This window comes from Giraffa tippelskirchi, chromosome 1 (assembly GCF_054371585.1).
Source record: "Giraffa tippelskirchi isolate mGirTip1 chromosome 1, T2T-mGirTip1v1.2.pri, whole genome shotgun sequence".
Lineage (NCBI taxonomy): Eukaryota > Metazoa > Chordata > Mammalia > Artiodactyla > Giraffidae > Giraffa > Giraffa tippelskirchi.
In genome coordinates, this window is record NC_137275.1 from 165148139 (window position 1) to 165205026 (window position 56888).

Below are 56888 nucleotides of genomic sequence, written 5' to 3' on the forward strand. Positions count from 1 at the left end.
ACAGAGTGCCTGGTGAACTATGGATGGAGGTTCGTGACATTGTACAGGAGGCAGTGATCAAGACCATCCCCAAGAAAAAGAAATGCAAAAAGGCAAAATGGCTGTCTGAGGAGGCCTTACAAATAGCTGTGAAAAGAAGAGAAGTGAAAAGCAAAGGAGAAAAGGAAAGATATACCCATTTGAATGCAGAGTTCCAAAGAATAGCAATGAGAGATAAGAAAGCCTTCCTCAGCGATCAGTGCAAAGAAATAGAGGAAAACAATAGAATGGGAAAGACTAGAGATCTCTTCAAGAAAATTAGAGATACCAAGGGAACAGCTCATGCAAAGCTGGGCTCAATAAAGGACAGAAATGGTATGGACCTAAAAGCAGCAGAAGATATTAAGAAGAGGTGGCAAGAATACACAGAAGAACTGTACAGAAAAGGTCTTCCTGACCCAGATAATCACGATGGTGTGATCACCAACCTAGAGCCACACATTCTGGAATGCGAGGCCAAGTGGGCCTTAGGAAGCATCACTATCTATGAACAAAGCTAGTGGAGGTGATGGAATTCCAGTTGAGCTATTTCAAATGCTAAAAGATGATGCTGTGAAAGTGTTGCTGTCAATATGCCAGCAAATTTGGAAAACTCAGCAGTGGCCACAGGACTACAAAAGGTCAGTTTTCATTCCAATCCCTAAGAAAGGCAATGCCAAAGAATGCTCAAACTACCACACAATTGCACTCATCTCACACACTAGTAAAGTAATGCTCAAAATTCTCCAAGCCAGGCTTCAGCAATATGTGAACTGTGAACTTCCAGATGTTCAAGCTGGTTTTAGAAAGCGCAGAGGAACCAGAGATCAAATTACCAACATCCGATGGATCATTGAAAAAGCAAGAGAGTTCCAGAAAAACATCCATTCTGCTTTATTGCCTATGCCAAAGCCTTTGACTGTGTGGATCACAATAAACTGTGGAAAATTCTTAAAGAGATGGGAATACCAGACCACCTGACCTGCCTCTTGAGAAACCTGCATGCAGGTCAGGAAGCAACAGTTAGAACTGGACATGGAACAACAGACAGTTTCCAAATTGGAAAAGGAGTACCTCAAGGCGGTATATTGTCACCATGCTTATTTAACTTATATGCAGAGTACATCATGTGAAATGCTGGGCTGGATGAAGCACAAACTGGAATCAAGATTGCGGGGAGAAATATCAATAACTTCAGATATGCAGATGACACCACCCTTATGGCAGAAAGTGAAGAAGAACTGAAGAGCCTCTTGATGAAAGTGAAAGGGGAGAGTGAAAAAGTTGGCTTAATGCTCAACATTCAGAAAACAGAGATCATGGCATCTGGTCCCATCACTTCATGGCAAATAGATGGAGAAACAGTGGAAACAGTGGCAGAGTTTATTTTCTTGGGCTCCAAAATCACGGCAGATGGTGACTGCAGCCATGAAATAAAAAGACTCTTACTCCTTGGAAGAAAAGTTATGACCAATCTAGACAGCATATTAAAAAGCAGAGACATTACTTTGTCAACAAAGGTCCGTCTAGTCAAGGCTATGGTTTTTATAGTAGTCAAGTATGGATGTGAAAGTTGGACTATCAAGAAACTTGAATGCCGAAAAATTGATGCTTTTGAACTGTGGTGTTGGAGAAGACTCTTGAGAGTCCCTTGGACTGCAAGGAGATCCAACCAGTCCATCCTAAAGGAAATCAGTCCTGAATGTTCATTGGAAGGTCTGATGCTGAAGCTGAAACTCCAATACTTTGGCCACCTGATGCGAAGAGCTGACTCATTGGAAAAGACCCTGATGCTGGGAAAGATTGAAGGCAGGAGAAGAAGGGGATGACAGATGATGAGATGGTTGGATGGCATCACCAACTCAATGGACATGAGTTTTGAGTAAACTCCAGGAGTTGGTGATGGACATGGAGGCCTGGCGTGCTGCAGTCCATGGGGTCGCAAAGAGTCGGACACATCTGAGCGACTGAACTGAACCTATATACATACACCCTAAAAGCTAGTCTTGACCACTCAGTTGGTGTCTCTTAACTAACAGATGGTCAGAGTATCTAGAAAGAGAGTTGCAGCCTTAGCTGTGCCAGGCCTGCAAACCCAAGCTTATCACATACTTCATGGAAGTTCAAGAAAAGGGGTGGACATGGAAACTTCAAAACTCAAGCCTTCAAGAGACATTTCTTTTAATTAATAAATGCAATCCAATCCAGTAGTCATGTATGGATGTGAGAGTTGGACTATAAAGAAAGCTGCACTCCATGAGGTCGCAAAGAGTCAGACATGACTGAGTGACCAAACTGAACTGAATGAGCACCATGTCTCTTAAAGCTTGTCTTTAAGATAATAAGCAGCCTAAGGACCCTGGTAGCTTAGTGGTAAAGAAATTGCTTGCTGATGCAGGAGACATGGGTTTGATCCCTGATCTGGGAAGACCCCACATGCTGTGGAGCAACTAAGCCTGTGAGCCACAACTACTGAGCCCATGAACCTTAGAGCCCATCCTCTGCAAGAAGAGAAGCCACTGCATTGAGAAGTCCGAGCACCACAACTAGAGGAAAGCCTAGCTGCAGCAAAGACCCAGCACAGCCAAAATAACTAAGTAAACATCACTTTTTAAAAAAAGAACAAAAGAAATAAAGAGCCTAGGGTAGAGGTCAATAGATTTTTTTTTCTGTGAAGAATCAGATGGTAAACATGGCTCTGTAGGCAGTACAGTCTCTGTCATGCATACTCAACATTGTATGACAGCAGTCATAGACAACATGCAAATAAGTAAGTGTTTGTGTTCCAATGAAAATTTACAAACACTGAAATTTGAATTTTATATCATTTTCAAGTGTCTGATATAAAATTCTCTTTGGTTTCTTCAACGATTTAAAACTGCAGCGGCTATTCCTAACTTGCAGACTATAAAAACGATCTACGGACCAGATTTGACCAGGGGCCATAGTTTGCTGACACCAATATCAGCAACACCTGCTCACCCTACTTCAAGCTCTTTCATAAACAAAGGCTGATGTAAGAAAACAGGACCCACCCACAAGAAAGAAACCAGGTGGTAGCTCTTACTACTAATGGACGGCCATGTTAACTAGGAGTGAGAGATGGAAGAAACAAATGTTTCTTGAAAACCTAGTACTGTGTTTAAATCTTGATTTACTCCTCACAACAGTACTATTACAATAAGTAATAACATACTACTAATACTATGGTATTACATATACATGTACACTTTTCATAGTTGAGGAAAAGTGAGACTCAAAGATTAAGTGCCTCCACCTGATCCTCAGCTAGGGTTCGAACATGGGTTGGCTTTTTCAGTAAACCTTCAACGTGGTATTGCGACCTGGGAAGACCTGAGTTGATAGTGAAGAACGGGAAGAGTAGAAGCTGTACTTAGGAGAGAAGACCTTCGGTGCCAGGGCAACTGGGCGTGCCTGAATTAGAGCACAGAGGAGGGAATGCGAGAATTCGCTGCTCTCCTGGCACAACAGTCCCAGAGGCCACCCCAAATCAACCCAAACCGACTGGAGCGTTTGACCCCCAAATTGGCCTGCCATGGTAAAGACAGGCACCCCAGCAGTAGATGATTACTGAATTCAGCCAGACCATGTAGCAGGTTAACCCTAGTGCAAGGTCTATGGCTTTAATACTGCTGTTCCAAGAAATAGTAGTTAGATTGACTTCTGGTATTTCCTTTTTTCTCTTTTTTACAATTGTAGCCCATATTAATTTTATAGAAACTTTAGAAAAATACAGATAAGGGATATAAAAACTCTCCATCAACATAATCACATTTGATATTTTCGTATAATATCCTTTACATTCTACATGTTAAAGTAGGACTATGCTATTCATACCACTTTTGGCACCAAATGTATATATCATGAACATGTTTTTGTGTCATTTCCCAAAATCTAATTTGTAAAATATCCCAGAAAACAAAGCAAACTGACCATAACCAAATAGATTTGTGCAATGCTGTATTGTTCCAGCCTCAGACGTTAACAATGGCTGTTTGATTAAAGCAAAGGCTTGCAAAGAGCTCCAGTAGAGAAACCTGGGTCACTTTGCCCAGAGTATCTCTTATTTAACCTATTTAATCATTAAATCTTTCTAGAACATTTGGAAAATTAACGTTCTACAGAATATCTTTGGTGTAAAGCTGTTCTATATCATTTGTAATGGATGCACCACATTCCATTGTTAAAGGGTTCATTAGAACTAAATATGGAGATTGTTTTCAAGTTTTCACTATTATAAACAATATATGTAAACAATATATACTACCAGGTACATTTTTGCAACTCAAACTTTGCAGACATTCATGGTAATTCCTTGAACATGCAATTGCTTGGTCAAGGATATGAATATTTTTAAAGTTTTTAAGAAATGGATGTTATATTTTGCTTGAGAAACTGAATGCTATATTTCACTTTTAACTTTGTTTTGCTAATGATTAATACTTACGCTCAATAATCAGGCAGATTTTTACTAGATGCTTTGTATTTTGTGACTATGCTAAAAGCAATATGTATTGATTTTATAGAGCAACTGAAACTCTCATACATGGCTCTTGGCAGCATCTTCTAAAACGAATACATGGAAATTCTGTGTATTAGTATTCTACTGCTATATAACAAATTACTGCAAACTTAAGAACAAAATTATTTTTAGCTTACAGTTCTGTAGATCAGAAGTCCATCACAGAGTGGCTGGGTGATCTGCTCAGAATATCACAAGGCTGAAATCAAGGCGTTGGGGAGGATGAGTCCTCATCTAGAGGCTTTGGGGAGAACTCCCATCCCTAACTCACTGTTGGCAAAATTCAGGACCTTGATGTTTGTAGGGTCGATGCCCTGTTTCCTTGCTGGGGGCCAGTTGAGGCCACCCTCTGCTTCTAGAGGTCACTTTCCAGTCCTTGCAATGTGGACCCCTGTATCTTCAAGCCCCCAACAACGCAGCAAGTATTCCTTGTGCTTCATGTCTGATTCCCTCGTCTGCTCCCGGATGAAGAAAGCGCTTGCTTTGAAAGCAGCTGTGATTATATTAGGCCCACCTGGTTATCTCCCTATTACAAGCCCACCTGGAAAACCTATCATTAGGGCAAGGATTCTAAAGGGCTGCTTTTATTATTCTGTCTACCTCCTCCTATGATTGAGCAGTTACAGTCCTAGATATATACCCAGCAGAAATGAGTACATGTTTACCAAAACACATGCACAAGAACGCTAACAGAAACACTACACATATTAACCAGTATCTGGAGTAATTATTCAATAACAATTGTGAAATATTTTGACGATTGAATAGAGAAATGAGAGTGAACAAACTACAACTGCTTACAGTGACATGAATGAATTTCACAAAAATAATGTGGGGGAGTAGATAATGTGTTTTGTGGGAGCAAATGGAGGGGTACTTTATCCAGCTCAGGAAGTCATAGAAAGCTTTCTAAAGGAAGTTACAGCCTTCACTAGGGCTTCCCAGGTGGCACTAGTGGTAAAGAACCCACCTGCCAATGTAGGCCAAGTAAAAGATGCAGGTTCGATCCCTGGGTCAGGAAGATCCCCTGGAGGAGGGAAAGGCAAGCCACTCCAGTATTCTTGCCTGGAGAATCCCATGGACAGAGAAGGCTGGCAGTCTATAGCCCATAGAATCACAGAGTCAGACATGACTGAAGCAACTTAGCAAGCATGCATGCAGAGCCTTCTCTGCAAAGAAATAGAGTGAGTGATGGGGACGGGGAGGACAGGACTGAACTAACTGAAAGAATATGAACAGAAGTAACACATCGGTAAAAATTATAAGCAGATGGGTATTATGAATGGATGGTAAAACAGTGGGGGTAAAAGGCATGCCTAGAGAATTTGGCAGGGGTCAGGACATGAAGACTCTTGCAAGCCATATTAAGATTGATCTTAATCCTTTAAGGGATGGGAACATGGAAGGTACTGGTAAAACAAAAGAACATGGATAGTTTATATTTAGAACACTGACATGGCAAAGCAGATGATCATGTTAAAAGAAAATATGGAGGAAACTATACTAGTTAGGAGGCTATTCAACAAATATAGGCGGGACATGATGGGAGCCTGAGTGAGCTGGAATGAAGGGGAGGAGGGACAATATAAAGAGCATTGATGCTCCCGTATCAACCTCCCTTCCGGACACTGCTTCTTTAAGTCTTCAGAACATTTTTATAGTTTTTAAATTCTATGGCCCAATTGTCTCCTAGAAAACATGTGCCAGTCTGGATTCCCACTCACAATGTGCCCATGTCTCCTAATTCCTGACAAAATGGGTGCTTCATTTTTTAAATCTTCACTAATTGCCTAGGCAAATGCAACTGTGTTTGCTCAGTCACTGAGTCATGTCCAGCTCTTGGCGATCCCATCAAGTATAGCCTGCCAGACTCCTCTGCCCATGGGATTTTTCAGGCAAGAATACTGGAGTGGTTTGCCATTTCATTCTGCAAAATATAACTGTAACTCATTTTTTTAATATTGTGGTTTTGACTGAAAGCATAGTGAACATTTTAAAATGTTTGACTATTTTTATCATTTTTTAAAGTGTCAATTCATATTATTTGAATTTTTCTAAATGTTTTTTTATACTGATCTGTAAGAAGATATATACTAAAGATACTAACCCTTTTGAGGTACAATTTTCCGTATCTGTACCTTTCAATTTTGTTTAGGCTAATTTTTTTATAATAGCTTCACATTATTAAATAGTTAAATCTACTAATTTTCTGTTATTGACTTCTATCTTTAGATTTGTATGTTTGAGTTCTTCCTCAAAGCCTGATTTGCGAATCATCACCTGTATTTTCTTCAAGGGCTTTAATAATTCTATTTAAATATTTAATTAATATACGAGTTAATTTGGTATATAGTTTTTAGGTAATTAACTGGCTAAACACAATGGATAATTCATGCTTTCCCCATTGACTTGGAATGTCACTCTTATATATTAAATTCTTATGTCTTTAAAATGGGCTGTAATTCCTGGTAGAGCAAATTCTCCTATATTATTTTTCTTTTACAAAATATTCTTGATGATTCTTTTAAGTCAGGTTAAACTAGCTTCCTAAATGAACTGAAATGTTTCCCATAATTTTCTATGCTTTATGTTCTAACAGTTTAAATTTTAAAGAAGATATTGGCTCCTTAAAGATTTGAAAGATTTTGCCTATAAAATTATCTAAGTGCTGAAATTCTCTGACATTTGTTAACTTTGTTTATAGTTTTTAGTCTATACTATACTGTTCATCAAAAATTGTTCTTTTCCTAAGAAAGTAATTTAATCAAAATACCCCAAATTATTATTTTATAATATCTATAGTTAATCTCTCTTTTCATTTGTAGTATCATGCATTTATTTAGATTTTCTATTTTTGCCATTTGGTTTTGTCAAAAGGGACATTTTTTTGTCTTTTCAAAGATCTACCTCTTAGGTTTAATGTATTCTTTCTTTATGCTTTTCCAAGATTTTATTCACTTTCTTGCTTCTTGAACTGATTGGTTTATTTTTCATGAATCATGATAAAAACATATAACAAAACTCCAGGAAATGGTGAAGGACAGGGAAGCCTGGTGTGCTACAGTCCATGGGGTCACAAAGAGTCAGACATGACTTAGTGACTAAACAACAGCAAAGGCTCTGAATTTTTCTTCTAAGTAAAGCTTTTGGGTATGTTTTGGATATATAGCTTTTTCTCTTATTTTTATTGACTTAAACTGATTATAATTTGTATTTTTTCTTTCATTAAGAATTAAGATGTTGCTGTGGTTGTTCAGATGCTAAGTCGTGTCCTAATCCTTGCAACCCCATGAACTGCACCACGCCTGGCTTCCCTGTCCTTCGGTATCTCCCTGAGTTTGCTCAAACTCATGTCCATTGAGTCAGTGACACTATCCAACCATATCATCCTGTTGCCCCCTTCTCTTCCTGCCCTCAATCTTTCCCAGCATCAGGGTCTTTTCCAATGAACTGGCTCTTCACATCAGGTGGCCAAAGTATTGGAACTTCAGCTACAGTATCAGTCCTTCCAATAAATATTCAGAGTTGATTTCCTTTAGGATTGACTGGTTTGATCTCCCTGCTGTCCAATGGACTCTCAAGAGTCTTCTCCAGCACCACAAGTTCAGAAGCAACAATTCTTTGGCGCTCAGCCTTCTTTATGGTCCAACTCTCACATTCATAAATGACTACTGGAAAAACCATACCTTTGGCTATACGGACCTTTGTTGGCAAAGCTATTGTCTGCTTTTTAATATGCTGCCTAGGTTTGTCATGGCTTTTCTTCCTATGAACAAGCATCTTTTAATTTCACAGCTGCAGTCACTGTCAGTAGTCATGTTGGAGCCCAAGAAAATAAAATCTGTCACTATTTCCACTATTTCCCCATCTATTCCCAGGAAGTGATGGGACTGGGTGCTATGTTCTTCATTTTTGAATTTTCAGTTTTAGGCCAGTTTTTTCTCTCCTCTTTCACCTTTATCAAGAGGCTCTTTAGTTCCTCTTTGCTTTCTGCCATTAAAGTGGTATCATCTGCATATCTGAGGTTGTTGACATTTCTCTCAGCAATCTTGATTCCAGCTTGTGAGTCATTCATCCCAGCATTGGATGGATGTAATTATTCCATGTTGTTCTCTCAACATGTCCCTGTGATGTCTGATAGGCAATATGTCCACAGACGAGTCCACAACTTTCCTTTACACCAGCCATCTCCTTTCCTCCACCATATGCAACTGTATTAACCTGTTGCTCAGGCCATAATAACCTGAGGGTCATGACTAGAGCTTTTTATCATTCACCCCTGACATCCTAACATCTTCAAGTCTAAATGATTCTGCCCCCAAGGTATTTTTGGAACTATTCACTTCTTCCTACCTCCACTGATCCAAATAATCATCATCTCTTGCCGGGACTAATACCAGTCTCCCTGCTTCCATTCTTGCCCCTCTAAAATCCATTTTCTACCCAGCACCCAGAAAGAGCTTCTTGAAAAATGTATATTTGATCATAACCTTCTTCTTTTTGTAAGCTTCCATGAGATTGCCCCCTCTTAGAATCAAAATCAAACATTACACTGTAACCTGCAATACGGGCCTCATGATCTGGCCTGTGCCAACCACCCCATCCACTCTCATCCTCCTTGTTTATACTCCAGCCATCACTTCCTTGAGTTCCTCCAAAAATCCTGATCACCCTCCTGCCAAATTCCTCACACTGGCTCTTCTCACTTCTTCCGTATCTGCAGGCCTGGCTCCTCCGTGTCACCCAGCTCCCAGCTCATATGTGTAAGTCCCCTCAGGGAGATTCAACCTAAAGTAGGCTTTCCCCAACACCCAAGTCACCCAACTCTATTTTCATCACACTGCTTATCACTGTCTGAATTATATGGATACTTTGTTTAATTTTTTATGGGTTTTCATCCCCTAACATATAAACTCCTTGAATGAAGAGAGCTTGTCTGTTTTTGTCACCTTTGTGTCCTCAGCGACAACAATGCGTGGCACTAACAGTTGCTCAGTAACATGGGTTAAATGCAAATAACCTGATGTAGTAGGCATAGAAAGATGGAGGCTTCGGCTCAGCAGATCCAGATTTAAATATGGTCTACACCACTTACTAGAATGTGTTAGCAAGTTAGTAATTTCCCCATCTGAAATATGTGGATAACAGCTCTTTATCTTCTGTAAAGAGCTATACAGAGCTGCTGTAAAGAAAAAGTGAGAAAAAAGTACTGAACACTTGGCACTGTGACACACAATAAAAGCTTAATAAATACTAGCTAGCTAGTATCTACTTATACTAGATTATACTGTGATTATAGGTTTTAGATTATCTAGACGAAATTACACACACACACACACTTTGGTGTTCATCTTCACTTGGTTTTATGGTTTTACTGTTTTGCTTTTGAGACTTCAATTTGTGAGTTCTTATCCATACCCTATCTCAAGAGAATAATCTGAGTAATGTTCTCTGACTAGTTCCTAGTATACCCCAGAATAGTTATAAGCTTTATAGACCTCTTTAAGCGATTTACCTGAAAATATAAATATTCCCCTCCAGTATAATAGTCGTTTCACGCAGCCTCCATTCCATCTCCATCCTCAGAGGTCTGTGAACAGTAAATACACACAGGTCTACACAAATATCTCACATGTTGAAAGGCCTAGAGAGTAAATCATCTTTGTACTCATCACAAAACCCTGTAAGCACAGGTTAAAGAAGAACCTCCAGTATGACAAAAACATAGCCCTTTTAGAACACAAATGGCTGGAACAATTTGATCTTTATCATTTATTATTTTTATTTGGACAACTTATATACATATGTACAAAATACCTACTGTCGGAATCCTCTTATAATTTCATTTGATTTACAAAAATGGGACAGCAAAATAACTTAGGTCACTAATACTGTACAAAAATAAAACTGATTAAACAGTTGTAAAGATCAGTATCTTACAGTGTTACAGATCATTTATCTGTTGTGAAAGAATATCTCAATCTATCCAGAGTGATGAGTACTGTGCTAAATCTACCTGCAAACTGACAACTAATCAGTTTCTGTAATTATAACTACCAAATATAATTCTCAAAAGAAGCATGATGTAGGGCTACACCTTAAAGCCAGGTCATCGTTCCACAGTGGTGAAGGGCTTTCTTCTTCCCTAACCAAGGAGAGGAGTTTTCTTAACTCTAAAACTACTAAATTTTCCAGAATATGACAACTACTTACAGTATTAGATAAAACAATTTCTCTTTCTTTTTAAACACCTGCAATAGTCTTTCAAAAAATTCAGTTTGGTTAAAAAAGTAAACAAAAATTACTATCCTGCATTTGGATTTTTTAAAGTTAAATCCATGGTCTTTTTAATATAAAAAGTAACTGTTTCATAGTTTTAGTGTTCAATGAACTCTAGTAGTCCTATTTGAACCATATCTTGATAGAGTAAATCTAATTAGAATGCTGGTTCCTGTTTTTTGACATCTTAAAACAGGAGTTATCACAAAGAATAAAAAGCCTTGAGTTTATACGTTATATTATTATAACATATAAGAGAATATCAAATGTGAGCTCTTCAACGACTTGAAAAGGCAAGTACAACTTTTTTTGGGGAAGCAAATTGTGCATTTTTTTTTTTAACCAGTTGCTGCATTAACATCCATCTAAGTGCTGGACAAAAGCCATATATAGATTTACTCCTGAAACTACAAAGATTGTCTTTCACTGACTTTGCTTGGTTTTCCTTCATTTCGTTCTGTGAGGGAAAGATGAGTTTGTACAAGTTAGTGGGTTGCTAGGCAACCCCAAACTCCTCACTCATTAAAAAGCAGCGTGCAGAGGATCACAAGCAGAACCATTCCATGAGTTCAGTGAGAAACAGGCAGCCTAACCTATTTCGTATGGAAGAACAGATGTCCTTAAAACTTATTTTGGACACAGAAATTAAAATTTGGTTTAAAATAAGCGTTTCAAAAATCTGAAACAGAGGTAGAAAGTGTTCTTTATTTTTCCTGACATGTTTTCCCGTGAGAAAACACTTTCCTTTTTATCCCATGGACTGCTCCCAGTCCCTAATGTTAAAAGCAGTTCTTTTTATAGAACTACTAATACAACTACGTTGGTTAAACAAATAAAAGAAAAACACCGTGCAGGTGATGGCTATTGTATTGGAAGTTGGAGTCAGCTGTGACCCATGCTTGCTGCAGGAGCCCACACTGGTTCTGAACTGGAAACAAGCACGTGTCAGGTGAAATGATGAGCTCACCAACAGGTGGGCACCCCAGGTTTACACAACACATCTCATAGCACATGTATAAACTAGAGTGCACCATAGCTCCCTGTTTTAAATATCAGATAAAATTGTCAGAAAATGTTTCTGATGAAAAAAAAAAATGTAAACATTTCCCCCACCATCACTGCTGACTCCCCTATTTGAGGTTTCTTCTTAATGATGAAAACTCAGTTCATTTTTTCTGACCACATAAAGGCCAAAATTATGTTACCAGATAAATGGCATATTATGGATGTAGTGGTTGAGGCCATTTTAGACACCTGGATAGAAGATCTATAGTGGTGAGGCTACTGATGTAAAATGTAAAAGATACAGTGATGTGTTTTCATCCCTACATATTCCACGTGCCTTCCTTTTCCAAAAGAGACGACTCTGCAGTCTCCTCTGAAATCATTGTGGTATTTTCCCTTAGCACTCACTACCTACAGGGATGTATTATTTTTCTTTTCACATTTCACCCCCCTTTTCCTTTTATATAACTCTTGCACCTGTTAGTGGGAGTTTTGTAGGAATATGAGATGGTAACCAACAAAGCTTTTCCCCAGAAAGCAGACGTTCCCAGAGCTAGTTACCGTTATGCACTCATTCAAATAAAACCCAACAGAGTCAAAGCCCTCCTGTTCGTGGCATTATGGTGCAATAAGATGAGGTTAATTAAAAGGATTGGAAAATTTGGAAAAGTTAATAGAGCTAAAATTCTGTTTTTTTTAAATTAAAAAAAATACTACCCTCCTTCTCCTTCAGCATCTGTTGTATATATTCTGCCCTCACATCTTTGCCATTTCACAGGGAAACATGTACTGTAAAATAAGCAGATTATAATGCGTTTCCAAACAGAATGTCTGCTTCTATCCTTAAAGCATGTACTTAACTTATTCATCCTCTGCATTAGAAAATAAAAGTGCAGCTTATGTTCAAAAAGTACAATTCATACAAAGCAAGGTTTGAAAGTTCTGTACTTAGTGTAACCTTTCAAAGGTTTGTCTTGATTAGTATAAATTCAGACTGCTTACCCATTGACTATAAGTAACTTTTTTGTTTTCAAGTCTTTAGATGACAGATCATGCTGGAGTAGATGTGCTCTTGCTTTTGCATAAAGACAGCTGTGCTATGGCGTTTTGTATCTCAAAAGGTAACGTGATTCAAGAGAGTGGTTTTGCTAAAGAAACCGAAGCACACTCGTCATTACATTAAAAGGTAAGAAAACAATTCTGAAAGACAGCAAGCAGAAAGGGCCCAGAATCACTGTGTGATGCCACAGGTCAACTCACCCAGTCAGACATATGTACACCAGTGTTGTATCTTTAAAATGCTACCCCAGTCTTGGCCTTACTCCCTCCCCCCACCCACCACCACCCCCCAAAAAAATTAAGGAGAGGGAAAAAAAAAGCATTTGCCTTCCCTCCAACAGTCAGAGACAGTTCAGAGTTGCCTCTGCAAGGGGACCAAGTGTCGACTTTGATCTCAGGCTACAATGTGCTTTTAAAAACAACACAGGGAAAGGAAAATTAGACTAGAGACCAAAGAACAGCAACTTCCTATGCTGGCAGCACGCCTCCTGGGGGCCGTGGTTCCCACGTGTCTGTCTGTCCGCTGGGAGTAGTTTGTCCTTCCAGGTCTGTCCCTCCCTGGCTGAGGCGGGCAGCACCTCACAACGGGCTGGCCAGCGCCTTTTTGGATCGCTTGATCATGCTGGGGTGGAACTCTGTATGCCGCCGGGCGTGCTTGGTCAGGTGGTCGCTCCTCATGAAGCGCTTCTCGCACAGTGGACAGCGAAACTGCTTCTCCCCCGTGTGGGTTCGGTAGTGGCGGGTCAGCTCGTCGGAGCGGGAGAACTTTTTAAGGCAGTCTGGCCATGTGCAGGGAAAGGGCCGTTCACCTAAGAGGAGGGAATCAGGGACAGAGGTTAAAGGACCTGTCACCAAAACTCTGCAGGCTGGTCCTGGTGGACCACCCTATCACCATGACTCAAAGGATAACGCCTCTGTGTTCGTGGCTGAACCGTCTACCCCTGTTCAGAGATCAAAGTCCTGACACCCACTACCTCAGTCAGAATGTAGCTGTGTTTGGAGACAGGGTCTTTAAAGAGTTGACTGAGGTTACATGAGGTCAGCAGGTTGGGCCCTAATCCAGTGACTGGTGTCCTTATGAGACGAGGAGGTTAGGTCACAGCCTCACACAGGAAAGGCTATGTGAAGATGCTGGGAGAAGGCGGCCATCTACCAGCCAAGGAGATGGACCTCAGAAGAAACTGGCTCTGCCAACTTCTTCATCTTGGACTCCTGGCCTCCAGAACTGTGAGAAATAAAGTTCTGTTGGTAAAAGCCAGGGGCCCCCAACTTCTGGGCCATAGTCCAATACCTCCTGCCAGATCAGTGGTGGCATTAAATGGCACATTAAATGCAATGCACATGAATCATCCTGAAACCATCCTCACCATCTCATCCATGGAAAACCTGTCCTTCATGGAACTAGTCCCTGGTGCCAAAAAGGTTGGGGATCACTGGTAGGCCACTCAGGCTGTAGAACTTTGTCATGGCAGCCCTAACAAAGTTATACCATGAAGAAACTGCTGAGACTCATCTCCGTCAGGTAAATGAGCTTGCTGTTTTATACCCAATGGATCCCCAAAGAGCCTTGGAGACTACATTTTCCAGTTTTTTTCTATGCTGTTGCTAGTTTCATGAGTTCTCTCTGAGGAGTCAAACCTTAGCCTTTGCTAAGTTTCCTGGCATTGTAGACATGGAAGAGAACTGCGGCACCTAATCCAGCCAACATCCTACCAGGGGCTGGCATCTCCCTTCAAGTTCCTGAGGGCCTGACCATCCAGCTTCTGCCTGAACAAGTCTGGTGGCAGAGCCCCGTATTTGCCAAGGAAGCCTGCTTGTTTCTGAGCATCCCTGTAATAAACCTCTTACTGATGTGAACCTGCCTCCCTGTGAAGGCCATATTTTAACCCTAAGAATTAGTTTGTTCCTTCTGCCACATAATAGTCCCTTAACTATCTGAAGACTGCCATCATGCCTTTCTCTTTTCTTATCTGGATGAAGTAATCCCAGGTTCTTCTATATTTCTCATAAAAGAAGAATTCACATTATTCTAAAATAATGGCAGGGATTCCCTGGTAGTCCAGTGGCTGAGAATCCACCTGTCAATGCAGAAGACACAGGTTCAATCCCTGGTCTGGGAAGATCCCACATGCCATGAGGCTAATAAGCCCACAAGTACTGAAGCCTACATGCCTAAGAGCTTGTGCTCCACAAGCCAATGCAACAAGAAGCCCACGCACTGCAATGAAGATCTAGTTCATTAATAGACCCTAGAATTGAGGAAACACCCAGTTAAAAATAAATAAATAAAAATTTTAAAATAAACTAAAATAATGACAAAAGCATTATTACAAACAAAGCTAGTGGAGGTGATGGAATTCATTATGTCAGCAAATTTTAAAAACTCAGCAATGGCCACAGGAATGGAAAAGTTCAGTTTTCATTCCAATCCCAAAGAAAGGCAATGTCAAAGAATGCTCAAACTACTGCATAATTGCACTCATCTCACACACTAGTAAAGTAATGCTCAAAATTCTCCAAGCCAGGCTTCAGCAATATGTGAACCATGAACTTCCAGATGTTCAAGCTGGTTTTAGAAAAGGCAGAGAAACCAGAGATCAAATTGTCAACATCCGCTGGATCATCGAAAAAGCAAGAGAGTTCCAGAAAAACACCTATTTCTGCTTTATTGACTATGCCAAAGCCTTTGTGTGGATCACAACAAACTGTGGAAAATTCTGAAAGAGATGGGAATACCAGACCACCTGACCTGCCTCTTGAGAAACCTGCATGCAGATCAGGAAGCAACAATTAGAACTGTACATGGAACAACAGACTGGTTCCAAATAGGAAAAGGAGTACGTCAAGGCTGTAGATTGCCACCCTGCTTATTTAACTTATATGCAGAGTACATCGTAAGAAACGCTGGGCTGGAAGAAGCAAAAGCTGGAATCAAGATTGCCGAGAGAAGTATCAATAACCTCAGATATGCAGATGACGCCACCCTTATGGCAGAAAGTGAAGAAGAACTGAAGAGCCTCTTGATGAAAGTGAAAGGGGAAAGTGAAAAAGTTGGCTTAAAGCACAACATTCAGAAAACTAAGATCATGGCATCTGGTCCCATCACTTCATGGCAAATAGATGGGGAAAAAGTGGAAACAGTGGCTGACTTTATTTTTTTGGGCTCCAAAATCACTGCAGATGCTGATTGCAGCCATGAAATAAAAAGACTCTTACTCCTTGGAAGGAAAGTTATGACCAACCTAGACAGCATATTAAAAAGCAGACATTACTTTGTCAACAAAGGTCCGTCTAGTCAAGGCTATGGTTTTTCCAGTGGTCATGTATGGATGTGAGAGTTGGACTATAAAGAAAGCTGAACGCCAAAGAATTGATGCTTTTGAACTGTGGTGTTGGAGAAGACTCTTGAGAGTCCCTTGGACTGCAAGGAGATCCAACCAGTCCATCCTAAAGGAAATCAGTCCTGGATGTTCATTGGAAGGACTGATGCTGAAGCTGAAACTCCAATACTTTGGCTATCTGATGTGAAGAGCTAACTCATTTGAAAAACCCTGATGCTGGGAAAGATTGAGGGCAGGAGGAGAAGGGGACGATGGAGGATGAGATGGTTGGATGGTATCACCGACTCGATGGACGAGTTTGGGTGGACTCTGGGAGTTGGTGATGGACAGGGAGGCCTGGTGTGCTGCGGGTCATGGGGTCGCAGAGAGTCGGACATGACTGAGCGACTGAACTGAATTGAACTGAGTGACAAATGTGCATGTACAGGCTAATGGTTTCACATGTGTTATCTCATTGAATTCTGACATGACACCCCATGAAGGTGGCCTATTTTACAAATGAGAAAACAGGCTTAACACTCGTCTGTGTTTCCACATCCCTTCCTTTATGGTTGGTGTCCTCAGATTCATGCTCCTGTTTCCTTGTCCCACTTAAAATGCAGCTAAGCCTCGCCCTCCAGACATGATCAGGCCAGCACTGGGGGCCTCCTGCCCCCTAGCCTGGCAGGGGAGGGTCTGTGTCCACGTTTGTGAGGGACACACACAAGCAGAAAGGCAGAAGGAGCTGCTTCAGATGAGAATCGCTTGGTCTCTTTGTGACTGTTACCCACCAGCTCTGGGTACCTGTGTGTCCCTGCTCCTCACACCTTTCCAAGCACAGCCCAAAGCAGCTGCTTCACAGACTCAGGGCACATACTCTGGTTTCCACAAAAGTCTCCAGACACTCCTTAGGTAGGTGTGAAGAGTGAATATTGTCTCACTCCTGTCCGTACCTTCTTGGAACCCAGAGAGAGGCTCAAAGGGCTGGGAGTTGCCCAGTGTGGTACAGCTGAGTCATCCAAAAATGATTCTTTCCCCCAGCTTCTCCTAACCTGTGCCAGAGATGTGAAAATAATGAGAATAACAACAAAATACTGCTATCACCTCTGTGACAATCTATACATGACTAAGATTTTATTTGCTGTTCTCTAAGCAGAGCAACAGTGACCATGCCATGTACAACCTACCTGCTCTTATGGGAAACTCGATGTGGGCAAAATGAATTTTTATACACAGATTCACTATACAAAGGTCGAAGTATAAATATTTCCTCCCTGAGCTCTAAGCTGAAAAACCACAGCAGCCGAAGGCAATATAGCAAGACAGTGAATTCCCGGCCCTACCCAAGGCGGATGATGTGCAAGGAAGGGGCTTCAAGCTAAACCCTCTGAAAACGCCAATGACATGGAGTTGAAAACGACAGTTTTGTAACTTCTGTTGGATTAAAAAGCATTTGTACCCAGTTCAGCAGAACTTTTGAGCAAAAGGCAAAATGCAGGTTTTATCAAAACCCAAAAAGTCTGAGCCTCCTGGGGCAAGGACAATGTCATGTCTGACTTTTGTGCTACCTGGGCTGCCAAGCTTTTAGTAAATGCCTCAACTGTGTGTGTGTGCATGCGTGCATGCACTGAGTCTGCTCATCCTCCAGATCTCTCATAAGACCAAATCCCGCTCAGAATTTCCCAGAACACGGAAAGACTTCTGGGGTATTTCAGAATCAGACAGCAGCCAAGTCTTCTCTAACCTCAATGAAGACTCTATGGAGAAATGTTCTTTTAAACATGTTACATTAAAAAATATAATGAATGGTTAGAATTCACAGCATGAAAAGCTGTAAAAACAAAACAAAACAGACCAGAAACCCCTCTCTGTTCTCCCTTTACGGAACCCTCTCTCCACTGCTTGATGATCTGGTGGGAGGGAAGTGATGACAAGGAAAAGCTCCGTGTTTTCTCTATGCTTGTTAGGACAAATGCGCATCTGAGGCAGTTTCCTTGAGGGTGTGGTAATGTGGTTTAGTTATTCACTGGCACATGTTTCTTTCAAGTACATCATGAGGAGGGATTAATTTATTTGAATGAATCTGTGTCCATTGTGAGAAAAATCGGTCAGAAGACCACTCCAGCGTGTGCTAAGATTGGAAAAGAAAGAAGGCATCCCCTGTTTCAGCAAGATGGGAGTGATAGTCAGTGGAAAATTGTCATGAAGCCTGAATCGGCTGTGTGTACTGGAGAACTACTAAGTATATATGTTTATTGCTTTACAAACATTCCAAGTGTAATCAGTGTCTGTTCCCACTGCCTTCACTTTCGTTCTAGCTTCTGGCTGTGCTCTCTTCACTGCCCCCCATAGTTGTCACATGATTGTTCTCGTTGCTTCTAACCCAGGTACTGTCCTTGCCCTAACATCCTTTTCCCTGAGCGCTTAAGAGAGGAGAAAGCCACCCACAGGGCCCAGAGTAAACCAGAGCCAATAGTAGCCTTTGTTAGATTCATGTAATGTGTATAATTCAAGCTTACAGTTTCCAAGCATTTAAAAACAGATCTACTTGGAAGTGAGTTGCTAGTCTAAAAGCTCTAGGATTGTTTTTATTTTTCTTGGATCCTTTGGAAAAGCATCAGGGGCTTTTGGTCAATGATCTAAATCAGGAGTTAGCAAACTTCGATCCATAGGTCAAGTTTGACCTGCTGGAATAAACACCATCCTTATACTTAGCTTTTGCCAAATGGTTGAAAAAAAAAAAAAAACCAAACAAATATTTTGTGACAGGAAAAAGTCATATGAAATTCAAGTTTTCATGTCCACATACAAAGTTTTATTGGAACACAATTATGCTCATTGTTTATATATTATCTATGGCTGCCTTTTTACTTGGGCTTCCCTGGTGGCTCAGCTGGTGAAGAATCCACCTGCAATGCAGGAGACCTGGATTCGATCCCTGGATTGGAAAGATCCCCTGGATGAGGGTATGGCAACTGACTGTAGTATCCTTGCCTGGGGAAACCCCGTGGACAGAGGAGCCTGACTGGGCAGTGCTGAGAAGTTGTGACAGAGATCGTATGGAACACAAAACCTAAGATATTTATAAAAAGTTGGCTGACCCCTGATCTCAACCTGCAGGCATGATTCTCTACCTGGTGCATACCAGAATTTGTAAATCTAAATGTCTTCAGGAATCAGACACAGAATAAAAGTGGGTGAGATGCCCAGTACATTAGACTGTATCACAGACTGTAGAGGAATCTGGAGCCAACTGGGGAGTGCTTTCCACACAGAAAGGCATTCAAATTCCACATCTGATAAAACACTGTGCCAGCCAAGCAGTATGCAGGCAGGGGACTTGAATTCTTCTTGGTGATTTGCAATTTGCAGCCCTTTGAAATCATCCACCTCTTGAACCCGGTGGACAGTTTGCATACAACCTACTATGGGATGCATTTCCGCATGTTAGTTAATGATAGACACATATTAAGGTATCCGGAAAAATACACGTTTTAAACCTAAGAAAGGATGGAATGAGGAAATCATACATAGAGAGGAAAGAGAATTTAAGGCTGAATGAGACCCGGAAATGACGTGCAGAGAGGGAAGGATGGGCCTCAGAGGAACTGTGATTTGCCTGCACCCTGCAGCTGGGGGTAAATCAAGTCAGGCCCTTCCTTTCAGCTCAGATCTAAGATGCCAGAAGAATGAGTAGCCTTCTTTATACAGAAAAAAAATCATAAGGTAAAGTAACAATTAATTAAACAATATTTAAACTATCTTTCATATTAATGAGAGAGTCACCATCCTCCTGGGGGAAAAAAAATAGACAAGACAAGTACAAGACTAGTGCTTTATTTCTGGCCTTCACAGGAAAACACACCCAGAGGCAGCGACACAATAAAGTCTGCTTTACTGAAGCAGAGCTGTTAACAGCACAAGTTTCTGTGTGTTCTCATTATTTATACACCACTCCCCTCCCCTCCCCTTTCAGCAACAAGCTAAGTGCTTATCACTGACAGACTCAGCTCTGAGTATAAAATAAACTGGATTGAAATGGCTACTGAACACTGCACCAAATGTGTAAAAGATTTTCTTTACAGAGACAGGTCAGGCCTCTAGAAGTCTTCTGGGCCTCCAGTAGGTTCAAGAGAAGTGGAGTAGGGCCTGCTGGCTATGCACTTGACAACTTGATGGCTCATTGCTTTTAAGAAAAGAACCTCTACCCTACCTGGTGATTGGCTGACAATGCCAAGTGAGGCTTATTCTTCTGTGTAACACTGTGAAATGAACAGTGCTGAGTGTTCTGCATAGAAGGAGAAAGAGGACAAGCTTGGAGATTGCTAACTGTGTACATCTAACCCTATCCAGGCTCCCCTGAGCTCAGACGGGCAGCCACTGAGGTCCCAGCCCAGGTTCTCAACCCTTCCCTTGCTGGCTCTCCTTCCACAATTCCATGGAAGAGCCGAAAATGGGCTAAACTTAATTGACACAAGAGGGTTAAAAACACCCTGATACTTCCACTGCTTTGAGCAAAAGTAACTCAGTCTAGTAAAACAAATCTAAGGGAATTAGGCCTCTTTCTCAAAACAGAATTCTAAAAATGCCAATTAATAATCGCAGCATCACACAGATGTACAAAATCAAGGCTGTTTCTTGAGGAAAAATAGTGTTTTTCGTAATTACAAAAAAGCAACTAGGATTCCAGAGATAAGATAATTTGATATTGGAAAATCATAATGATATTATTCCTCATTTTAACAGGCTAAATTCACCCCCACTTACCCTCACCCGCACACACACATCTTGTCTTCAAAAATGTAGAGCATATTTGATAAAATTCAACATCTATCCTTTTTTTTTTAGGAAAACAAAATGGCTCCTTAAAGAATAAAGAATATAGATACAAACCTTTCCCCAGCAAGGTCAATAGTAAAAGAAGGTAGCATTCCCACTAATCTCAAGTTCAAGCCAGGAACAGACTCCTGCCCCAATCATCACAGTTATTTAAATGTTGTTCAGGAAATGCTACTGAATGCAATTAGATAATAAATTGAGAAGTAAATTGTGGGAAGGAGGAGGCGAAATAAGAATCACTTGCAGCTGACACAACTTCCTTTTTGGACAAATTAAAAGGCTCCTCTGTCCATGGGATTTCCCAGGCAAGAATACTGAAGTGGGTTGCTGTTTCCTATCCAGGGTATCTTCCCAACCCAGGGATCCAGCCCACATCTCCTGCATTGGCAGGTGGATTCTTTACCACTGAGCCACCAAGAAACCCCGAAATCAACTATACTTCGATAAAAAAATCTGAAGAAAAAAATGCATTCACAGCTATAAATATACCAAAGAGCAACGGTTTTCTTATATGCTAACCATAGTCAGAATAAGCCTAAAATAAAGTTCAGGCCCCGCACAAAGAAAATCATAAAACTATGATATGACAGGAATGAATAAATGGGACATTTCCCATGATCTTGGATGGTAAGACCCAATGGTGTGAGTATGGCTATTCTGTACAAATTAATCTATAAAACTAACACACACTAAAGAAATTCTTGTTGAACTTGACAAAATTATTTTAAAGTTCACTGGGAAGAATAAATACATTCAACTTGCCAAGAAAATTTTGTAACAGAACAGTAATAAATGAGCACTTGCAATACCAGTTATTAAAATGTATGATTAAAGCGTAATAATTAAGATACTGTAATACTAGCACAGGAAAAAACAAATCAGTGGAGCAGAGTCAAGTCTGAAAATAAACCCAAGACTATAGGGATGGGTCATTTCAAATCACCGAAGAAAAGAATACTTAATTCAATAAATGGCATAGACATTTGGTAAAAAAAAAAAAAAAAAAATTAAACCTGAATCCCTACCCTTACACATTTCATTCAAGTTCCAAATGGACTATACACATAAATGTAAAAAAAACTCCACAAAGGTAAAAGAAAATATAGGTGAATATTTTTAGAATCCTGGAGTAGGGAGAGATTTTCTAAACATGAAACCAAAGGCAGTATCCTATTTGAAAGACAGTTCTGAAATACGTAAAAATGTTAAAATGACTGTGGCTTTGTAGTAGAGCCTGAAGTCAGGCAGGTTGATTCCTCCAGTTCCATTATACAGAGTGAAGTAAGCCAGAAAGAAAAACAACAATACAGTATACTAATGCATATATATGGAATTTGAAAGATGGTAACGATAACCCTATATGCGAGACAGAATAAGAGACACAGATGCATAGAACAGTCTTATGGACTCTGAGGGAGAAGGTGAGGGTGGGACGTTCTGGGAGAATAGCATTGAAACATGTATATTATCATATGTGAAACAGAACACCATTCCATGTTCGATGCATGAGACAAATGCTCAGGGCTGGGGCAATGGGATGGCCCAGAGGGATGGGATGGGGAGGGAGGTGGGTGGGGGGGTCCAGGAAGGGGAACACATGTAAACCCATGGCTGATTCATGTCAATGTATGGCAAAAACTACTACAATATTGTAAAGTAATTAGCCCCCAACTAAAATTAAAAAAAAAAAAAGTAAAATAAAAAAATGTTTGCAATCTGCAGCTCTTTGAAATCATCCACCTCTTGAGCCTGGTGAAGAGTTTGCATACAACCTACTATGGGATGCACTTCTGCATGTTAGTTAATGATAGACACATATTAAGGTTATCTGAAAAAAGACACATGCTTTGAATCTAAGAAAGGATGGAATGAGGAAATCATACATAGAGAGGAAAGAGAGTTTAAGAATTTAATATATATATATATAAAAGAACCAAAACAGTGAACTAATAAAGGAAAATACAGCATAAGACAAAAGGTTAAAATCTATGGCACAAAAAGGACACTAGCAAATCAACATAGCCCAACTTAATAAAACTAGAAAGTGTTAGTTGCTCAGTTGTGTCCAACTGTTTGCAAACTCATGGACTGTAGCCTGGGAGGCTCCTCTGTCTCCTGGGAAATATTCTCCTCTATTTCCCAGGCAAGAATACTGGAGTGGGTAGCCATTCCCTTTCTCCAAGGGATCTTTCCGACCTAGGGATTGAACCCAGATCTCTTGCATTGCAGGCAGATTCTTTAACGTCTGAGCCACCAGGGAACTGGGCAAGGATGCAAACAGAATAATCTAAGGAAAAAAAGAAATACTAACAACCAATTAATAAATATATGAAAATATATTCAATCGCATAAGTAATCAAAACATGCCAATCAAGAACATCAGTGAAATATACATCAGCATGGTAAAAATGTTAAAAAGTATGTTCATATACCAATCATTGATGGTGGCATGAGAAAATAGGCATGGGTGAAACTTATAATTGTTCCAGGACCTTCTGGTAATACATTTGTCCAGGAATTATTTGTGCTAACAATAAGAGAGGAATATGAAAATATACAGGGATACCAGCATTGTTCATAAAAGGTAAAACTTGGTAACAACCTAAATGTCAAACAAAGAAGACCTGGTTGAACACTTCAGTGTTCCACACAAAGGAATAATATGTGCCTGTTACAAAGGCCCTTGATGGTTCTGTACAGAAGATGTTAGTAATTCACGGCTAAATCAAGAGAGCAGTGCGTGATCTGCTGTGTATGTGTGTAAACATTTACAGAGAGGAAACATCTTGGAAGAATATACACAAAATATGAAAAATAGTCATCTACAGGTGAGGTGATAACCTCTACTTTTTGGGGGGGTAATTTCCCCCTATGTTTTCTGATTTTTTTAAGAGTAAGTACTATTTCTTTCATAATGAGAAGTCAGAAGAGTCTTACATAATGATGATGAGTATGAGTTCAAATTTTTCCAAAGGGTTGATCAAGATTCCAGGGGCAGGGGAGGATTTACACTCTATTGAGAAATAGACTCAAGTGTCCAAAACTGAAGAAAGGTGAAGAATTGTTCTGCTTCCTTCTCAAATTGTTAGAAAGTGAGAAACTTTCAGAATAAACTGTTTTGTTTTCTCACCCCTCCCTGACCTCTTCCTCTCCTACTTCTTCCATATGTGAAAGGAAAATGGCCCCTGCAAGAAGAGACAGGAATCTCCCTTCAGACACTGAGTGACACAGGCAGTTATGGTAGGACTGCCCCACCAAGGAACAGAATCCTTAGGAAGCAGGGGGAGAGAGAAGGGCAAAGCCCAGAGCCGAGGGCAGGTCCCTGCACTGACCCCAGGCCATTGACACCTCACTGTCCACTACCATCAATCCTCATTCCCCACAGGAAAGTAATGCTAACTTGCAGGTACACAATGTGAGCGATGCTTTACTGCTTTTCATTTCTATTACCCAAGTGCAGACGCACCCACACACTTAATTAAGAAGAGGTATACATAGCCTGGATATAGCCAATTCTAAGGTTCCTGCATAAATCATTTCAATTAGTACCAAATTCAAAAATCAAGAAATTAAGAGACTCGTGTTTGCCAAAAATATTGCTACTATCTACACAGGTAGATGTCCTGAAAAATAAAAATTCTCAATAGCATTAGAAGGATAATCCTGCCTGAATGCCATCCCATCACATTAAGGTTTGCTCCTGGCCTCTCTCTGTCTGAATCCTTCTTGTGATTTGGTTTCCTTTTATATTTCATTTGTTGATACAGAAGAGTCATGATAGAGTCTGGATGTGAGATTTTACTTCCTGGTCCCTGTGTTTATCTGTGGAAAGCAGCCTGTCCCCAGATTTGGGGTTCTGAACTGGGAAGTGGGCGTCTATAACATCTGTCACACATACTTCCTCACTGGAAGCTGGTGTCTAGGTGTACGGAAGCAAGTCAGCCTGTCTGAATACTGCTTGCACATCCCTAACCTCAACTGACTCATGAGAGGGCATATGTGCCAGGACCTCAGAAATGAAGATGACAGACTAGGGTCTTGACTCTTTAGGTGCTCAACCCCACAAGAGACATGTCATTACGTCTTCATGTCTCTGCTACTTGGTCCCGGCTCAGCAACTCTGAAATAGAAGAGAGGTACAGTAATTGTCCCACGTCCACACAGCTAGGTCCAGGCCCAGATTAGCCAATTCCCATGAGTGCATTCTTCCTCACATCCCAGACTGTGGTGTGCTGCCTTTGCGCAGTTTTTGTGGGATAAATAAATAAATAAATAAATAGTAATTACCTATCAGGAGCTAAACACTGAAAAGGATATGTAAGCTTGATGGAAAAACTACGCTGAGAATGGAGATTCTTTGTATCTTTGCATTTTGAGTCATTTTTATGACCATGTAATTCAAACCTGTTTCAGGTGAAGCCAACTCAGAGGGCCAGTGACTCGACCAAGGACACCCTTAGATTAGAATCAGTTTTCAAATCCCTTTTTCTGTTTTGAGCACAGAACAAGATTAGAGGTGAAAGAAGAACACAGGCCTTAACTAAATGTAGAGCGCGCCTCTTCCATGTTTTTCTAATTCCCTTACTCCCAGGCCCTCCGTTCAAGACGCACTGCCTCAGGGAGGGAGAGACAGTTAAAACAAGTAAGCTGCTGCTGAGCTTGAGGTTTCAAAATAGAGTTTTAAAAATGTAAAGCAGACACTGAAACCCTTAAATTCTCTTAATTTCCCAAAGCTTCCTAGCAAGACCTGAGCTGTAGAGAGAAATCAGAGGGGCTGTGTTTAGGGAATAGATGCAGAGGTCTCTGAGGAGGGCAGGCATTCTGGACTCTCCTATGAGAAACAGGCTCGGGCGGTCTGAGAGTAGTGGCCCGTGCTGCCTGGCCCACTGCCTGTCCGGAGCCTGTCCCAGCCCCTCTAGGGAAGCCCCCTACACACACTGGGGCACCTAAGGAGTTGGGCAGCCACACTGAGATAAGGGTCTCAAGGGCCTGCCTGAGTTTCCACCCCTTCAAATGTTGGGTGGGGGGAGAGACTGTGTGTTCCCAAGTCTAAGTCCAAGCATTGGGGAGGATGCTAAGGGAGGACGCGGCACGGAGAGCACGGAGACACTGTGCAGAGGCCCTCCTCAGCAGAGGACACCCACATATGAGGAATGGGACCCAAGCTGGTGCGTGACACCCTGGGGGAGACCAGTAAGGTCAGAGGAGGTCACGCAATGTGGACAGCCCTCCCACGATGCCAGAAGAGACAAGGCTCTTGCCCACTGAAGAAATCACTCCCAAGAAAAAGAAAGGCAAAAGGAAAGGGAGAGAGAACTCTGATTTTGTGAGCACGTATACCCGAAAGAGAATAAAACTTAACAAAGAGTAGAGTGAGAGGCTCCAAATTGCCAAAATAAAGTTTGCCCACCCAACAGCAGAAACAGTGGTGAAGGGAGGGGGGCTCAAGAGAACTCACTTGTGGTTATGAACAGTTCCCTTTTTGTGCTTCCCAGGCTCGTGACTGGGAAATACTTACCCAAGGACATAGCTGCTTTCTGAGGGCCACCAAGATTTCTGGCATCCTTAGTAAACCAAGGAAAACCTCTCTATGTGTGCCTTTAGGTAAAATTTTATGTAGGGCCTACAGCTTCCAGCCTGGGTGCCAGTGCTACGCAGAGAGCTGAAGCCATTGGCTCAAAAGACAATGGGTAACACCAGGAAACACAGGAGACTGCTGTCTGGTAAGTGAATGCTTCCTCCTCCGGCCTCCCAGATCACGGCACTCGAAGTGAGTCAGAGTGACTATCAGTGATGCTGCTACAGCACCAGATTTCCAGCTGTTTCTCTCTGGGCTCAACCTCTGTACACTGTTGGCACGAGGGTAAAGCTGCAATGACCACAGATCCTACTCATGCATGCCACATGTGCCACCATCAAATAGTTTCTCCAGCTTTAACAGAGCGAGCCACTAATTCATACAGTCTGGTGTTTGTCACCAAAGACCAGCAAGAACGACAGGGTTGAGCTGTCCAGCTCTTACCAAATAGCCCCCTCCTAACTCCCCCAGCCCTCCTGGGGCAGGCATTCCCGGACAGGGCTTTGAAGTTTGAGAGGAAGCAGGGCATTAAGAAGAAATGACTCAGGTCAGAGGAGCAGCTGGTGATTTCTTTCACACTGGGAACCCCCGCTTCAGTGGATGATGCTCAGCAGACAAGCATCTTGTGGCTGGCCATGGGTGATTTGCCACACCAAAGAGGGAAAACAGCTGTTCGTCATTCTGCCTATTTTCATTAAAACAGCAATGGTACAAAACTACTGTAGAATTATGGCAGCGTAGGGGTTTAAGTCATTTTTATGTGTTTTTGTAAGTTATTTTTAAGGTCTAATTTTTGCCTCTTATGATTTATTATGGTGTTCTTATTGGGCATTACATACACTGAATAGACTTCTGAATCCCAGTGGGAACCACCATATAAATAACTCATCTTTGTATAGATGAGGTCTCTACCTAATAGCACACAAGGTGACAAACATTCAGGCAAACATAATTCATTCCTCTGGGCATTAAAATAGACGACTGGAATTGAGACCAAGTGAATGGTGCTGCTGATCACGTTGCTGCGGCTACACATATTCCATGTGAGTCTTTGGGTTCTGGCTTCTAGAACATCCACTGAGGAGGGCCTATGGGGCTGAGCCTGACTATGAGAAATACATGTTGAAATAATCTGTCTTCTACAAAGACCACTTAGTATATGCTCTGGTAGCTATCTTACAGGTTGAACTCCCGAGAGAGTTCAGAGCTCTTTCTCTTCAAAGGGGAGAAAAATATAGGGAAAAAAATGTTATACTACTCTGCCTCTCATTTTGTCAAACTCTGCGTTTTAGAATACGCTGTCTGTAGTTATAAATGGGTGGACAGAGTGGAGAGTTGTTGGTGCTGCCCACCTGACACCTATTGCCTCTTTGGAGTAATGAACAGCACACCCAGCATCTCCTTCTGGAAACCACCCCTTCCTCACTCTGAGTTTACGTAATCCCCGATAGGCAACCCCACACCCCAGGCCCAGAGGCTGGATGTGACCCAGCTGTGCCACAGTGACTAAGTTCAGGGACAGGCACAAAGTTCTAACTCAGTTATGCAGCTTAAAGCTGGGGACTTTTGCTGGAATCATTAGGAAAGGGGAACCGTCTTTCCACTGGGCTTGCTGAATTGGCAGGAAGGGAGACTGAACTGCTGGCAGCCATCTTACCACCATTCAGAGACAGCCTGCCTGTAAGCAAAGCCAGAGCAGAGGAGAGCAAGGCTGGGCCAGGGAGAGAGGCAGATGCTGACCAGCTGTATCCAGATATGCTGACACTACTGCTACCCCCCAAAGGAGCTGGTAATGGCAACCAATAGAGTTCTCATTTTTACTAAGCCAGTTCAAGTTTGGGTTCTTTCTCTTCCAACCAAGAGGCTTGATTAAATCAGCTGTGAACCCAGAACTGGGGTCTTTTTCAATTGGAAGGATGCAGGTTCTGGATAGTTATTGGAAAATACAGGATAGGTTTGGCCAGCTCCAAGATTTCTGCAGGTATCCCTCACCAAGCTTCATAAAAACCAACCACAAGCCAGAGCTAGAACCCAAGAGTAGAGACAATGGTGCTTTGCGGCCAAAGCCAAGAGAGCCACGCAAAACACAGGGTCTCTTCCCACTGGCAAAAACCCAAGGGGTCCTCGTCAACAACCATCACGGCATAACTCCAAACACCTAGAAACATCCAAAGAAAACTTAAGAGTAATCTTGGACTAAGTTTACTAACTCCAGTTTTCTCCTATAAAATGACAAAAGTGTTAGTAGCTCAGTTGTGTCCAACTCTTTGTGACCCCACGTACTGTAGCCTACCAGGCTCCTTTGTCCATGGAATTCTCCAGGCAGGAATACCGGAGTGGGTACCACCCTATCTCACAGGACTTCTGGGAGTAGAAATGTGACAGTGTGTGTAAACCATTTGGCTTGGAACTTTGCGTGTAATATATGCTGGATGTTATCATTATTACTTTTAATAGCATTACTACTAATATTAATAAATTACAATTATTACTATCATTATTATTATTCACAACATTCACAGTGCCTGCTATCGACATCTAACACAGTTCTTTGCATGTAAGAGTACTCAATAGTATTATTTAAATGAATAAGCTGCTGGATTAATGTGGAAATGTAAACAAAAATTCTGGGAACTGTACGGGCTTCTGGGCAACACATGTAAATTATTTTTAAGTGTAATACTTCCTATATGGAGACACTGTCCTAAGTGCATTAAATACCTCAACTGAATTAAGTTTTATAAAACTCCTTCAGTATGTAATTACTGAACTCCATTTTACAGGTGGGAAAACTGAGGCTCGGAGAGTTCTCACAATTAGAAAGTGGCAGAGGCACGATTCAAACACAGGTGTGTGAGGGCCCCTCGAAGCCCATGTTCTATTGGCTCTACCTACTGCCTTGTTGCTGAAGGTAAAGACCTCTTTGGAGACCCCTCATGTTCAAGTTCCTAAGGGTGGGCTGGTTTCCTCTTCACAGGCCTTACTCTGCTTTTCTGAGTGCCACTGTCCCATCAAAGCTGGCTCCGTGGAAGGGAGAGAGGGTGAAACCTCACCCCATCTCTGTCTCTTTGAAAAAAGAGCATCTAAAGGATTCCTTTCAGTTCTGAAATATCTGTAATTCTCAAGCAGAATTTCTGGGCTTCTGTCTATTGCCTACCTCACTGGTCCCCACTTTGGTTCAAGTCAGGTCCTCTGGGAGGACTCACTTTCAAAACAATGGAGACTCGCCTTGGAAAAATGTTCATACTTCGTTTAATACAAAATACTGCTGCCTGCTTTTCAAATCTTTGTCATTAATTTTGTATGGCTTAAGCTCCCATCTCTTTAATCTATTTAAATAAAGTCCTCAATTTAAAAAAAAAAAAGATGGGGGACTCAATCAGGGATGAATTCCATTCTGCTGTTGGAATTTTCGATCAATTTCAAAGTTAAAAAAAAAAAAAATTCAAATGCCCAGTGAGCCTGGATTTAGGATGGTGAACTTACTAGTTTCTGCAGCTCCAGAACCTCTATATTTCAGATCCAAATGTTCAGTTCTCACCTCCGAACTCCAAAGGCTGATATTACAAAGGAACCCTGCAGGTGCACCATCATAAACATGGGCTTTAAGCACAAATGGAAAGAATGCCATGGAAGATCCCACGCATAAAAAATGGATGCATCTCACTCCCTTAGTGGGAAAGGTATTCTCAAAGAATAATAATGTTAGTTCTATTATTTGCTGAGGGTACTGCTAGAGGCTGGGATAAGACAAATGTTTACTCTTGGCCTTAATGCACCAAAAAGGTATTAAAGTTTCAGGAGGACTCCAGGAAGGGAGGAGTAGGAAATCTCACAGGCACTGGCCTTGGGCTGTTTCAGAGTGCTGCTCCCATAATAAAAGGGCAGAGGTCCCAAGGGCTGACTCCACCTCTGCCCTTTCACTCCATTGTTAATCTGGTTAATGCAAAGCAGCTCTTTAAATCCAGGAGGTTTTTTGTGTGTGTTTTGTGTTTTTTCTTTTTTTTTTTAATTTACCAGATTTAACCAGATTGAAAGCTTCAGGAGACCCTGGGGGAAAGGAATTCAAGTCTAAGAACTGCCAAGAATTCAGCGAAGGAAGATCTCCTTTTGGCTAAGCTCCGGCCTGGAGAACTTCACCTTCAGAGGGCCTGGTGCCCTCAGTGTTGCTGAGCAAGCTGAGGCTCCAGGAGCCTGCTAAGGCAGAGAGCCAGCCTTTGAACCTTGGTGCTGTTTTTCCAAACCCTCCATAGCCTCCCAGTGCTTCTACAGAACAATCCCCATCTATCTGAGAGGGTAAATGATGGATGCGATGACCTCTCAAGGTCACTTCCAACCTCCAAATTCTATTCTTTTGATACTAACAACTGCCACCAAGCGCTCTGAGTTGGGCTTAGGCCTGTTACTAACTTCCTAACAAAAAGTAGGGTGGAGCGAGAGACAGGACTGCTCAAAGACCACTGCAGAGGATCCCATTTCTTTCCCTTTTTAACCATCTGTGAGGTTTTTTCCTTCCCTTTGCCCCTCCTTTTTGCGTCTGTTGCATAGAAACAGAAAGTGCCTTTGTACCAATTACTAGGCACTAATTTACGTTCTTCAGTGGGCGCTGGGCTTGCTGGAGAAACATTAGGAAAAGGTGGGAGGGTCGGATGTGGGGGAGGATTCGAGAAGCAAGGCCTGGAATACTGCAAGCTTTTTCTCCAAGCCTGAGAGCAGCCAAGGGGAGGAAAGTGAAAAAAAAAAAAAAACAGGAAAAAATTTTTGGTAGTCGAGACTAACAAAAACAACAAAGCTAGCTTTAAAAAAAAAAAAAAAAAGAATCAAGAATGCTCATGATCATAAGGCATGCAGAAATCAAAATGATGGTCAAGAAATCCGACTTTAACCAGGGTACAACATCAGGTTGTTTTAGGGGCTCCTGAACGATTAAATACTGGGAAATCACCCGCCCACTTTTTTTCTCAATGAGCTTATTAAGGAAGACCATTGTCAGCCACTTTCCCAATATGTCATATGATGTTTATCCCTGGGAAGTTCAATCTGGGAATTTCCCACAGACGTTGCAGAATGACTAGTTCTTGGTATAAACATCAACAATTGGGCCAGGAATGTAAATCTGACCCTTACGTTCAGAGTCCCAAGAATTTATTTTCCTCAGATTACATCTTTGTTGAAGGTAATGTGGTGTTACCATCAAAACAGAGTGAAATGTACTCTGGTACCTCCCTCACTGACGGAGGCCCCACGTGCATCCCCTCTCCTCACCACTCACAGAAGATTTGAGAGGACAATCACAGGAGACAATGGTTTTACTCTGTAATGCTACTCCTCTTGTATTTCTGTTGTAATACAGTAATCCTGCCGGCAACAGCAGCTCTTCTAAGGCAACTCCACTCTGTCTTGCTAGGTCAGATATATAGAGGGTGATGAAGGATGGGCAGGGGGTGGAGGGCAGTGAGGAAGAAGCAACTGGTCCTTCCTATCTCGGAGACCAGGAATAAAGAGCTCTCAGGTCCCCTCACAGGTTTCAGCCCCCGGGGTGAGAGTCCAGCAGTGAGCTGGGACTCAAGCAGCTGTGGGCCATCTTCCCTTGGAATCAGGGGAGTTTCTAGTTTGCCTGAAACTCAGAAGCAAACCCAACAGGACATCCTTGCAGTCCTTAGAATCCTATCATCCCCCACAGCTAGAGCCCATTTGCAGTCCTTTGCTCTCATTTTTTCCTGACAGGATACATGAGCTTGTGTATAGACAGTCTCACTGGGGGTGTAGATGGGGCTGAAACTGCCCTCATAGGGCAAAAATTGGATCTTAGGCAGGTGGAAAAAGTCTTAGCTCTTCCAATGTTTGTGGCCTTCAAAAGGGGCACAGTACATAAACAGCTCTACAGCATATCTGTGGTATCAAAACGTCATAGGGGAGGACAGTTATGAGGGAAAAAAGGGCTAATCTCCTTAGGGGAGACAAAATGGGAATAAAGGGTAGGGAAACAATTATCTATGCAGATCCCACTCAGACTTAAGTGTATATTTACACTGACATATATTAAGTATGAATCTGCCTGCAATGCAGGAGACCTAGGTTTGATTCCTGGGTCAGGAAGATCCCCTGAAGAATGAAATGGCAGCCCACTCCAGTATTCTTGCTTGGAGAATCCCATGGACAGAGGAGCCTGGCAGGATACAGTCCATGGGGGTTGCAAGAGTCAGACATAAGCAACTAAACCACCACCATATTAAGTATATTTACACTTAATGAAGCATGTCAGGCTATGAAATACTATTCTACACCACTTTGGGGAGCCTTATGAACAGAAGAACAGGGGAGAGAGAATGTTTCCTTAAGGATCAAGGCACAAGGCCTCCCTTCTGTTAGAGAAGAGTAAATGGGAAAGACTGAGCAGGGGTTACTTTATGGACTGCCTAGAGGCCACTTCAAGATCCTGCCCTGTCCTCGAACCCCTGCCGTCTGGGTGACAGAAGTGGGTCCTTCTCAAACCTCTAATGGTACTAGAGTCTCCTGAACCAAAAAGTTGACTCCAAAGCTTTTTGGAGCAATTAAGGAAGAAGAGTTCACGAGGCACAGAGCAGGCCTGGTTCATTTTATATGACCAAAATTTTAAAACTTTAGTCTTAGGGAAGGAAATAGACCTGAGTGAAAGCTAGCCAGTGATGGACATTCCTAGAGAGGCCAAAAAAATTGCCCCCATAGGGCAAAAATTGGATCTTAAAAAATAAAAGAAGTCTTAGCTATTCTTTCCTGTTTGGACGATAACTTCCATGACGGGAACTCCCCAGGTCCCCTCCACCACATATTCTAAGTAGCCCAGGGAAATGTTCAAACAGGATAAAGAGAAACAGAAGCAGCCACTGTTGAGCCCTTTGCAGCTATTATCTCTCCTTGTTTTTCATGAACAACCCTTCTGCCCTACTGAAGAAATTACTAAAATTATTTTTCTACAGAACTGGGGTGTGATAATTGGGATTTAGGGCTTTCTGGTTTTCAGAATCCTGTAACCAGTGCCCTTAGGCTCAACCCATTGTCACCACTTAGGGACAGTTGATTTAAGTCCCTCCAAAAAGATAGCAAAATTGCACCTGGCATGGAAATAAGGCTTAGGGTGTCTATCATAGGGATGTCAGCCCTAGGATGACTCTGTATCAGCTGGTTTTGGTGACTTCTGAGCTGGAACTTGGATGTAGTTGTTTACTTCTCCAAAAGCTACTCCCACGTGTGTGGGTGTGTGTGTGCAGGTTGACCACAAAGTCAGGGAACTTGGGATAATCTTTTTTTGTGTGTGCTTGTAGAGAGATTGAGGGCACGTGAGAGAGAGTCTGGGGAATCAGTGGGTTTGGGTGAGGGCTTGTAGAGGCCCAACTTGGGGTGCATGCTCCGCGGTGGGGGGAGGAGTTGGTGTGGATGTGGGGTGTGCCAAGATAAAAGTTGGTTGCATTTTCAAATAATAAGCTCAATATGTTTTCAGGCAAAGTACGTACTCCAGTGAGTCTAATACTTATTCAAAACAATAATACTCTCCAAAAAGTCTGGAGATAGAAAAGCTCATATTTGTTTTACATGTTTTCAGATTAACATGGATTCACTGCTTAAAGTTTAGAGGTATATCAGATGAGAAGATATCTGATCTAGAGGGTAAAGAAAAACAAACTGAACATAGTATTAGAAAACGTAAAGTACAGTACTACTTAAAAGTAAGTTTCTCCTATGTTTGCTGATTTTAAGTTCTGCCTATCACACACAAACTATTATCTTTACACAAAAACCTAAGTTCAGAGATAGTAACCTATCTTGTGGATTAAGAAACTGAGGCTCAAACAGAGAAGAGACTGCAAACTTAAATGCCAACAGAGACCATGTAAATGATTAAAATAAAGGACATGCCCCTTACAAAGAATGGTCAGTTCAAGCCAATTGCTGCTGGGCAGGAATTCAGGCCCCATATTGCCAGATCGTTCGATTTTTTTCAGAGAAGCCAGAAATCTGGATTTGTGTGGAAATCCTTATTTTTCCACGTTAGTAACGAAATGTTTATAAACCCTGCGCTGACCAAACCAAAAAATTTGCAAAGCAAATTCAGCAGCAGACCTCTAGTTTACAAACTCTGAATTCAAGGAACTAGGTTAAGGTCTCACAACTCAGAAACAGTAGGACAAATCAGAATGCAGCTCAGTCCACCTCAAAAGGATCTTCTCTCTCAGGGTACTCTAGAAGGAACTGCACTGAACTAAACCACAATTTTGCTTAAGTAGCTCAGCTTTTAAAGCCACTGGTTCTGTACAAGTGGCAGTTGTATGGGGCTCAGGGGGAGGAGAGCCAGCAGCAGGAGGGATTCTGGTTGGGCCACACAGAGCAGGGGGGTGTGGCTGGAATTTTAGTTTTTAAAGTCTCCACAAAATACAGACACTCCAATTGCTATTTCTTAGCCATCTTCTGGGTTTAATACCAGCCAATAATTTAAAAAATCAAGAAGCTGCTACCCCACACCAAAAATAATCTAACTGGAAGCTGAATCAGAAACTTCCAAATGCATGAGACCTCCTACAAGTCTTTTATTTAGAGTAGCCTTTGCACAGGAGAAAGAGTATCTTCTCCAGCAGGAGTACACTTCTGACGGTCTTTACAGAAGCAGTGGTTTTTGTCTGACCATGTCCTAGTATTATCACAGAGCCCCCAAACTTAAATCAGACAACTGCAACTACCATATCACTAGTTTCAAAAGACTGACTGTAGCATTTAAAATGGGATTAACATTTCACTTCGTTTTCCACTCTGGGCTGTGTAAAAGGTTCTTCTGAGCTGACCTGCCTCATGGAGTATTAAAGAGCAGCACGCATGCACGCACACATAAGCAGCCATTTCTGTAAATGCCTGAGAAAAATCACTCAACTGAATGGTTCAGAATGCCTTTCTGAGTTGGGCAGACTCAGGGAGCTCACAAAGAAGCTCTGCAGGCCTCCTCAACTGCACGACTGGGCAGCTCCCTGAAGGAGAAAGTGCCTTTGCTCAAGGTGGCAGTGGGTGTCCCTGTGAGCTGAACTCCGGGAACATGGCTGACACAGCCAGGCCCGCCCAACAGCTGTTGGTGAGTAACACCCTCTGGTTAGTATACCCCTACTTCACCCCGGAAGCCATGCTAAAGGTCACATCCCCCAAGTCAGGCACAAGAAGATACAAACTGTAAAATGTGCTATTTTTTGACAACCCCAAACAGAACCTGATTTTACATTAACGGTGGAGGAAATTCAGCTTTACTCCTGTGCCAGCAGCCACCTCCACAAGAAGCACGTTCCAAAGGAAATAAAATACGAGATGCAATTACGTAGCCTTTTTTTAAAAAGCAAAACCAAATCAAACCAACCAATGATCATTTTGAAACCACAGGCCCAGGGCCTCAGCTTAAAAGTACTAACAATTACACCAAAAACCGGCAATACTTTCCAAGGAACTCTGACAACCTCCTTTTAAACATGGTGTCATAGGACAGATGGAAAAGGAGTTTCACAAGAGGACCAGGCACAGTGCTTCCTTATCAGAACACCAGTGATAAAGGACCCTGATACTAAACATGGTGAGAGGGCATGGTCAAGCATGAAAGCTTCCCAACTTTTTCTGAATATGTTCAACAGAACCAACAGAATTGACTGACCAACATTCCTGTAAGTCTCCAAAGCCTATTTTATACTGCAGCTGTCTTACCAGCCACATGCATCAGTGATCAGACCTGCCTTTTGCTCTGCCTGGGAGACCCCCTTCCACGGGGCCTCCAAAACATCCCAACCTTCATCGTCAGCCTTGACCTCAGGCAAGGACCACACCTCCTCGCTAAGTGCTCTATTCAGGGTGGAGGGTGCGATCTAAATTACGTGGGAAATCCGCTCTGAAATCTCATTAAAAAGGCTAACTAGTCGTAAAGTTAACCAACCATCACTTGATCAAACTCCTCTGCTGCCTGAAGCAGTGTTATTTTAAACCTCTCTGAGGACTCTTGGCCATATTTAAAACCACCTTGGCAAGCCCTGATAAGTAGCAAGCATACAGCTAACCGAGCCCTTAGTCATCCCTAAAAGGTTCCATGTAAAGTGCGCCGCTTCTCCCCAGGTTTCGGCCACTTCCCTGCAATTCCACAAGAGAATAAAATAAAAGATACGCCATTTGACTCTGTCCCCCCAATCCCCCGCCAGCGTCTGCCCAGGTTGGGTGGCCCCATAGTCGCCCGGTGCGGGAGTCCTGGGGGGAGGGGGGCGGGGCGGGACAGGGGAGGCGCGGCACCACTCCCCACGAAGCCACGCACAGGGGCTGGCACTCAGCACTCGCTCTGTCCCCCAGATTAAGGCTCTCCATGGCTTCTAGAGGCTGGGGACGATTAAAGAGAGTGAGCTCTCCGTCTCTACCAGGTTCAATCATTTAAAAGAATTAAACAGCACCTCATCCAAAATTTTGCACCCTTTCGGCCGAATATGGAGTCCTTAACACCCAGGAAGACTGCCTGGCCAAAGGTTAACTAACCCCAGAGTTGGGTGGGAGAGGGAGACGCCGCTAACCTGTATGCACTCTGTAATGGGCTTTGAGATGGGAGGATTTTCCATAGACTTTCCCACAGCCACTGTAGGGGCACTTGTGCCTCTTTTCGGAGGCGTGTTTCCCCTTCGCAGCCACTCCAGGGTGGAGGAGGGAGAGCGGGCTGGGCGCGCTGCCAGGATCCTGTCTCTCCTCCGGGCTGTGGGAAGGACTCGACCCAGATTCGGTGGTCACGTCGCTGTCGGATCCCATATCCTCATCCGGACTCTCCAGGCTGTCGCTGCACACCGAGGGGGTCTGGATGGGTCGGTACTTGTTCAGGTCCAACAAGCTCTTGGCGATGGTGACCAGCGTGCAGTAATCCTTCCAGGTATCCCCCGGGTCACCATGTTCCTTGGTCACCTCGCGCTCAGGTAGTCGCAGGCGCTCGGCGTCCGGAGCGCCCCCATGCTCCGGCACCGCAGCGCGGTTCGAAATGGAAACCAGACACTGGGCAGCCACGAAGTCCATGTAGGCGGCCGCGGACATGGTGCGGGCGACAGCAGCCCCAGCGGCGCGGCCAAACTTGGCGGAGGCTGCGGAGGTTCGGCTCGCCGTGCCCTGGCCTCGGACTACGAGCGCTGCGCCGCGCGGTGGCCAAGGGGGCGGGGGCGCGGGGCGCTTCCGACTCGCAGGAGCGCCGAGGCGACCTCAGCCCCTCATCTTTACGTAACCGGCAGCGCCTCCGCACGCAGCATCCACGGCCCCGGGCTCCGCCGCGCTGCCGCCTCTCGCCGCCGCCGATGCCCAGAGCCGGGCGCGATCCCCACCGACGGGCGCGCCCGCCACTCCGAGCTCGGTCCCTTGGAAAGATGCCACACGTGGCGGTCGCAAGTTTATTCGACCGAAAACGCCCCCGAGGCGCTGGGAGAGGAAACTGCAAGAGAGGAACACGCCCTCGGCTGCCTCTCCGTCAAGCCAAAGCCCCAGGACATTCACCCAACCACCTGGACGCGGGTGGCAAGCGCCGGACAAAGCGCCAGGTCTAAGAGACACTTTTCCCCCAGTCCAATGACAGCTTCTGAGCCCCTGCTCTTGCCGGTCCGCACCGTGCCGGCATTCTCTCGCACAGTAACAATTTCGCAGAATCCCATCACGTCACAATCCGAACCCCCTCCAATTGGCCAGTGGGGAGGGTGATTCAACTCTGTTTACTTTCTCCCGCTGCCAGTCAGAACTGCCTTTCGGTGGAGAGGTGCGTCTAGAACTGAGGCGCGCGGCCAATCCGACTGTTCCGTTTCGATGCCTCGTGCTACCCCTACAGCCTCGAACGCTGACATTTAAAAGGGTAACAGCCGGGAGGCTGGAAAGGAGCAGCCGGACGTCTTTGGGAGTGCCCCTCAATCCCTTAGCCGGTCCAGGCCTCCTCGCTCACGTTCCAGCTAGCGGAGTTGTAGGATACACCTTCCCTATTCAGCTGCGTTCTTTCTTATGACAAAAAGATAACGTCCCTTTCGGTTTTCCAGTTCGCAAACAGTTAAGTGACTTCCTGCAAACGCTACAGTCCCAGCAACCAGCCTTCCAATCAAAAGTAAGTTGGTTGATGTCACTGACATTGGCTTAGCCAATCAGAAGGGCGTTCCGAAGACAAGCGCTCCACACTTGTAAACGGGAAGAGCTGTAGTGAAACTGAATATATCCTTGTACTTTGTGTTGCTGATAGTAAAATGGAGATATGTATGGGAGGGCAGGGGTGATGAATAAATGCAAAGTGAGTCTATAATTAAAGAAAACAACTAAATATTATCAGGCCAAGTTGCCCAAGAATAAACACAAATGAGAAAGGATCAATTCGTTTTTTTCCGTTTTGGGAAGTAGCATACTTTAAGGTAGATTTTTAATAATTCTTCCACCCAATGCATTAACTATGACTAATTCATCTTGAAAATGCAGAGCTGACAAAAGTTCTGTTTTAAAGCTTGTTTTTGTTCAGACTACACTTACTTTGAACACTTCATCTTTGCTTTTGTGATGCGTCTTTAATTCCTCTTCTTCCCTCCTGCAGTTTATTCTAAGTAAGCTGTTTTCCTTTTGTGTTCACGATATTTTAATCTTCCTCAAATAAATGGAGCTAAAAATCCCTGTATAACTTTTAAGACTTCAAAAACATTTTTAATTCATTTTCTTTCCACAGCCCCTGTGGGATGTGAGGGTGTGTATGTATCCCTTCCCTCACTTAACAGATATGAACACTAAGATGCAAAGAAGTGACTTGTCTACCTTATCAGGTAGAGAACTCCATGGAAAACATACATCTGATTCCTAGCTCTTTGGGCTTCAGAACTGAACTCTTTGGTTTTGTGAAATATTAACTTTGCTTAACAGATTCTTAAGAACTGGAACCAGCTAAAGCCATTGAATATTGTGGCATTAGTTGATCAACAGTTAGTATGGCTCTTAAGAGTCTGATTAACTAGGTTTGCGTCTCTCTCTGAAAGAATGATGGGGTTGTTGTCCAATTTGATAGCTGAAAAAGGAATCTAGGGCCAGTGTTTCTTGCAGGAGGTGTACTGTCCACAGAATTGATTAAATGTACTTTTACTTTCCTAAGTGGGTGTGAGAGGTACCTGCTTCTATGTGACGCAGATGCAATGAGGTCCAACCATAACCCCCCCTAGCTATTAGCCTTTGTTAAGGTTTGGGAAAGGTTCTAGTCTCTAAAGGAGGGGTCTCAAATTTACCTTTCTAGTTTGAAGGCTAGTGTAGTTTCTTTTGACTTTGCTTTTAAAATGGTATAGAAAGGTATTGCAGTAGGTGACTACATAGCAAAGGGAAGTTTAGAAAGGGGGTGCTGGTCAACTAAGAATATCATCATCACCACCACCATCATAGTAAGGTAGGTACATGTAAAGTGAAGTCATCTTAGAGTTCTTCTATTCCAATCCCCTTGATTTTAGAAAAGAATTCACTGAAGCTCAAAGGAATTTGCCTACTTCATGATTTTTCTGGAACAGACTCTGTCCCCAAGGCTACATAACCACTTAGAAATTCCACATTTGCTTGCGCCTTTAAGGTCCAGCAGAAATACCAGCAGGATCTCTCTGGAACTACTATGATCAAGGCCTGTTACTCTCTCAGATTTGCATTGTAACTGTCATCGCACCAGGTACCTTCATAGCAGACAGTTCTAGAGTTAACGTGGGGTTATTCCAGAAAACAAAGTCTGTATCTCTTCTTGAAGACTGAATCCGGGAACTTGAATAAGTCAATCATCATAGGTTTTTTTTAAAGTATACATTTACTTCTTGCTCTCTTTAACTCCCTTTAATTTAATTTTGTTTGTACTGGACATAAACCCTAAACTCTTCTAACCCATTCATTTCAGAATTATACAAGAAGTAATAAAATACAACTGAGATTTCATTCACATGAATTTCTCTCACACATTTACAAACATAACTGCTACTTGACTTGATTTACAATCTTTTTAAACCCAATAATTCTACAATTGTAGAATGCTTTCTCTTTTTTCTCCTTTTCCACTCATTCCCTCTCCAGATATTTGTTTCTGGTAATGAGTTAGGCAAGGGTAAATAGAGAAATGAAAAGAGAATCTATCCTCAATGAGGCATGATGTTAAATATAGATATAGATAGTTACAGATGTCTCACAACAAATAGTAATTCCTATATCAGGATTTTTTCTTGTATTTTCAACAACAGGGTTTCCTTTCTGTGCTAGGATGCGTATTTAATAGTTTTATGATTAAAACTAATTTATGCTTTTTTGCCAGTATGCAATTGTCCCAATTAAAATTCTGGCAAAATAAATTATCCCAGATTAATGTGAATCATCCCTAATTACAATGAATAATTTACTAGTAAAGTATACATTATGCCACATAAATATAAGAACTCTGTTTTCCCCCAAGTTAATCTTTGTAAACATACATTTCAAAATTGCACAAGCCAACTGAGAGGAGCACAAGCATTCAGAGACTAGAACTGTGCTTACCGTTTTCAAGTATGCATTTTCCTCCCTAATTCCTGTTTAAGTCTTGGTTTTATTTTCCGAGTTCTCAAGAACAATGCCTGTAGCAAGAAGTCTGATTTTCTGTGCATCCTAAAGTAATTATCATTATCACCCCTCCTCAGAGGCAGTACCTACAGTGAGCTGATTTTCAGTAGGTGTTTAAGTCACCATGGGATAGGGAACTGGCCTCCTGGGCCTGAGAGGGGCTGTGTGACCTTAAGCAACCTCTTAGAGCTATTTCCTTATCTGTGAATTAGTGAGACTAGACTAATACATCTGCATAGCCTCTGGGCCTCCCTTGTCCCCCAACCAAAAAAGCCTAATACTTGGGTTTTTTAAACACCATCTCATCTGCTGTACATTTACAAACACAGTTCTTTAGGGCCGTAAAGGTCAGAATACCTCTAATCAATATTTAATTGGAGAGCAGGCACAAATATAAATGCATCCAAGATCCCCTAAATCCTTTATTCCTTAATTTCTCGTTTTCTTTCTTCAAACTAGTTTGTGGGAAGTGGCCTGGGGTCAGAGAAGTGTCACAGAATCTCACCCCTTTTCCTAGGCAAGTTTCCCACCCTAGCTCCAAGTGAGTTATTTCCAGGCAAATTCAGCCCATTCCCAGGCGCTTTCCCTGTTGGTTTTAATCCAAAGCAAAGCAGCCCAAAGCAATTCCCGGGGAGCTAATCACCTGGAGCTTAGTCTAATATACACATTGCCCAGTCTCACCCATGCCTAACGCTCAGAGAGGTTTAGGTTAAAATTGCACTCTGTAGGTAGTGGGTTCCACCAACGCTGCCTTTTCTCATTCTTTCCTTCTTTCCTGCTGGGAGGCGTGGACGGTGCTGGGCAGAGCTGCCAGCCTCCAGGCGGGAAGGAAGGAGAACAGATGGCCCACTGGGGGTAGGGGATCACGTGTCGGACCTCACTCTGGGCTGGATCCAAAACTTCTTTCAGGACCCAGGCCCTTCGACTTCAGCGATCCGATCAAGGCACAGAGGGTATCTTGGGGGCGGGGGGTGGGGGAGATGCGGTGGGAGAAGCACAGTCTTCGTTTTAGTAAGAGCCGAGGAATTAGGGGAAGGTGGGAGTTTGGGGAAGACGGAGGAGAAGCTGAAGGAATCGGGCTTCCAACAATGGCGGCGTGCCCGGATTTGAAATGCAATCAGGTAAACCCCTATCTGGTCAAACGCCCGCGGCCATAATGACAGTTAACACGCAAGGGGGGTGGGGGGATCCGGCCCAGCGAAAAATTGCACGACGCCCTACTTTGCTCTCGCTCCACTTAGCAGCCTTCCGCAAAACTCCAGGCCTCTCCTTTGCCAAGCAGAAAGGCCACCCGTTCATGCATATGCAGGAGGATAAGTTTAGCTCGCAGCCCCCTGAGCTCTAAGGAGCCCCGCGCCGCGCACGCTGAATCACCCGAGCTCGGGGGCGGGCGCTCCGCTGGGGCCGCAGACTGGCGGGCGGCACAGCCACTCGCGGGCTGCGCGCCCCGGCCTGGCATCGCCCTTTTAAAAAGTCTTCCGCAGGCGGCCGCCGCAGCAGCAGCCGGAGGAGGCGAGTTCATCTGAGGACAGTCCTAGTTCTCAGAAATCCCTTCCCTGCTGGAACATCAAGCTCCCTTTACTGCAGTTGAACAAACTGCCCTAGATTGGGGGATGAGGAACCCGCCCCAAACTCGTGCAAGAAGCTCCGGGCCCCTGCGCCCACGTGAACTAACCTTGAAATTAGCCCCTTTACCCGGTCGGGAGAGGGTGGGAATGGGCGGGGGCCGCTGGTTGGCCTTTTGTGGCCCAAGCTCTAGGGTTTGCGACCTCTGCGTACGCGTACGGCCCCCACCACCCTGTTTCATAACTCTGGCGGGACTGCATTAAAAAAAAAATCCCTGGGGTAAGATAGGTGTTGGGGGGAGGGGTTGGGAGGAAGAGGAGGTACCTTCTCCATCACCCACGCCCGTGAGGAAGAGGAAAACCTGCCCTGCGGTCCCCCTGGGAATACTGCAGAGTAGGGTGTCAGATGACATCAGCTTCTAAACATAGCCCGCACCGCACCCCAACTCTGAGCGCCGAGTGCTGGACTCGGGCGGGGGAGCGGGGGAAGCGCGTGCTGCTGGCCGCGGGCGGGGCGGGCCGGGCCGGCTGGCCGGGCTGTGCGGGAGGAGATGACTTTGCAGGAATCAAGCTTGAAGAATTTGCAGGCAAACCTCTCCCGCAATGGTCGGGCCACAAGGTTAGGTAACATTCGTGCCATTCCGCGCTCTCCCCTGCCCCACAAAAGCCACACACACGTATGCGCGCAGCCCTTGGCTCTAAAGTGCCTTTATTTATATAAATCAACCCATTCCCCAGCCATAGCTGTAGCGCCCAGTTAGGTCAGTTGGGGGACCCCCCCGCGCCCTCTTAGCCCAGCTCCTGCCTCCAGGCTAAGCCTGAGAGGGGGTCGGCGCGGCCCTCCCGGTGAGTCAGATGGGCTGTGTTTCCTGCGGTTGTTGTGGAACAGTTTGTCCTTTTTACTCCCCGCCCCCCGCCCGATCTCCACCCCCTTGGTAAATATAGCGCTCACGTTTCATCATCTCTTTGTCCGACGAGCGCCAGACACCCCGGCCCGCGGCCCCCGCAGCCTCCCTCCTCCTCTCGGTTCGCCGTTACCTCGCATAACCCCGCGCGGGCGGGCGGCGGGCAGCAGCCTGCCCCGCGGCCCCGGCCAGCCCTGCTCCCCAGCGCTTCCCGCCGCAGTAGACAGACTCTTCCCCCCTTCCACCCCGTACTTCGCTTCCAGTTCCCACTTAAGTTGTGCCCCCATGCCCTCGTCCCACCCGATATCCCAGTGTCCTTGGGACCAGGTCAGCAGTGTGTAGGTGTTGAAAGGTAGACACCGCTTCTTCCCAGCCCCAGGCGGCACTCACGCCCAGGCCAGCACTGCATCTGCCACTCACCCATCCTCCCCCTTCCCAAGGCCGCCCCCCTGCTCCCCTCCTGAGCGCAGGTGACAGCTGCTCAGACTGATTCACCGACAGCTGAACTAGCTACGAGTACTTGGGGGTAGGCGCTTCATGAACCGTCTCCTTCCCACCCCCTCACCCCAGAGAGGAGTGGGCTGGTGGGTCAGGAAAGGCAAGATGGGTGGATAACAGCCGAGAACCGCTTGCTTACTCTTCCCTCTCTCCCGTCCCCTCCCAGTTTCATTTCCACACATACAGCCACCCACCGGGGACCGGAGGCGGCTGGTGTTCTCTGAACGCAGGGAACTGGCTCTCTCTGTGGTCTTGTGTTTACTTCCCGCCTCCTCTCCACCCGCCTCCTCCTCGCCCCCACCGCCCCACGCCGCCTCCCGCCCAGAGCAGCTGGGAAACCTGCAGCAAAACACTGCAGTCATGAGACTTCCCTGGACTCGGGCTGTGGCTCCGGTTGCCCTGCCCTGACCTGTGTCCACTTGGGGCACTTCTGTGTCCTGGAAAGGCCCTTGGGGCTCCCCACCCAGGAATGTGGAAGAGGCCTGCCTCTCTCCCTTCCTCCTCTCCCCACTTGGCACCAGATATCATCCTGTGGGGGCCCTACCTGGCTGCCTTTTTGGCCAGGGCTCTGGGCCACCTCCATGAGTGGCCACCTGTCCAGGGACAGGTAGTGAGAGCACTGACAGTGTGTAAGAATTCAGCGTCCAGGATGCCGCAGAGCTGGCTTATTTGCCATCACAGGCTGTCCCTTTCCGGACAGGGTGCCCAAAGTTCCCTGCTGACCGAGGTTTTCAGGCAGATTCCTGTTTTCGCAGGGACACACCCTCTCCAGAGGGAATCTGGCAAAACCTTCCCTTTCCAAGCCTGCTTCCCAGCAGAGGAAGAATTCAGCCTCTCCCCTAAGGAAGCTGAATGAACAGAGTTCTGAGGAGGCCATGAGAGTTGAGCTCTGGGTGCCGCCTGCCCGAAGTTCACCCCATTTAAAAACCATCTCTTCACCACCACTGGGCCGGCCACTGTTATCAGCTTCCTGTCCTTCAGCAGCACACATGTTGCACAGATGCTGTTTTGGTATTTGATAGCAGAGAAGAGGGAGTGCAAGTCCCAACAGTTCCCTGGTTTCCTTCTGACTCCATCACCCTGTATAAATCTCACCCTGGATGGCCTCTCAGAGGCGAAGGAGAGAGGGGAGCTTATTGAGGCCCTAGAGAGTAGACTTCGTAACACAGCAGGTCTCCCTACACCTGGAGAATTACTACCCAAGTAAGACTGTTTCTCCCATCTGCCCCCCAGCTTCTCTGAAGTACCTGCCATCAGACTATACCACAGCTTGCTTGTTACTGTGTTCTGCCACATCTCTCTTGTGTTAGCCACCCCACCCCCCATTCCCTGCAGATTCTAGCACCTGACACACAGTCCTCTACCCCCACCTCATTCCTGCTAACATTTTCAGTGAATTCCATATCCTTGTTGAAACCCTCCAACCACATCCCTCTCCACCCTACTGTCATGTGGGTACCCTGGACCTTTGCATCACCAAATAACAACGGCACCACCGAACTTTTCATTTCAAACATTCTGTTCCCTGATCAACACCTCTGCCCTTCCAGCTTCTTTAATAATAGCCCTAATAACCCCATCTGAACATTTCTTTGCCCCTATTCTTAACCTCCAATCTACTTTCCCACTGTTATCACAGCCCTAATATTCTCACATCTTGCCTACCTACATTAGATTTCATAGTCTATCACTATATCATCCCTTTGTATATACTCCTCACTTCCTTGTACTTCGGACCACCTGCCTGGCAAAACCCTGGTTCTGTCCAGCTTGACACACCAGACAAAAATAATGGTGCTAGCTGTTGTCACTAAATTTATGATCATGAATCTCCAGTGGGCTCTCAACACTGCCCTCTGCATTTCCCTAGTTGGTTTACTTTCCCACACTCTGAAATGACTACATTGCACCTCCTTTCCCAAATATCCAACACCTCTCCCCTTCCTCACTCTGAGCTGAAAGCTTTACTTCTCATTTCACTGAGAAAAATAAAAGCAATTTCACAAGAACTCCTCATATTCTACCCACCGTGTCTTCCATCCTACCTGCCTCTTTGCCTGGACTCTGCCTTCCCTCCTGTCTCACGTATGTAGTGTCTCTGCTCTTATCTAAAGCAAGACCTTGGCACCATGGTCTCCTCCCCTGTTGACTAATGATTGTTCCTGAAATAATCTCATCTCCTGCTAATCAATTGTCCTTCTCTCCTAAATAATTCACTTCAGCACAAAAATATGTGGTACTCCTTCCTGTCTTTTCTTTTCCCCCAAACTTTATTTTTTTTAATATATTTATTGATTTGGCTTCACCTGGTCTTAGTGTGGCACATGGGATCTTTGATCTTCACTGGGACCTGCAGGATCTTTTTTCAAAATCTTTTGGTTGCCTTACACAGCATGTGGGATCTTAGTTCCCGGACCAGGGATCAAACCCACACGGTGACACTGGCAGAGTCTTAACCACTCGACCACCAAGGAAGTTCCAACTCCCAAGTTTTATCTTCAGTCCAGACCTCTGTCTTGAGTGTCACACCTGACTATCCATTCCTCATCTCTGCTTGGAAGATCTAACAGGAATCTCAAAGTTAATATATTAAAATTGAACTACTGAGTACAACATAGGGAACTATACTCAGTATCTTAAAATAACCTATATTAGAAAATAATCCAAAAAAGAATACATATATATGTATTACTGAATCACTTTGCTGTGTACTTGAAACTTAACACGACATTGTAAATTAACTATACATCATAAAAATAAATAAAATTGAACTACTAGTTATTTCCTTAATTCAAAGTCCTTCCCATCTTAGGTGAACGGTATTCCTGTGACTCTGATTGCTCAGGCCCCAAACTGAGGAGTTATTCTTGATTCCTCTCTTTAATTTATACCCCACAGCTTTTCCATCAGGAACTCCTGTTAGCTGTATTTTCCACATACAGCCAGAATCTGGCACTTCTGGTCTCCTCTACTGCCACCACCTTCATCTCTCAAATGGATAACTTTAGTGGTCTTCAGCTGGTCTTCCTGCTTCCACTCCTGCTCTGGTTTCTTTTCTCAACACAATTGCTCAAGAGCTCTTTTAAAAGTATAGACCACTGACAGTTGGATGCTCTATTATTTGCAGCCTAACAGACACATTTAGGAAGAAATGTTTCAGTAGATTAGAGGCACATTAATCGAACTTAAATCAGCTGAGCTATGAACTATAGGTAAACACATATCAGACACTATGGAGTAGTTTTGCAAGAATTTGGGAGGTTAAGGGGAAAAGCGGATGTAGGGATATATAGAGGGAAGGAAAGATGCTCAGAACATTCTAGATTGCAAATATTTGAATATGCTTCATTGAGGAGAAGTTAGAGGTTAGGCCGAAATTTGTCATATATGAAGGAGGACATCACTGATAAAACAAGGTACAGAGGGCAACATAATCTCAAGAGCCTAGAAGGAAAATTGAAAGCTCTGTCTTCCTTTGAGGCAGAAAGAACAATGTGAATCTGGCTGAAACATGGAGAAGTTTGGAAGTAGAAAAGAGGAAAGCCCTGGGGAGCTCATGCCAGTTTTCTTTGTGGAGCAGAAACAAGGTAGTCTGTGCAAAGGAGATGATGGGGAATGTTACAGAGGCCATGGGGAACATGGCAGGGGTTTGAAATGCCTGTCATTGAAATAAGCCACCTTATTTATATCTCCTTGCACTGGGCCTAGCACATGACAGTTTCTATCTGTTGGAAGAATGAATTGACTCAGTATGAGTAACAGGATCATTGAATAGCAACAGCTGAGATGGTAAACCATGTATTTGTGAGGCTTTCTTAATTTTTATTTCTTGTTACAAAATGAATATCTTTTCATTGTAAAAGAGCTAAAAAATACAGATAAACCCAAAGAAAAGAAATAAAAATCAATCATATATCACAAACCTGGAGGTAACCATGGTTAATATTTCAGTATATATTGGTCTTACCCTTTTTATGAACAACTATACATTAAAAAAAAGTGAGATCAGGCCATATATATGTTTCTATAATTTTTTTTTCAGTGTGTTAACAAGTCAGCTGAATAATTTCAGCTAACAATTCTAGCTGAAATTATTTTACATTCTACCTTATTATTTAAAATAATTATCTTCTGAATAAGTAAACATTCACATGGTTCAATTTTAAAAGTTTAAAGGGATATATAATGAAAAATCTCTTCCCCAACCCTATCCTTCAGATATCTAATTACCCTTTCCAGAAGCAACTAAGTTGTTGTTGTAAATCCTTCCTGAGATATTTTCTATATATCCAAGAAATACAAAAACACTGCCCACATTATTATATAAATGGTTAGTATCATAGCAATGTTATGCATCTTTTTTAAAAAAGTAATTTTATTTTATTTATGTTTGGCTGTGCTGGATCTTCATTGCTGTGTGGGCTTGTCTCTAGTTACAGAGAGCGAGGGGCTACTCTCTAGCTGCTGTGCGTGGGTTTCTCACTGAAGTGTCTTCTCTTGTTGCAGAGCATGGGCTCTGGAGCATAGGCTCAATAGCTGTGGGACATGGGCTTAGTTGCTTCATGGCATATAGGATATTCCCAGATCAGGGATCAAACCTGTGTCTTCTGCATTGGCAGGCAGATTCTTTACCACTGAGCCATCAGGGAAGCCCCTGTTATGCCTCTTGCTTTACCAAGTTAATAATATATCTTAACTCCCTGGTGGGTCCAGTGGTTAGGACACAGCCTGAATTCAATCCCTGGTTGTAGAATTTAGATCCTGCATGCTGTGTGTGCAGCCAAATACATTTTTTAAAATAAATAAATTAAACTACATATATATATATCTTCATGATCACTATTACAGATGAATACATATAGTTTCTTCCTGTCTTTTTTGGTTGTTCACTCAGTTATGTCCAACTCTTTGCAGCACCATGGACTATAGCATGCCAGGCTTCCCTGTCCTTCACTGTCTCCTGGAGTTTGCTCAAACTCATGTCCATTGAGTCAGTGATGCCATCCAACCATCTCATCCTCTGTCATCCCCTTCTCCTCCTGCCCTCAATCTTTCCCAGCATCAGGGTTTTTTCCTCCTGTTTCCTGCTGTCTAAGGGCTGCCACAGAATTCTAATACAAATGTATCTTAATTCATTTAATGAGTCCCCTGCTTCTCAGCATTTACGTTACTTTGGGTCTTTTAGGATTTCAAAAAAGACTACTTTAAATAAACTTCTTTTACTCTGGAGCAGGCAATGGCACCCCACTCCAGTACTCTTGCTTGGAAAATCCCATGGACGGAGGAGCCTGGTAGGCTACAGTCCATGGGGTCGCTAAGAGTTGGACATGACTGAGCGACTTCACTTTCACTTTTCCCTTTCATGCACCGGAGAAGGAAATGGCAACCCACTCCAGTATTCTTGCCTGGAGAATCCTAGGGACGGCGGAGCCTGGTGGGCTGCCGTCTATGGGGTCACACGGAGTTGGACACGACTGAAGCGACTTAGCAGCAGCACTCTGGAGCAATATACTTCAAGGATAAAGTTCTTAAAAGTGTAATGGTGGGTTAAAAGCTACGTGCCATGCCATTGTAATCTTGATGGATATCAAACTGCTTTCCCTAGAGTTTGTACTATGTACCATGCATGTGTACAAACTCCAAACAGCAGTGAATGAAAGTATAAACTAGCAATGTATAAAAGTGCCTGTTTCTCAGACTCACAGACTTAGAGAATGATTGCCAGGGGAAGGATGGGAAGAATGGATAGTTAGGGAGTTTGGGATGGACTTGTACACACTGCTATATTTAAAATGGATAACTGACAAGGCCCTACTGTATAGCACATGGAACTCTGCTCAATGTTAAAATGTGGTAGCCTGGACAAGTTTGAGGGAGAATGGATACATGTATATGTATTGCTGAGTCCCTTCACTGTTCACCTGAAACTATCACATTGTTAATCAGTTCTACCCAAGTACAAAATAAAAAATTTAAAAAGAAAAAAACAAAGTGCCTCTTTCTCTACATCTTCATCAATGAGGTGGTTAAAAAGGTGTTTGATCTTTGCCAACTTGATTGATAAAAATGGTATTTCAGGGTGCTTTAAATTTTCATTCTCTCATTAGAGATGAGGTTAAGAACCTTTTCATATGTTTGAGAGCTCTGGATATTTCCTTTTTTAACCCATAGCTATCATCCATTTTCTTCTAGACTGTGGACTTTTTCCCCTCTAGAGTCTTTCTATATTAGAACTTTGTGATATGGATCACAAATATTTTTTCCCAATTTGTCATTTGCCTTTTATCTTTGCTTAGAGTTTTTGTCATGCACAAGTGTTTTTTTGTTATTGTTATATTTATCAGTTTCTTATACTTCTAGATATCTTGTAATTTGAAAGTCCTTCTCCATTCATATTATAATTGTCCCATGGCTTCTTCTAGTCCTCTTATGATTTAGTGATCTATTTAAAATTTTTTGGGGGTATAATTTCTGATGGAGAAGGAAATGGCAACCCACTCCAGTACTCTTGCCTGGAAAATTCCATGGACGGAAGAGCCTGGTAGGCTACAGTCCATGAGATCACAAAGAGTCAGACACGACTGAGTGACTTCACTTTGTACTTTGTAATTTGTGAAGTGTGTACCCAATTAAAATTTTTTCCAGATGATATCTAGTTATTTTAATCCTATGTGTTGATTTTATTTTTTTAAAGATACAATCATGTCACCACTAAATACAGTTTTTCTTCCTTTTTTTTTTGAGCTTTGTGCCTTTTTTTTTTTTTCCTTTTACCTCCTTGTACTTGCTAAAACCTCTAGTAAAATGTTGGCTGAATTAGGGGAGTGAGCATCTTTGCCTTGTTCTTGACCTTACCTGAGAGCAAACTGGTAAAGGCCCAGGCTGGCTCTGTGTTGCCAAATTGCTCTCGGTAAAGTTTATGCCACTTTGAACAATATTGCAGTATATGGAGTTGCCTAGGAAGCCATAACCATTAAGTACAATGTTAGCTCTAAGTTGTAGATACACTTTATCAGACTGAGAAAGTACCCTTCTATTCCTAGTTTGTTGAAAGTTTTTTTTTTTTTCCCTTTTAAATATATTTATTTATTTACTTGGCTGCACGAGGTCTTAGCTGAGGCATGTGGGATCTAGTTCCCCGAGGGATCAAATCCGGGCCCCCTGCATTGGGAAGGTGGAGTCTTAGCCACTGGACCACAGGGAAGTCCCTGTTGAAAGTTTTTGTCATTAATTTTAACAAGTACTTTTTCTATACCTATAGAGGTGATCATATGCTTTTTTTGGCCTTTAATCTGTTAATGTGGTGAATTATATTGATTAACTTATGACTGTTAAGTCGACTTGCATTTCTAGAATAAATCACACTTAGTTATAATTTATTACCTTTTCATATATTGCTTGGTTCTATTTGATAATACTTTGTTAAGGATTTTCATAATATTTTCAAGAGGGATTTTGGTCTGTATCCCTCATATTGGTCTTTCCTTGTAATGTCCTTGCTATGTATTGATTCGAGATTCCACTTTAGTCATATACTGAATTTCCATAAATGTTTGAGTCCATTTCTGGATTTTATGCTATATTTTGTTTCATTAATATTTGTCTTTCCCACCTCATTATTGTTAATGGATGCATTGTTGGATATTTGGGAATTAGGTTTTTCCAAGATTCCACTATTACAGGCAATGCTGTAATAAGTAGTATTTTGGCTAATTCTTTCCCCTCTCTATGATTATATACTTAGTATATAAATCCTTAGAAGTTGAATACCTGGGTCAATGGGTAGATGTAATTTTAAGTATTTAGCTACTTTTCAACAAGTGCCCCACCAGGAAAATAGAAACCATGGCAATTGTTTCAATCAGGGTAACTATTTAAGGAATAATTATTATTGTTGGAAAGGCTGAAGGAGCAAAAAGTTGAGATAGATGAGTAAAACTGCAAGAAGCTACTACCAACCCTAGGGTTATAGGAGCAAACAGAAGAAGGTGGTATTGCCAGAACCTAGGACATGCTTACTGCAGACACTGGGAAGACTGAATTGTTGTTGAAACCATTCATGCTGCTGCTAGAGTTGCTGTAGGATGTGGGAACCATAGTCACACTACTGCAGCTGCTGGAACCACAGGGTACTACTCCACTGCCTCTGAGACCAGAAGCAGAGAGGAATACAAAAGCCTTCTTCCTTCCTGCCTTCAGGTTGGCCCTCCCACCTCACCAATACCTGCAACTGACTGAACCTAATCAGAATCAAAATGGCCAAGAAGCCTAGAAAAAATGTGCAGAATCCAGCTCCCTGTGATACAAAGAAGCAAGGCCAGCTTCATGGCCGTTCCATCTGCACAAGTTCAGAGGCCCCCACCCTTAGAAGGGCCCCATGCTGTCACTCTCTTGAAATTTTTTTTGAACAGTCTAGCATTTTTGTTTTTCACTGAGCCAGCAAATATGGATTTGGTTCTGCAGAGCAGAGCATGGAAGGGCAAAAACGGATCTTAGAGCAGAGAGGAAAATGCCAGGACTGCTCTGTGTTGCCAAATTGCTCTCCACAAAATTTATATCAGTTTGAACTTAGTGAAGAGTTGCCTAGGAACCCAACCATAAACTAGTTACAGCACTGATAAGCAAGTTTCTAAGGTTTCCCCCAAGCAGTCCCTAACAGTTCCAAAAGCAAAAGCAGAAAAGTTGTCCAACTAGTTCTCTGGCCTCTCAACTCAGAGTCAGCTTAACCCCATATGTGATTTGATATGTAATTTCCCTACCTCACCCCTTCAAGGAGGAAACAGATCTGACTGGGGAATGTGTTAGCTGTCATAAAGTCCATTACATAATCGCTTTTGTATTTGCATATCTGGTCTATCATTATATTTATCTTTTATCACTCTTCTTTCTGTACCTTGTTGGTGCAGAAAAAATGAGTCAGATATTCAGCAGCACTTGGGAGTTTTGTGAGGCTCAGTAGGCCGATTTCCAGATGCTGGGCTACTGGACATGCTCCGAGAAGCAGATGCCAGTCTGCACACAGGCCCTGAATAACCCAGCAACAGTTTGGGAATGGGGAAGCTGTTCAGAGAAGGGTCTTGAGAGTTTGGTACGGTGGCTACATTACAGCAAGGACAGAGTGTGCCATGTCATTGAAGGACGTGGGCAGGTAATGTGGAGAGAGTTAGAGGGGCCTCACAGGAACCTAGAATCAATATTCCAGCCCTTCAGGGACCAAGAAGAGGTCACTCTGGGAAAAGACCCTTTCAGATACACCTCCTCTGTGTAGTGCTCACCCCTTGTCTGCAGAGGTGAGTAGATACCTGAAGACCGCAGTAGATATCTGAAACCATGGATAGTACTAGACCCTCTATGTATTTTCCTGTACATATATACCTATGATAAAGTTTAATTTATATGTTAGGCACACTAAGAGATTAACAATAACTAAAATATAACAATGATAACAATATACTCTAATAAAACAAGTGAATGTGGCCTCTTTCTCTCAAACTATCTTATTATACAAATTCAATGCTTTTTCCATCTTAAGTAAGCATTTATCATGCACTGCGGCTGTAACTTTTGCAGTTTGAAGTGTGACCGCAAAACTAGTACAAACTTCTCTTTCCTCCTTCACAATTTCACGAGTAGAAGATTCGTTCTCACCCGCGGATCTTAGCAACTTCAGCATACGACTTTTTTCTTTCCTTATTAAATTTCTAACTTTCACCTTTTCACTTAAAGGAAGTACTTTATGGCTTCTCTGACATATCCGAATGGCCAGCATAACTTGTACTTTGGGGCCCTTATTGAGTAAAATAAGGGTGACAAGAGCACATGTACTGAGAATCCACACATAATAACCAAGATGGCAGGATACTCTGGACAAAGGCACAATTCATGAACCAGGTGGGATGGAGCAGGACAGCACAAGATTTCATCATGCTACTCAGAAAGGCTTCCGTGATAATTCACTTGGTAAAGAATCTGCCTGCAATGCAGGAGACCCTGGTTCGATTCCTGGGTCAGGAAGATCTGCTAGAGAAGGGATAGGCTACCCTCTCCAGTGTTCTTGGGCTTCTCTTGTGGCTCAGCTGGTAAAGAATCTGCCTGCAATGCAGGAGACCTGGGTTTGATCCCTGGGTTGGGAAGATCCCCTGGAGAAGGGGAAGGCTACCCACTCCAGTATCTGGCCTGGAGAATTCTATTGACTGTATAGCCCATGGGGTCACAAAGAGTTGGACACGACTGAGTGACTTTCGCTTTCACTCAGAATGGCACAATGGATAGAATGGTGAACAGAAGACACATGGCTACTGTCTTCCCAATCCTATATTCTAGAAGTGGGGGTGGGGGAGGGATAATCAAATGTAATACAATAGAATTAATGCTGTGACGAGAGAATTAAACAGTGCTACAAAGAAAACATAATAGGGGTCTTTTTGCCTTATAAGAGCATCAGGGAAGGACTGAGAGCTAAGCTGAGTAGGAGTTAGGCAAGCAAGGAGGGGAAATGGGTGGAAGAATGTTTGAGGAAGAGGCAATAGCAAGTACAAAGGTCCTGAGGTGAGAGATCAGGCTGCATATAAGGAACTGAAAGAAGTATAGCCTGGGAAGGCAGCAGCGGAGAGAGCTGAGCCTGGGAAGGCAAGCATGGAGCAGATCTTAAATGGCTGTGAATATCCATATGGCTTTAAAGTGCAATGGCAAGTCATTCAGGGCTCTATCCAAGAAAGAGATATAGACTTGCATTTTAGAAACACAACTCTGTCTGCAGTCTAAAGAATGAATCAAAAGAGCCGAGATTAGAGGAAGGGAAATGAGAATCCAGGGAATAGATGAAAGTAGCTTGGAATAGGATGGTGGCAAAAGAATAGAGAGAAGTATGCTGAGATACAGTTAAGATAAAAAACTGACAAGGGTTGGGGATCAGATTTGCTGGAGAAGGGCAGAGGGGCTAAGGATGTTTCCTAGGTTTCTGGGTTCAACAACTGTGGCAAACATAGATTTGTAGGTGAGGATATAGAATCAGGTTTGGGGGTACTTCTTTGGTCCAGGGCTAGAACTCCACACTCCCAATGTAGGGGGCTCAGGTTTGATCCCTGGTCAGGGAACTAGATGCCTCATGCTGCAAGTAAAGATCCCGCATACAACTAAGTCCTGGAGCAGCCAAATAAATATTTTTTAAAAATATTTTACAGTTCACAGTGTCTGTGGGACAGTCCAGAGGAATTGCCTAGTAGACAGCTGAGTAATTATTAGCCACTAACTCCCCACCTTAAATTACTTTATTACAGATTAACAATCTAGTTAATTTGTAAAGTTCTACAGGAATAAGATACTTTTGTTTTGCTGAAGGAGAGAGGCCTAAGTAAAAGTCCTGAGCTATCTCCTACCTCAAATTCATATGCTCTCTTAGAGTTCATCCACGTACCTCTGGCTGACTAAAACTTTTCTCCCTGCATTTTTACTATAGCATTCGTCTCGTTGCTTTCTAAGTTGTATGTTGATTCATCAGTGCCTTTTAACAGATTATGAATTTCAGACACAATCTGTGTTCAATTCATCTCTGGATTTCCAATGCCTTGTGGGGTGCCCTGAACAGAGTATACCCATCTCTCACTCAAAGACTTTTATTTTTACTAAAAATTCTGCTGTGTGAAAAGTGGTTACATGAAAAAAAAAAAAAAAAAACCTATTCATTTTAATGGGAAAAATTGTGTTGTATCCCATCCCAAGATAGCAAACGACTCTATAGTTAAAGAATAACATGTCAATTGAACAATAAAAATAAATTTAGTTAAGTAATAAGCAGCAAGTCAAAAATTAAATCAATATCATTTATACAAAAGAGAATGTATTAAAGGCTTATTATTATCATTCTTTTTCTTTCTTTCTTGTTCAATTTTTCAACACTTTGGTGACTTTTGCCCTTACATGAGGTTAAAAATAAAATTACAGCACAGAAAAATACCTCTATGGCAGAATCAAGGTTAAACCTGAGAGTGCTTCAAAATAAATGGAAATAGTGAACGCACTCAACAGGTCAAAGGGTCATATATGCTGCGACCTCTTTGGTCCTTTCATCGGGCTCATGTACGCAAAATCAAATGTCTGGGGTTTATATAAACATGGCTCACAATGTAGATTGGTTCCAAATGATATTTCCTACAATAAACCTATGTCAAGAAAATTGGTGATTAGGTTTTTTGCTTGAAACCCCAATGAAGAAATATTACTTCTTGTTCATTATTTGTGAGTTTTTGAGTGAAAAGTTACGTCAAAAATAAAGTGGTATAACTCGTCAAAGGCTGGGATGGTAAAAAGTTGCTAATGTGTAAAAGAAAACATAACTGAATGAATAAATGAATAATGGTCAGGCCCTCTTTCAGTAGGAACCCTTGTTGTATGATATAAGCTTGAGAATACTGGGGAGCAAACAATGGTGGAAGAAGTGAGGAATTCCTAGAGGAACCTGGTGCAGAGAACAGAATGTGGAGAATTCTAGCCACCATTTATTGACCATCTAGTACATGTTAGGTGTAGTGACAAAATGATCTCATTTGAAATTTCATTCTCATGTCTTGTCATTTTGTGGAAGGCTGTAATGTGTTCAATCATTGGCTTTTTTTGATAGTACAATTCCAGTGAATCAAATATTTTCTAGGACAGTATTAATTTCAGATATTCTGCTTCATTGTCAGGTCA

General features: G+C 43.0%; 1 protein-coding gene across 1 annotated transcript; it reads right to left on the reverse strand.

Annotated features, from left to right (window-relative positions):
• Positions 1-10318: 10318 nt before the first annotated feature.
• Positions 10319-38283, reverse strand: KLF9 (KLF transcription factor 9). Its single transcript, XM_081504908.1, has 2 exons — positions 37198-38283; positions 10319-13713 (listed from the first exon to the last, which is right to left on the reverse strand). Exons 1-2 carry the CDS (start codon positions 37700-37702, stop codon positions 13484-13486), a joined length of 735 nt encoding a protein of 244 aa, XP_081361034.1. The 5' UTR covers positions 37703-38283; the 3' UTR covers positions 10319-13483.
• Positions 38284-56888: the final 18605 nt, after the last annotated feature.

Bases quoted from the DNA above. Each gene is read 5' to 3' on its own strand.
- KLF9 (XM_081504908.1), bottom strand. From the start codon at position 37,702: ATGTCCGCGGCCGCCTACATGGACTTCGTGGCTGCCCAGTGTCTGGTT. The intron at 13,714-37,197 runs GTTAGCGGCGTC...CCCTCCTCTTAG, and splicing joins CCATTACAGAGTGCATACAG to GTGAACGGCCCTTTCCCTGC.